This window comes from Gossypium raimondii, chromosome 1 (genome assembly GCF_025698545.1).
Source record: "Gossypium raimondii isolate GPD5lz chromosome 1, ASM2569854v1, whole genome shotgun sequence".
In the NCBI taxonomy this organism is placed as follows: Eukaryota; Viridiplantae; Streptophyta; class Magnoliopsida; order Malvales; family Malvaceae; genus Gossypium; species Gossypium raimondii.
Genome location: NC_068565.1, coordinates 25,229,668 through 25,301,756, shown reverse-complemented (window position 1 = coordinate 25,301,756; position 72,089 = coordinate 25,229,668). Strand labels below are relative to the sequence as shown.

Genomic DNA, 72,089 nt, shown 5'->3' with positions numbered 1-72,089 from the left:
ATATATGCGCATATTTTTTAATATAATGTAATTATTATTTTTATATATGTAATTATTTTATAATCTATATATGTATATATATTTATTCTTGTATATATATATGTGTATGTATACATATTAATATTTTAACCATTTTTTATATTTATATATAGGGACATATTTATTTTATCTTTTTTGAAAAACGCTAATGCATGATTTTTTTACATACTTTATAATGTGCATTTTTTCCTCCTTTATCTTCACAAATGCATTATATTTTGTTTCTATAGATTTTAACCCAAAATTTCAATGTATATATTATGTGATGTTTATCCTTTATTGTTTCTTTCATTTGTTTATTGACTTATGTTTTTCATTTATATTTTGTTTATTTATTTGATATTCTTGCATGTCAATGGTTACTTCTTTTATGTATGTTAGTTTCATTATTTATATGTTTACATGATTTCTATGCTATTGTAATATTTATTATTGCATTGTATATTTTATGTAGCATCACATCATTTTTACTCGATTTCAAACTTTTCAAAATTGATATAATGCTTGTATTTAGGATTTTCAAGGAAATTGAGCCCTAACGTATTGGGTTCCAATTTTCTTTGTTAAATCTAACAATCGAGCATTTCTCTTTAATCAAAAAATAAGAACTCATTATTGGGAATTCAACACGTTGTATCCTAACGTATTGGATGTGACACATTGATTTCTCGAAATGAAGATTTTTTTCTAAAAAATAATAAAGGAAATATTCCGAGTTTGGGATTTTGGAGGAATTGTGCCTAATGTATTGGGCCGCGATTTCTTAAATCTTAAATAAATGGATATTCTTTTAAATTTTTATTATACAAGTATTTCGACCTAATTCATTTTTGAGGAAATTAGAATGTCGTGCCCGAACGCATTGGGTGTGGCATTTTCTTTCTCTGAAATGACAAGGGTATTAATACGTAACGTTTTTTTAAGTTTTTGCTAAGGATTATATTTTTCAAATTTTCGACATTAAGACATTAATTAATTAACTAGGTACCAATTTTTGGGCGTAATGAGGGTGCTAATCTTTCCTCATACGTAACCGACTCTCGGACCCGTTTTTCTAAAATTCGTAGACCAAAGTCGTTTTTAGGTGACTCAATCACACCTTAAATAAAAGATTGGTGGCGACTCCCAAATTTTCCAATTTTAATCGACAACTAATTTTTGTTTTTTTAAATAAAAATAAAAATGGTTTCGACAGCTTGGCGACTCCACTAGGGAACAAAACATTTTTTTTAAAAAAATAAGAGAGTCGAGCCGCAAAGTTGATTAATTTTTATCTTATAGTCAAAAAATGAAATTCATTTTAAAAAATCCTCTTGCATTCATGCTTAATTGATTTAAGTTCTTTAAATTATTTTGCATTATACATTACATGTATTGGATAATTTTTACGTTCTAAGTGGGAGTGAGAAGCTATTCCTTCTTGAGGTTTTCACCATCGTATAGGATAGTGGATCGCTTTCGGGATACATCGGTACCTATGCCTTCGTGAGATCTTCATCTCCGTATAGTCATAGGGAAAATGTGTCCCCCTGAACTGAACTTGATCTATATGAGCCTATAATGGGTGAAGATCAAGGAATCTACTGGTTCGGGTACCTTTACTTTAGAGCCAAACCGCATATAATGAGCCTTAGGAGCTTGCCTTAGGTAGAACTACACTAAACCCCAGTAGATGTCCTAATAGAAGTTTTACTCTTCCTTGATTATATACTTATATTTGATACTGACTTTTGTGTTTTATTTTGTTTGCATGACATGGCATTTCATTTCATCATAAAAGGCGTCAGTTCAGATTCAGTTGCTAGATAGAAAGCTTGACATGGAAAAAGGGTTTCTTGATAAAGTGAAGGACAATGCGGCTGTCCGAACTTGGTCTGAAACAACGCAGTAAGAAAAGGGCGATAGCCTGGCCGATGGGTTTATATCAAAATTATAGGATTTTACTCGCATCAGTGTAACTCAAAACAATTTGCAGGAGTTGAAGGAAATCTGAGATCAGTGGAATAATGAGGTTAGACAGTTATTTTATGACAATTATGGGGATTTTCCTTATTTTCTTGATGTGAAGGTAGACAAGCATTTGTTTCGAGCCCTCGTCCAGTTTTGGAATCCTGTTTATAGTTGTTTCACGTTTGGGAATGTCGATTTGGTGCCTACGATAGAAGAATATGTGGCTTTACTCTGATGTTCAAAGTTTCAAGCGGACCGGGTCTACTCGAGAGCAGTAAATGTGCCAACCTTTTCAAAGAAGCTGATAGGTATAACAGGGATGAGTGAGCAGTGGGTTGCTGCACGGATTAAGCAAAAGGGGGATAGTAAGTACGTTCCTTGGAGAAGTTTGAAAGATGCAATTTTAACACATCCAGATGTAAGAAAGAGGTTAGATGTCTTTGCTTTAAGTATTTATGGCTTGGTTGTCTTCCCCTAGGCCTTGGGGCATGTCGATGAAGCAGTCACCGATTTATTTGACCGACTTGATAAGAAGGTTACACCGATTCTGGCAATTTTGGCAAAAACCTTCAGGTCATTGAATGCATGCCGAAAAACAGGTGAGGGCAGATTTATTGGATGTGCACAGCTTCTACTTGTATGGTTTCACAATCACTTTTGGAGGGTGGATAAGGTTTCGTATCGGGTTTTCTCTGAAAATTAATCACCACTAAAGGAGATACTAGCTACGCCGAAGAGGGACGATATTTCAGAGGAGAAGAGGATGGCGATTCTTCAAAGTCTTTAGGAGGAAGATGTTGAGTGGAGAGCTCCTTGGTTACTTCCAGATGAGATCCTATATAGGTGTGGTAATTTCGATTGGGTTCCACTACTTGGGATTTGGAGAGCTAGTGGATATGCCCCGTTGTTGGTACTAAGACAGTATAGGTCAAGACAATTTATACCTGCAACCCAAGGGATAGCTGATTGTGAATTTTCGTACAAAGATGATGGTTATAGAAAGAAGATTCAAGAGATGTCTAGCGCGTGGAAACAGACTCGCCGAATGAAGGGGTTGGCTATGGGTCCGATGACAACTCCTGAGTATAATGAATGGTGGGGTAGGAGAATCAACGACAATATACCCAAGGTAAATCAAGAGGGTCGCCAGCCAATAGAGGAGCATTTGCGAGTTATTCCTTCTGAGTTGGAAATCATAAGACGAGATTTTGAGAGAAGAAATGCGGATTTAGAAAAGAAGATAGAGCAAATAGAGGAAAAAAAGACGAACTTGAGATTAGACATAGACGTTCAGAAGCTTGAAACTGAGAAATTAAGGAAAGAGAAAAACAAGGCTGATGAGGAGCTGGGTAGTCTGAAGACAGATTATAAAAAGTTGCGTCTGTTAATGAGAACTGCCGGGCTGGGAAAAACGTCAGAATAGTGGCGACCAGAAATTCGAGAAGAAAAGGACAAAGTCGATAGATGGGAACAGAAATTCCAAGAAATGCAGAGGTGAAACGAGGCTTTAGAAAATAGTTTGTCAAAAAGCCAAAAGGAAAAGGACGAGTTAAAGGATAGGGTGATCGTGTTGGAAGGATCTCTTCGTCAGTATCGAAATCGAAATTCCACAATAGAGTTGAAAGCAAGTTTGAGCAAGATTGAGGAAATGAAGCAAAGAATCGAAGAGCTAGAAACAGCGTTGCAAAATTGTGAAAACCGGATCAAGCACTTGGAAGTAAATGAAAATCGTAATAAGGAACAGCTATACTACTTTCAGAACCAAGTTAGGAGCAGATATCATATTATGGAGGAAGCTGTGGTCCAGATCCGAGAAGTAGCTAATCACGTACAGGCTTTGGCAGTACAAGCAGACATGTTGAGTGTGAAGTATGAATTAGAATCAGATCGGGGGCAGGAGTTAGCTGTGTTACTTAGGAAGATTAGAATACTGAGCCATAGGGCAAAGCTTTATTTGTAATTCACTTTATGTAAAGAAATTTTCTTTCTAGTAAAGTTTTCTTATATGGAATTGAATCAAAATTGACGTCTTTTTTGCATTCATGCATTGCATTACTTCATATGCATTTAAAAATATTTAAAGATTCTAATTAATTTAAATCACTTCTCAATTAATCTGGAAACCAACCAGCCTACTAAATACCGCTACGGTACTCGATCAAAAACTAAGGATATGAATCAAAGGATGGAAAGGCTAGAACAATCCCAAAAGGAAAAGCAGGAGCAGCTTCAAAAGCAAATGAATGAGCAGCAAAAAATGATAGACAAAATGATGGAATCTCAAGGGAGTATGATGGCCCAGTTAACTCAATGGTTCAACAAGGGAACTGATAAAGGAAAGGCTCTGTGCTCAATGTTGAAGAAGGAGACAATGAGGGACTTGTCTATCCTCCAGACTTTACTTCCCGGCAAGTTGAGATATACTCGCGTAGGTCCTCTGTTACCATTAATCCTCAGCAATTTTAGGGTGACGCTGTAACGCTAATGAATCTCCAGGCAGGATCGGGCTCTAACCCCGAAGCCAACCTTGTTAATCCTATTATCCCTGATTTCGATGAGACGGCTGGAAAGGAGAAAATGAATGACGAGTTGCCAAAATAGTTAGAGGAGAAGTACAAATGGCTGGAAGAGAAATTTAGAGCGATGGAATGTACGGAGAGCTACTATGGGATGGATGCTAAAGAATTGAGTCTGGTCCAGGATTTAGTACACCCTTACAAGTTCAAAATGTCAGAGTTTGAGAAGTACAATGGAACTAGTAGCCCCGAAGCTCATATTACCATGTTCTGCAGACGAATGACCGGTTATGTCAATAATGACCAACTCTTGATACATTGCTTCCAGGATAGCCTCACAGGGGCAGCATCCAAGTGGTACAATCGATTGAACCGCACCCAAATTAATTCATGGAGAGATCTGGCGCAGACGTTCATAAAGCAGTACAACCATGTGACTGACATGGTACCTGATAGGATCACTCAGCAGAATATGGAAAAGAAATCAGGCGAAAGTTTTAGGCAATACGCACAGAAATGGAGGGAGGTTGCCGTACAAGTTCAACCATCTCTTCTAGAAAGAGAGATGACGATGCTTTTCGTTAACACCTTGAAGGCCCCATTTATTACACACATGTTAGGAAGTGCTACTAAAAGCTTTTCTGACATAATTATGAATGGCGAAATGATAGAAAATGCTATCAGAAGCGGTAAGATAGATGCGGGAGAAAGTAGTAGAAGGTCGTCCTCGAAGAAGAAGGAAAATGAGGTCAATAATACAAGTTCATATGCAAAGATAATTATGGTGAATCAGCTGAGAAAAGTGGCTGTTAACCAATAAGGATCATCAAAACGAGGATCCGATACAAGGTAAAATACGGAGAAGCTTCAATTTACGCTGATCGCGATGTCGTATAGGGAATTATATCAGAATCTATTTAATGCACACGTGGTTTCCCCTTACCACTTGAAACCTCTGCAGCCTCCGTACCCCAAGTGGTATGACGGAAACGCACAATGCGATTATCACGCAAGAATCGCGGGGCATTCTATAGAACATTGTACAGCGTTTAAGAAGCTGGTAGAAAGACTCATAAGCATGGGTATTGTTAAAGTGGATGATTCGCCCAGTACAAAGAATCCGTTACCTAATCATAATGAAAATGGAGTGAACATGATAGGAGGTAACATGGGTAGGAAAATCAAAGAGGATATCGCAGAAGTGAAGATTCCTTTGAGATGGATCTGGAAGAAGATGGTAGAAAGGGGGTTGCTGGTAGTGGATTCAAAAAGAAGCTTTGATGAGAAGGAAAACTACTGTGAGTTCCATCATGAGGAGGGACATGAGATTCAAGAATGCACAGAATTCAGAGCCTTGGTTCAAGGCCTAATGGATAACAAGGAAATAGAGTTCTATGAAGAAGCTAAGGAGGAGGGGAGTATTTGTACATCCGAATCCACAAAGGTTCCAAGAGTAACTCAGCCTGTGGTCATCATCTCGCGGCCAAGGAATGATGAAGTGAGAGCGCCAGTAATGCCAAGAATCATAATAAAGAAACCTGCAACCTTTTCTTACAAAGATAGTAGGAAGGTTCCGTGGAATTATGAGTACAATACAACTATCCATGGAATGGAGACTACAAAGAACCAGGATGTGAGTGCCAATCCAGAACATGTGAAAGGAAGGGCCATAATAGTGGAATAAGAGAGGGAAATAGCTAAGCCTGTGTTGTCTATCAATGAGCCAGTGAAAGAGGAAGAAGCCTTGGAATTCCTTAAATTCTTGAAGCACAGCGAGTACAATGTTGTCGAATAGTTGCATAAACAACCGGCTCGCATATCCGTACTAACATTGCTCTTGAATTCAGAAGTACACCGAAGTGCGTTGATGAGGATGTTAAATGAGACCTATGTGGCCGATGATATTTTCGTCAGCAAGTTAGATCGGTTGGTCAATAATATCAGTGCTGATAATTTCATATTCTTCAATGATGATGAAATACCTCCTGGGGGCGTGGGACCTACTAAGGCTTTGCATATCACTGCACGATGCAAGGGGCATATTTTGCCAGGAGTGTTGATTGACAATGGATCAGCTTTGAACATGTTGCCATTATTCACACTCAACAGGCTTTCCATAGACAATTCGCACATGAAAACATGCCAAAATATGGTGAGGGCATTTGACGGTACAGACAGAAAGGTCATGGGAAGAATTGAGATACCCCTACTGATTGGCCCAATTGTTTGTGAGGTAGATTTTATTGTGATGGATATCAAACCTTCCTACAATTGTTTATTAGGAAGACCATTGATACATTTGGCGGGGGCAGTACCGTCATCATTACATCAGAAGCTGAAGTTAGTGTCAGAAGGTCGGCTAGTGACAATCAACACCAAAGAGGATATAATAGCAGCTGTATCCAATGAGATGCCGTACGTGGAGACTAATGATGAGTCAGTAGAATGCTCATTTCGATCTTTGGAGTTTGTAAACGTGGCATTTGTGCCTGAAGGAAGCAAAATTTTGGTGCCTAAATTATCTAAAACTACAGAGATGGGTTTGCAATTGTTGGTAGGAAAAGGAGTTTTACCGTGAAAAGGGCTGGGGAGATATCTTCAAGGGAGGATTGAGGTGCCAGTATTGAAAGGAAAGCAAGATCACTTTGGCTTAGGATACAAGCCAGATAGGGGACAGAGAAAGAAGGAGCTAAAAAAAAGACAGGAAAGAAGAAGGCGCGTCTAAGTGGGGAGGAAACCAAATGAGAGCTAATGATAATTCCACACGTATCCAAAACCTTTGTATCTGGAGGAGTTATTCATGTTGAGAGAAAGATACCGGTTGAGGAAAGCATTGAAGAGACGTTGGGAAATATGCACATCAATGTCAGTCATGAGCATGTGAATGAAGAGAGGAGCTGGTTAGATATTCGTCCTTATGAGCTTGGGAGTGTTCTAGACAATTGGACTGTGGAAGAAATACCCAAAGTCTTTAGAACTGTCTCAGAGTAATATTCAGAACAAACTTGTTGTTTTAGCCTAGAAATAACAAGAACTAGAAATAGCAAGAACTCTTTTGTGAAATAGGCTTATGTTTGAATATCATTATTTTAATAAAACATCTTTTCGATCGTTTCTAGCAAATGTTCTTTCATTCTTTCCATACAAGTAAATATATTCTTTCATTTATAATCATTGCACAAGTAATTGTACATAAATTCATACATTATTTTGTAACTATATTAGGTCCCAGTATATCAACGACGTGAATGACGCTGCTACGAACTCAGAGTGTCCTTTTGAACGAAACATGTGTTTAGAGGGATCGCACGACTTTCAAAGTGATGAAGATTATGGTTTATCTCTGGACTTGTTCAGGATGGTAGAACAAGAGGAAAAACAAATCCTACCTCACAAAGAATCAGTAGAAGTTGTGAGCCTGGAAGAAGGAAAAGAGGTGAAAATTGGAACTGAGAATTCTGCAAAGACAAGACGAGACCTCATTAAATTACTTCGAGAGTTCCAAGACGTCTTCGCATGGTCATACCAGGATATGCCTGGATTGAGCACTGACATCGTGGTACATCGTCTACCTATAAGGGAGGATTGTAAGCCAGTTCAGCAGAAACTGAGAAGAATGAGGCCTGATATTGTGCTTAAAATAAAGGAGGAAGTCAAGAAACAGTTTGATGCGGGTTTTTTACAAGAGGTCAAATATTCTGAATGGGTAGCCAACATTGTTTCAGTTCCTAAAAAAGATGGAACAGTACGAATTTGCGTGGATTACAGAGATCTGAACAAAGCAAGCTCAAAAGACAATTTCCCACTGCCGCATATCGATACTTTGGTTGACAATACAGCTAGATATTCATTGTTTTCCTTCATGGATGGTTTCTCAAGATACAATCAGATAAAGATGCACCTTGAAGATATAGGAAAGACTACATTTATGACTTTGTGGGGAACATTTTGCTACAAAGTAATGCCGTTCGGATTAAAGAATGCGAGAGCAACATATCAGAGAGCCATGGTAGCCTTGTTCCATGACATGATGCATAAAGAGATTGAGGTATATGTTGATGATATGATTGCCAAATCCAGAACAGAGGATAAGCATGTGCAGGTCCTGAGAAAATTATTCTGAAGACTAAAAAAGTTTCAGCTCAAGCTCAATCCGACAAAATGCACTTTTGGGACCAGGTCAGGAAAGTTATTGGGCTTCATAGTCAGTGAAAGAGGAATCGAGATTGACCCAGACAAAGTCAAGGCAATACGAGATTTACCACCACCACATACTCAGAAAGAAGTTCGAGGTTTCTTAGAAAGACTAAATTACATTGCTCGGTTCATTTCACAGTTGACCGAGAAATGTGATCCCATATTTCGCCTTTTGAAGAAACATAATCGAAGGGTTTGGAATGAAGAATGCCAGGGAGCTTTTGAAAAGATAAAGCAGTACTTATCCAATACTTCAGTGCTGTCACCACCAAGCCCAGATAGACCCTTGATTTTGTATTTAAGGGTGTTCGACAACTCCATGAGATGCGTGCTGGGTCAACATGATGCGACTGGAAAGAAGGAAAAGGTGATTTATTATCTCAGCAATACTTACTCTATCATATGACTTGGCTAATTTCAAAATTAGACCCTTTGAAGTATATGATGGAGTCAACAGCATTGAATGGAAGAATGGCTAGATGGCAAATCTTGCTCTCTGAGTTTGATATCGTATATGTAAGTCAGAAGGCCATCAAGGGGAGTGCGATAACAGATTTCTTGGCTAGCAGAGCTTTAGAAGATTATGAGCCTCTGGACTTTGATTTCCCGAATGAAGATTTGATGTATGTGGCAAATGCTGAAGAGGATCCCCAAGAAAATCATTCTTGGAGATTAAACTTTGACGGAGCATCGAATGCACTAGGCAATGGGATTGGGGCAGTCCTGGTGTCTCCGAATGGAGATTATCATCCTTTCACCAGTAAATTGGACTTTGATTGCACTAATAACATGGCTGAGTATGAAGCTTGAATCATGGGTATACGGGCAGCCATAGAGCGGAAAATCAAGACATTAGAAGTGTACGGAGACTCAGCATTGGTAATATACCAACTAAGAGGGGAATGGGAGACAAGAGACCCTAAGTTGATCCGAGATTGAAGATTGGTTCTGGAATTGATTGAAGAGTTTGACAACATTACCTTCTGTTATCTCCCACGGGAAGAAAATCAGATGGCTGACGCTCTTGCTACTTTAGCTTCCATGACTAAAGTGAATTAGTTTGAGGACATGAAGCCCATTCAAATTAGTATTTATGAGATCTCGGCCCACTGTTATAACATTGAAGAGATAGAGAATGATAATCGTCCCTGGTACCAAGATATATTACTACTATATGTGAAAAATCGCGAATATCCTGATCAGGCAACGGAGAATGATAAGAGGACATTGAGGAGATTAGCTATTGACTATGTCCTAGATGGAGAGATCCTATACAAAAGGGGAAAGGATCGAGTACTGTTGAGATGCGTGGACGCTGTAGAGGCTAAGGAAATTCTAGAAGAAGTCCATGAGGGTGTTTGTGGAACGCACGCTAATGGATTCACAATGGCTAGACAGATCATGAGATTTGGATATTACTGGGCCACCATGGAAAGAGATTGCATCAATCATGCCAAGAAATGCCATAAATGCCAAATTTACGGGGATAAAATGCACGCGCCTCCTTCACCTCTTCATGTTATGACTTCTCCATGGCCTTTCTCCATGTAGGGTATGGACGTCATTGGACCAATATCACCGAAGGCTTCTAATGGACATCGTTTCATTTTTGTGGTTATTGACTATTTCACTAAGTGGGTAGAAGCAGCCTCATATGCTAATGTCACGAAGTCGTGATCGAAGAAGTTTTTGAAGAAAGAGATCATATGTCGAGATGGAATGCCCGAAAGAATCATATATCGACAATGCTATGAATCAATAATAAAGACAATAGCGGAAGTCTGCAGTCAGTTCAACATTAGACACCATAATTCGTCATCGTATCGTCCAAAATTGAATGGTGCAGTAGAGGCGGCAAACAAAAATATTAAAAATATTGTGGCGAAGATGGCTGAAACTTACAAGGATTGGCATGAGAAGTTAAGATTCGCTCTTCTGGCTTACCGAACATCTGTCAGGACTTCTACTGGGGCAACACCTTTTTTTTTGGTTTATGGAATGGAAGCAGTTTTACCTATTGAGGTTGAAATTGCTTCTCTCTGGGTATTGGCTGAGCTAAAGTTGGATGAGGCTGAATGGATCCAATCTCGGTATGATCAGTTGAACCTGATTGAAAAGAAAAGACTAAAAGCTATTCGTCATGGTCAAATGTATCAGAAGTGAATGATGCGAGCTTATAATAAGAAGGTTCGTCCCAGAGAATTTCATGAGGGGGATTTGGTTTTGAAAAACATCCTCCCTTTACAAAAAGATTTCAGAGGGAAATGGATGCTGAACTGGGAAGGACCTTATGTTGTGAAAAAGGCTTTTTTTGGAGGCGCTTTGATTTTGAGTGAAATGGATGGCAAAAATCTTCCGAATCCTGTAAATTTAGATTCGGTCAAGAAATATTTCACTTGAAGGAAGGAAGGAGTCAAAGTAAAAACCCATGAGGGCGCTCTGATTTCCTAAAAAGAAGAAGAAGAAGATGGAGAGGCCAAGGTGAAAAACTGAAAAGGGCGCCTTGAAACTAAAGGGGGTTTGAGTTGAAAACCCGAAAAGGGCGACTCAAACACTGTCAGATTGGGGTATATGGTGATCCTACTACACTTAAGTCAACAAGAAAAGGACATACGACGTATTGGGGCATTGACAAATTACTGTAGATCTCCTAAACACATGTTAAATTCAGAATGGTTCTTGGTTTGCACAGAGAAGTTCAGGCGGCGATATCCAAAAGCACCTAGTCTTCATATTATTTGTACCAAGTTCTTCGATTTTCTTGAATACTTTTTCTTTTCAAGACACTTGCTATCAATAAATTTCTTTTTATATTATTCGAGTTATCCCTTGAATTAATTTCTTAGTCAGTATATTGATCTTTAAGCAAGCATGTTGCATTAGAATAATGATGGATGGACTAATAAACTTTCACAAAAGAAGTTTTGCATATTACTATGAGAATTTCTAAACCTGAAACAAGACTATTGTCTAAAACACACCAAGTTTAAATGAGAAAGTCTAAGTTAAGATTGTTTTTGGAGATGGTTGAATATCGGATAAGATGGCAAGAAGTCTTGGAAGTTCCCTCTGGAAAGAAAATCCTTCATTTATGCATGAGCGTTTGGTAGGACACCCGGAGAATGGTGTAAAAAGTTTCATGATCTGCATCTTTGAATTACGATAGGAGAAGATGGAGAAGAGTCAAACTTTCCTACCCTTGGGTTACAGTGGAAGCAGGATGGTACAAGTTTTGCGTCCTAATGGATTGAGCTTTGAAGTTCACAATGGAGGGCAATTTGATTGAGTGTTTCTTTGGTGATGTCAGTCAAGCAAAAGGCGTTAGCAATAAAACCTTAATAAACTTGAAATAATAACTTGAGTGATAATTCTCAGAAAATGACATTCTACATTAATTCAAATGTCATTCATACATGTCTAGTTAGGAGTATTGGATTCATTTTGGTCATAACATCCTAATCACTAGGCATAATTAAGTTCATAGAATAGATTTTTACAGGTCATGTTCCCTAGAGAACAAATCGAAAGCCAATGATCCTATCTCCCTGAAGTTGCAGTGGAGTGGATTAAATCACAAATCTTATCTCTCTGAAGTTGCAAAGGCAGATCACATCTAGTCTTATCTCCCTGCAGTTGCAGAGGAGTAGATTGAAGCACTAATTCCTATACCTCTGAAGATGCAGTAGGAAGGGACGAGGCTTTTTGAAGAAGAAAAGTACCAAGGTCCAACATGTCTGGGCAAAATCGGGCATCTTTAAAATCTTTGCTTCATTCCCGTTACACTACAACGAGCAAAGAGGGGCAGCTGTAATACCCGATTTTTGCCCCGGGTACAAATAATAAACGGGCCCAAATGAAGCTGCCCAATTACAACAAAACCCAGACCCGATTGAACTACAGAGGCCCAATTACATACGGCCCAAAATAAAATTAAATGAAGGCCCAAATACAGTGGCCTAAAAAAGGATGATAGAACCCTAGGGCTTCTAACCATTTGCGCCGCAACCACCTAGCCCGCCGCAATCGAATCTTCACCTGTAAACACAAAAATGGAAAGGGAATCAAAGATTGGCAAATCAAATCGGAATGAGATTTGTTCCTTTATTTCTTTTATTATTATGGCTATAAGAAGCCATTGAACACACTGTAATTGGGACTCAGATTTTTCAAGAAATCAATAAGAAAAACTAGCTATTATTTTTGCAGCAAACAAAAAGGTTCAATACAGAGAGCAAAAAAAATCGATTAAAAGGTTGATATTTATATTTTTTTCATTTTTTTAATGTTATGTTTTTTTTACAAACGAATAACATAAAAGTAAAAAAAAGAAGAAAACAACCTATTTGCTTTTAAGACGACGCCGTAGGAGGATCGACTCCGAGGATCGGTGGTCGGAAACCGAAAGGTTTCGTGCTTCATTCGTGTTTTCTGAGGGTTTTCCAGAAACTTCAAACTTAGATCGGGGTTTAAAAAGGTCAGAGAGACCGACTACGAAATTTTTCTCTTTTTTGGCCACATGCAGACGGCAGCGGTGCTTGGCCAGAGATCGGCGGCGGTCGGTGGTGGTGGTGATCCATTGCTGCCTGACTCTTTGCTTGGATTTGGAGGGTTGAGGGAAAAGGGGTTGAGAGGTTTTGTTTTTTTAAAAGAACTGAAAAATATGATTTTTTGAACTATTTTTTGGCTTAAATAGCCTCTTCAAAACGACTTCGTTTTGAACCTGGGTTAACCCGAATCCGACCCGACCCGGCCTAGGATCCGCGTGTTTTTGAGCGGAGGGGTAAATTGCGCTTTTAGCCCCTCCGCCTTTTAATGTTTTTGTAATTAAGTTTTTTTATTTTATTAATTTACCCTTTAATTTATTATCGTTTTCAATTTCGTCCTAATGTGAACGACATCATTTAGAGGAGAAGGGAAATTTTCCCTTCCATCCCCTCTATGTAATTCGCGCGTTCAATTTTGTCCTCCGGACTTCGATTATTTACAGATTTGTCCCAAACTTTTTTATTTATAGTTCAAATTAGTTTTTTGTTTTTCCTTTTTTTATTAATTAAATTTTTTATTTTCATATTTAATTATTTTTTAAATCTATGTATGTATATACATATAGTTTTTTTTACATATTTATATATATGTGCATATTTTTTAATATAATGTAATTATATATTTTTATATATGTAATTATTTTTATAATCTATATATGTATATATATTTATTCTTGTATATATATATATGTATGTATACATATTAATATTTTTAACCATTTTTTTATATTTATATATAGGGACATATTTATTTTTATCCTTTTTGAAAAACGTGAATGCATGATTTTTTTTTACATACTTTATAATGTGCAGTTTTTTTCCTCCTTTATCTTCACAAATACATTGGGTATGGCATTTTCTTTCTCTGAAATGATAAGGGTCTTAATACGTAACGTTTTTTTAAGTTTTTGCTAAGGATTATATTTTTTAAATTTTCGACATTAAGACATTAATTAATTAACTAGGTACCAATTTTTGGGCATAATGAGGGTTCTAATCCTTCCTCATACGTAACCGACTCCCGGACCCGTTTTTCTAAAATTCGTAGACCAAAGTCGTTTTTAGGTGACCCAATCACACATTAAATAAAAGATTGGTGGCGACTCCCAATTTTTCCAATTTTAATCGACAACTAATTTTTGTTTTTTTTTTAAATAAATAAATAAAAATGGTTTCGACAGCCTCTTCGTTGGATAAGTTTTAAGCCATTCAGAATGCCCCAAAATTCTGCATCAAAAATCGAGCAATTCCTTAAGAATTTGTTATATCCAAGAATCCAATCTCCATTTTCATCGCGCAACACTCCCCCAGCAGTAGTTGCACTCCCTGAGATCACTTGAATGGCACCATCGGTTTTTGTAAATTCTTTATTTATGAAAGAGATTGACATTTTACCATCGTCTTTCTCTCATTAATAATTTATCATCAACTGAGAAAAAAAAAGACCAACGTCATTAGCAAAAATATTTTTGCAGCACCTTTGTCTTATTTCGATCTAACTTGGGTCTTCTCTAATTGTTTTGTAAGTCTGGGTATAAGTGAAGATTGTTTAAAAATTTAGGAACTCCTTAATTGTCATTACTTAATTTAATTTTTAGGTATACGTTTAGTATTTAATAGTAAAAATTTTAGAAATAAGGCTTGTTGTCAACTTCTTAGTAAAAAAGGTTCATTCCTAAAATCTTGATTAAATAGCATTATCTAATTTTCATCATGAAAATATGTAAATTTGTAACAAAATCATGGAAATTTGTTTTCTTTTTAATTAGGACGTGTGATAAGAAATTAATTTATAATTAGGAAATTATAATTTTAGTGCCATGGAAATTAATTTATCGGATAATTTTTTTATTTAGAAAACATTTAAGTTGTAAATTCCGTGGAAATCATGCCTTTTGTGGAACGTACAATTTATGCAAACTTTGAAGCCTTAAGTTGGTTGTAAACTTTTTTGTAAAAGAATTCCATTCTCTAAAATCTTGATTAAATAACATTATTTTATTTCTTATTGAAATTTGTAAATTGGTGCCAAAATTGCCTAAATCACGTTTAATGCTAATTACTATATAACTAAAATTGTACATGTGCCTGAATTAAAATTGTTGAATTTGAAGATTATTAATTAAATGTTGATGTGTTAGTAAAATAAGTGTGGCATTAATAAAAAAAATAACTTATATGGAACTTAAATTTACCTAAGCTATCATCCTCTTATTTATAGGTTGGGGAGGTCTTTCTAATTGTGGCATCCCTCTTGACTTGCGGACTTTCTAATTGTGACCCCCCATTTTTACGTTCCGACAGACTATCTCGTGTTTATTGTCCCAGCCGACTACCTCGGTTTTACTGTCCCGGTGGACTATACTGGTTGCCATAGCTGAGCTATGATATTACACATTAGACCTCTTTTGAGGTGTCGCCCCATAGAACTTGTTGACCGTTGTCACAATATTGCTTTATAGAATCTAATAACCATCATCACAGTGTCATCCCAAAGAATATGTTTTGCATTTCACCTTGATGCTCGTACACCAAAGTGTGCCCCACACAATGGTCGAAGCTTCACACATCACAGCTTAACTCATCAATATTGTACGACGGTATCTTAACGAAATTCCATTTTTCCCTATTCCTCCACCCATTCCTCCATTTCTCCATTCTTAACATTGATGCTCAAACACTGCAATGTCCCCTCCACAAGGCTCGAAGCTTCGCACATCATGATTTGCACATCAAGTATTGCACTCAGCAACATCGTATTGCATCTAAGAAAAATTTTCATTCTCAAGTCCTAGCTTCATCTATCCCATCAATACTTTCCACTACACTACGCATACATTACTCAAACATATCATATAATTTATCATTAAACAACATTACGCTAGATTATCTATCATTATCTACCATAAAACAATCAGCACTCAACTGGCAAAAACTCACACAGTATTATGCACACACGTACCCTTCTCTTTCTTCAAGCATTTACACACAATATCTTAGGGAACCTCAATACATCATCAATATGATACATGCAAGTAACACAACATCATGTATCGTCCAAAGTCAAGGTATAGAAACTCACTTGGATTCTTTTATCCTCATCAACTTAGCTTGTCCAAACGCCAGGGCCTTCTTTGTCCTAGAAGCTAAGCATGAACATCATTTGTTGGTTAAACTAAGGTGTTCAACCCTCAAAACCCCAAAATTCATAGCTATGTAGGAGCCTTTAAGAGTTATTACTCTACTTCTTTCTTCAATCCACGAGTATAGAGAGGTAAAGAAGCTTACTAGTTCCTCAATTTCTCTACTACCATACTTTAGTGCACCTAACTACTGCGACATGCAGAGCTTCCTTCAACTACATCCACTTTTTCCTCGGAGTGACTGAAGAAGATGATTTTATGGAAAGAAAAATTTGTAAACAGAATTGAGAAATTCCATCTCAACACACACGTATATATCCTCTTCTGGCACGATCTTCACTGATTATCACAACTATTCATCCTTAATCATTTTGTCTCCAACTATGAAATTAGTCGATTCCATCCTAACCGAACCAGGATTGAGGGTCTAACTAATCGTAACTCAGCCAATAAGATTTTTGAATTTTCCCAGTGGGGTCCGACAATTCACTAATCCTTTCAATTTAATCCTAGATTTCGAGTTAATAAGATACCCAAGTGTTACAACCCTATTTTTTTAATATTATAAGAGTGTCAAGAAGTAGTAAGTAAAATTTTAGATTTTTTGAAAACATTTACCAACAGAAAAATATTTTTTGCAAAAAATTTTCAAAGTAAAAAGTTATTTTGAGGTTGTGTTGCTAGAAATCAGGTTATAAAATATAAATAACACCTAAAACTCCCAATAAACTACCATATGATATGGGCACATGTGGAACAGGATTATAAGTTTGTCCAAGTCGCAGATTTGACCTAAGGCTCTAGACAAATGAAGGAAAAGTTAGAGTTTGACACAACCTGAAACACAAAAAAAATCCAAGTCAAATGTAGGAATTAAAAACGATAGTAATTAAAACAAGTAAAAGAAAAGAACAAGGAATCCAGATTAAAGATTAGAAACAATTAAACAAGAACAAAACAAAATAATAAAGAAACATAACAAGATAGATGAAAAAGATGGAAACTGACATGTAGAAATCCTAAGGTGCCTTAGAAACTAGATGAATCCACAACCCCCTTCAAACAACTCTCAAATATACTGAAACTCTAATTAACCTAAACAAAAATTAGTTTTAAGCAAAACTGTCTTGTTGACATAAAAGTAATAAACAACTTAAAATACTTAAAAATATCCAAAATTCTGAATAAATAAATAATAAAATAAAAATACCTAATAAAATTTATATTGGGCTCTTAAATAATAAAAATTAAGGATAAAAGTCAAACCCAATATGATTTAAACTCAAATTAAAATCCTGAAACTCGTAATTTCTGTAATAATCTTGTCCAAAAATTTTGCTCGTACAATTTTCATTAAAATGACCATAACTTGAGCTCCTAAACTCTAAATCGAGTGATTAAGGTGTGTTTCGAAGCTAAGAGATAGGTATTCGAACACTATGAAGACATCTCAACCCAAAAATCCCTAGATCCCATCCAAATAGTTGTCGCAAGGTGATTGGTTTTCCACACTTAAAAATTGGCAGCTTCAGTGAATGAAATTTAATAAATTTGACCCCATCTGTCCATGCATCATATCTTCATTTACAAAAGTATTTAATAGAAAGAAGAAATAATACAAAAAAAAACAAAATCTATTCTAGAAAGAAAGAGAAAAGCTAATCTAAAAATGAAAAGAAAAGAAAGAAAATAAACCTAACCTAAAACTATGAAAAGTAACGAAAGATGATTAGCCACCAAAATGTACTCCTACAATATCATAAAGTATAGTCTACTAACATTTAACCTAACATTGACAATTATGCCCTTAAATGAGAAGTGACTTAAGCTTATTTGGACAAAAAATTGCCTCTACGACTTTTTGCCCTGTCAGGTTTCAGTGTCACGACACCCAAGCTTTGGTGTTGTGACATCCTCGATAGTACGGAAAATCTTGGCTTGGGGTTCTCAATGTCGCGACATTGATTGGATGGTGTAGTGACATCCTCGAAAATTGTCATAGCTTTTTCACTTCAACGACCTTTAGTGATATCACGACCTTGGAGGCTTGATGTTGCGACTTTGGGCTCAATGTTGCAACATAATAACTTTAGTGTCGTGACATCCTCGGCAGGCTGCTTCAAGTTGGTTTCTCATTGTCAAATGCTAATTTGTCGAAGTCATTTTCGGCTGAAGTAGCCTCTATTGCATGTTTTTTTATCAACCGATCTCCATCCATCCCCATTGAGAAACAGACACCATAAGAGGTATGGTCTGGTAATCCTGCTAATTATTCTCAGTTAAGGATTTTTGGGTGTCTTATGTATGCTCATGTTGATAATAGAAAATTGGAATCGAGATTTATTAAATGTGTTTTTCTTGGTTATAAGGTTGGTGTAAAAGGATATAAGTTATGATGTCATAAAAATAAAAAAATTTTAATTAATTGAGATGTTATTTTTGATAAAATTGCTATGCTGTCTAAATTATATCTTAAAGACTCTTCAAATAAAGAACATCAAAAGCAAGTGGAGCTTTAGGTTGATCTAATATCCACAACAGAGTCGACTCCTTAAGATAGTACAGAAATGCAGAACAGAGTCGCTTCTTCACCACAATATTCTATTACCAAAAATAGAACTAGAAGAGAAACTAAACCTTCAAAGAGGTATGCTGAGGTTGATCTAGTTGTTATGCTTTAAATGTAGCTCAAAATATAGATGCAAATCAAGAGCCATCTACTTATTCCGAGGCAGTTAGTTGTGAAGACTTAGAAAAGTGGATGTTTGCCATGCAAGAAGAGATGGAAACACTCCACAAGAATAGAACATGGGATCTTGTAAAGCTTCCTAAAGGTAAGAAGGTTGTTCGTTGTAAATTGGTGTTCAAAAGAAAAGAAGGGTCTCTAGGAGTTGAAGAACCCAGATATAAAGCAAGGCTTATTGCAAAATGTTACAGTTAAATTCTAGGTATAGACTTCAGAGACATGTTTTCTCCTATTGTGAATCATAGTTTGATTTAAGTCTTGCTTGGTATTATGGCCATGTATGATTTGGAGTTCAAATAGTTAGATGTAAAAACAACGTTCTTACATGGAGAACTTAAGGAGGATATTTACATGCAACAACCAGAAGGCTTGTAGACATCTTAATGGGTCATTTTTTCAAGAACTTGATCTTGTGATCCGTTTGCTCTCAAAATTGTCTCGTTCAAGCTCGTACATGAAATCCAATGTGCCATGGCTGCAAGATTTCATTTCTTGGACCATGATTTCCAAGATTTGAAATCTTTATTTTCTTGATTATTGAAATTGTCTTAAACAACAAAATTGGACCAAGATTCGATTTCTTGATTTTCTTGAAAATAAGAAAGTGAATCTTGATTTTCTTTTTCCGTCGTGTGCACATCTAGGGCCTTGGTAACGAAGTCTTGGATGGTCCCATTCAATCTAAAATCAGATTGGCTTAGCTTTCGACCTCATTATTGGGCCTTGTGGAAATTTGAGCCCATTACGTTCATGAGCCTAATTTTGGGTCTTGCAACTTGTATCATTCCCCTCTTCCTCAAAAAGAGTCATCCTCAAATCTAAAACATTAAAGGGAGATAAGTTAGCAATATTAAAAATAGAACTTATATTTTACTCATCGGGCAGATCTATTTGATAGGCGTTGTCATTGATCCGCTTGAGTACTTGAAAAGGTCAAACTCTATTATGGCCTTTGAATTTTACCGAGCTACTCGTATCACACTGTGTCATAGAGATCCGTTACTTCATCATGCTGGATCAACATCTTTTGTTTAGAGGAGTCTAGCTCAATGAATTGATTGTTGTTCTGAAGAATGACCCTTCATGATTTTTTTTATTATTATGGTTTTAGAAATTAGAATATGTTGAAGAATTGCCAATATACATAGTCAATGTGGAACATTCAGAATTTAATATTATTTAAAAATTTCCTGTCATGAACCGTGCAGAAATGGTAAGCATGGTGAAAGTAAGATATGGAAAATTTTATATAATAATTAATGGGGAAAATATTTAACATAAATAAGACGGCTAAAAATCTTGGATTTTAAATAAATATAAGCTTTTGATTTTCTTAAAATTTAATATATTGGGATAATTTGATGAGGACAATTTTAAAAAAATATTTTACATTTAAAACGATATATTCAGCATTAAACACGTATAAAAATTTCAGTATATTCAACATTAAATTGAAATCTATATATGGAAGATACAAAGTGCAAATTTTGAGCCTCAAATTCGGTATAATGTATGGAAGTTTAGATTGTAGTCACATGTGGTAGTATAATATTTTGTCTGATGTCAAATAAAGCCACGTAAGTGAAATTTACTTATTTGTTAAAAACTTAGTTATAGAACATATTAATTTTTATCCTATAGTATCAATTAAAATATATTATATTTAATTTTATAAATGTATTATAAAATTTGTAACGTTTTAGAAATACTAATGTAAATAATATGATTAAGTAAATTTTGAATTAAAATAACTATAAAGATTAAATTAGTAAATATAAAAAGCAAATGGCATTATAAAAATATAAAGGAAGAGCAGCTTATGTTGCAAATAAAAATTATACACTATACGAGGATCGTTAGAAAGAAGTATTTGAAGTATTTCAAAATTTATTTTTAATTTTAAAAGTCTTTTTATTTTAAATTTTTTAGAAACAACATTTAAATTAATCTAAATAATTAAGTATTAAAATCTTTAATCTAATACAAATTAAAATTGTATTTTGTGAATAGAGATAAATACCAAAATGCAAACGCACTAAATTAAGTATTTATCCATTGTTAATACTATAGAAAACATTGTTTGTACAAATTTAAGTTTCTTAACCTTCATTTGTGATAGTAAGGTAAATTGTATTTTTAATATATTTATTTTTGGCTAATTTTTAATAAAATACTATTAAATTTGAGTTTTTCTTATCAGGAATGAAGTTGGTGTCCTGAATTCAAACTCTTACAAAGAGACTAAATTGGAACAAAAAGCAAAGATGAGGGCTCGATTGAAAGATTGAAGATACAAAGATGATTGGATAAAGATTGAAGGATTAAAGATTTTTTAAAAGGTCGCTGGATAAAGATTGACGAATTTTTATATTGTTAAAACTATGTAATTAGTTTAAATTTAAATTTGATTTTTAAATTTTGATTTATTTAGTGATAATATTTAGGAAAAATCTAGCTAAATTTTAGCACTAGAAGTGTATATAAATACCTAGTGGCTACAGCCAATTAAGGACACACTTAGCTTTTGAAATTAACAAAATTCCTTTATTTTTCCCCTCTCTCGCGTCTCTGCGATTTCCATTATGTTGTTTCATTCTTTTTTTTCTTTTACTTTCAACCTTTTTGGTTTAATTACCTTCCAAGGCACTTCCCCTTTTCATCTTCCATAATTCCATTTAGCATTTGAATCAACACTTGGCATTTGTTTGTTTTGGTTATGACCAGGTCAGAATTGAGAACTTTAGCATTTCAACCGGAAATAGAAAACTTGGCCCGAACACTTCAAAGAGAAGCTATTCGGTGCGGTAAATAACCACAACCCTACTTTGAAAAAGGATCCTATACCGAAGATATTTACTATTTTGAAGATTCAGACGAAATGTGTAACGCCCCAAAAATCCCTTATGTATTTATTTTTGTAGGCTTGTGACACAAATATATGTCTGCTTCAGTAGTTATGTGTTCTGGGAGTGTCTAAGAAGTCTTGGGTTCAAGCCTTGACTTGGCCAAAAATTTTAGTTTTAATTGAATAAAACCTCTATCACTAACCAGTAGGCTTATAAATAAATGTTAGTGAAATATGTCAGAATGGGTCGGCTGGTTTCGTGGATAAGTAGAGTGGCAAAGTGCTGGTGGTCTTGAGTTCGAGTACTGGTGTGCGCCAGGGAGTGTTTTATTTTGCTGCTAGTATCGTGTGGGTGTTTTAGTCTAACCGAACTACTGAAGAGTTGGAGTGGAATTTGAATCCGGTGGTTGAAGGAGGGGTGGACAGTTTTTGGGAGTGGATTGAGGGATTTGGGGAGAAAAGTAAGGAGTGGAGGCATTTGAGATAGCTGGGGTGCTGAGTGGTTGGAATGGATGTGGTTTTGTGGAGTAAATCAAGGAGCTTGGGGAGTTCCCCTTTGATTCCGACAATTTCTGCAGAACTCTCTTCTACCATCTTTAAGTTTTTTTCTCTGCCTCTACCTGTCAATTTTTTCTCCCTCTCCGCTTTTTCTTTTTCTTTTTCTTTTGTTTTCAGTCAAAATCCCCCATTGCTACCGTTTTCCCCATCCAATTCTCTTTTTTATTTTGTTGCCAAAATTTCAAGTGTTTCCCCTTATCTTTCGTTTCCGTCTATCTGGCTCCTCGGCTTTTGCTTCTGTGCGATAATGGTAAGTAGTGTTGTGGTTTTTTTAGTTTTGGATTTCAGAAGATTTTGATTCTGTTGTTTGTATATAGGGGACGATCATGAAGCAATTTTTCTTCCCAACGAATTGATTAGTGCGATTAGTCAGGGGTGATTGTGGTAAGTGAGTGCATTTGGCTCGTTTTGGTTTTGATTAAATTGTGTTTTAGTTGTTAAATTCAAGATTGGGTACGTTGTTTATAGATTGTAGAAGGTTAAGAAGTGCTTAAGCATCGAGAACGACCCAGGTGTGCAAACAGAACTCTAAAAATAGAGATCGACGAAAAGTCGAAAAATGTGATTGTCGACGTCACACGGGCGTGTGGCCGCCCGTGTGGTAGGCCATGTGATCGAACATGGGCGTGTGATCGACAAGGCTAGCCATGTGCGAATCATGGGCCCTGCCGAATTGGCCGTGTGGGCCACACAAGCGCGTGGGCCCCACATAGGTTAATCACACGAGTATGTAAGAATATTGGGCCAGGCCATGTGAACCACACGGCCAAGGCCATTTTAGGCCGTGTGGGCAACACGAGCGTGTGACCCTACCTGGGCTTGCAACATGGGCCTGTGGGCCCATTTTCACTGTTGGACTGCTAAGGTTGCACGGGTCGCCCAAGTTGACTGTGAACCTACTGTAAGGTCGATAAGTTCACATAGACCCCTAATTGACTGAAATGATTGAAAGACTGTTATATGCCTATATGAGATAGATATGTTATGTCTATATGTTGAGCATGCTAAATACCCTATATTGATTATTACATGATGCCATGACAAGTCTTTCTAATGCATTGCATTGGATGGGGGTTATTTTCATCGAAGGAAGTGTACTGAAAGGCCTCGAGCCTGATTTACTAGCAGCTCAGCTGTAAAATTACTGTCTAGTGCCGCGTACGGTACTTTTTGGAGTGTAGGGATGGGTGGGTTGATTATATCCCCACATGGAGTGTAGGGTTGGACAGAGATGGAGTGTAGAGGTTGGTTGGGTAGGACTTGTTTACTGTATAATCTGTTACTGTACTAATTATTGTTACTGTAATGGGCCAAGGCCCAAACACATGATTACTTGTGTGCTGAGATAGGCTAAAGCCCAAACCGGTATTGTCTTTGACACTGAAAATAGCTTAGGCCTAGACTGTGATTGCTTTTTGTCTATTTGCTTTATATGGGATTACACACTGAGTTTTCGTAAATTCATCCTTCTATTTTGACTGTACCGGTAATCCCCAGACATAGACAGATCGGTACGACGGAGGACTCAATGGTGGCCACACGATCTATTTAATTTGACTTAGTACTTAATTATAATTTTGATTTTATTTTAGGGGTACTTTACTGTAATAATGGCCCCTTTGGATTTTTTATTTTTAATTTGAGATTTATATCGTTTTGGTTATAACTATTACTGATAGGAATAATCGAGTTTTTAAAATGAATCAAACGTTTTAACAAAATATACAGAAATACGCAAACTGTCTTAAAAGCTTCCGCATAGATTAAACATTTTGGAAATTTTCGACTGATTAATTAACACGACTTTAGAATTAATAAGAAATTCTTAAAAGTGTCTAAGTGGAAATTGTTTTAATTAACACTGCCAGATTCGGCCATAACGTCCAGGTTGGGTTTGGAGTGTTACATTTAGTGGTATCAGAGCCGAGTTGTAAAACTCACCTGTAGATTTGGGTTTTTGAGATTCGATTTTCTAAGAATTGATTTTTAAATGACGTGAAATGTTTTTACTAAATGTGTGGCATATCGATTTTCCAGCGCCGGTCCTGTAAGTCCTCTAAACTAATATCTATTTAAAAAATTGAAAGTGCTATAGATAGTATATACTGAGACTACTACAGTTAGACTGTACTAAAAACACTCAGGTTAGTGTATACTAATACTGTAGTAAAATCGATAAACACTGGTAGACACTGCGTTGTACGAAAACAAACTCTAAACTACTGCAACTGTTTCCATAAAACATTTGTTAATAATTATTGAACTGTAAATTGATTCATAAAAATTTTAATACAGATAAGCGCAACTAGACGATGAGCGTAAGAGGTACTCACGGACGAGGTACTAGAGGCCGAGGTAGAGGCTGTAGAGGGGCTCGAGCTGAGTCTTCTTCACCGGCAATATGTCAAATCTAGACACTAGCGAGACGTTGGTGTTGCCTATCACTGAGACTGGGTCACAGGACCGAGCGGCTAGAGACGATGCACTGTCTCAAGCCATGTTAAGTATTTTAGATAGGATCGCTGGGCCCAATACTGCATCTAGAGGCTGCGAGTCGATTACGGAATGACTCTAGTCTGATGGAGTTGAGCTTTTCAGGGGTATTACTTGAGTTGTCCCTAATATGGCAAAATACTGGATATAGGCCACAAAGAGAATTATGGACGACCTGGACTGCACCCCTGAGCAATAATTGAAGGTGTTGTATCGATGCTACGATATGAGGCTTATTAGTGGTGGTTCACTGTTAAGGAGGGCACTCAGCCCGATCGACTAACTTAGGAGTTTTTTAAGACTGCTTTTCAGGGGAAATATGTGGGGGCCAGCTATGTGGATGCCCGTAGGAGAGAGTTCTTGAATCTAACTCAGGGGGACAGATCAGTGGCTGAATATGAGGCTGAGTTTTTACGACTGAGTCGCTATGCGCGTGGTATGATGGCTACTGAGTACGATCAATGTGTTCACTTCGAGGATGGCCTCAAGGATAATATGAGGGTTCTGATAGCTCCACAAAAGGAGCGAGATTTTTCTGCACCGGTTGATAATATGAAGATCGTCAAGGAAGTGAAACGCACTGAGCTCCAAAATTGTGACAGAGAGAGAGGCAAGAATAAGAGGGATTTGGAGCCCTCGAGTTCTGTTCAGAGGCCTAAGAATAGACCAAAGTTTATGGGTGGATCAGATTTGGGGCTCCTATTGCTGCTACTGGACAGCCGCTATGTACTGACTGTGGTAGGCGCCATTAGGGCGAGTGTTGAAAAAGAACTGATGCATGTTTGAGGTGCGGTTCTCTAGAGCACCGTATTAGAGAGTGTCCACAAAGGTCCGATCAGATGCAAGCTCTGGGTAATGATATGCACAGCCACCAAGAGGCTGGGGACAAGCCAGAGGTGATAATGGTTATGGTCAGAGAGCACTAGGCAGAGGTGCTGGACATACTGAGGCGAGGTAGCCGACTCTAGTTTATGCTACTCGTCGCCGAGAGGATTGAGATGCTCCGGACGTCATTACAAGTACGTTCTTTATTTATTATGTACCATATACTGCACTGATATATATAGGATCCACTCACTCCTACATAGCTTATACCGTATTTGAAAACTTGGTTATACTAGTTGAGAGCACTACGAGTGAGGTCACTGTACAGAGTCCATTGGGATAGTCAATAAGGGTTAACAAACTGTTTAGACATGTTCCTCTAAAGGTTTAATGAGTTATCTTTTTGTTTATCTGATGAAATTGCCTTTTAGGGAATTTGATCTAATACTGGGAATGGACTAGTTGGTTAAACACCGAGTGAGCTTAGATTGTGCCACGAAAAGGGTTGTACTAAGAACTGCGGAACACAGCGAGGTAGTCGTAATTGGAGAGTGTCGGAACTACTTATCGAATGTGAATTTTGTATTAAGGGATGAAAAGCTGGTTCGTAAGGGATGTGAGGCGTATCTAGCTTACATCAGTGTTTTAGATTTTAGAGATTCTTCGGTTAAGGATATCAGGACAGTAAACGAGTTTCTGGACGTTTTTCCTGAAGAGCTACCTGGGTTACCTCCAATTGTGAAGTAGAATTTGGGAATGAGCTTATTCTTGGTGTAGCTCCGGTGTCCATTGCTCCTTCTAGAATGGCACCGAAAGAACTTGTGGAGCTTAAAGCCTAAATTCAAGAGTTACTAGATCGTGGGTTCATCCGTCCTAGTGTGTCTCTATGGGGAGTACTAGTACTGTTTGTGAAAAAGAAGGATGGATCCATGTGTATGTGTATTGACTACCGTCAACTGAACAAGCTAACCATCAAGAATAAGTACCCCCTACCGATGATAGATGATCTTTTTGACCAATTCTGAAGGGCTTCAGTTTTTTCTAAGATTGATCTACAATCAGGATATCATCAATTGAGGGTTAAGGAAACTAATGTATACAAGACAACTTTTAGGACTCAATATGGTCACTACGAGTTCCTAGTGATGCCATTTAGACTGACAAATGCACCGACGGCTCTTATAGATCTGATAAAACGAATGTTACAGCCCTATCTAGACTGATTCGTAGTGGTATTTATTGATGATATACTGGTGTATTTGAAAACTGATGATGAACACGATGAACACCTCAGAGTGGTTCTACAGATTTTACGAAAGAAACAAATGTACGCCAAGTTTAGTAAATATGAGTTCTGGTTATACAAAGTAACATTTTTAGGCCATATGGTTTCTGCTGAGGGGATTAGGGTCGATCCTCAAAAGATTAAGGCGGTGTTGGATTGGAAACAACCTAAGACTGTATCTAAGATCCGCAGTTTTCTGGGACTGGCAGGGTATTATCGACGATTTGTGGTAGGGTTTTCTCTGATTGCCGCACCTTTCACAAAGCTGCTACGTAAGGGTGTGCCGTTTAACTGGACTGATGCACAGTAAGAGAGCTTTGAGAAGCTCAAGACTTTACTGACGGAGGCCCTTGTTCTAATACAACTAGAGTCTAGAAAGGAGTTTACTGTGTATAGCGATGCATCACATGTTGGTTTGGGATGTGTATTGATACAAGAGGGTAAGGTGGTAGCGTACGCGTCTCATCAGCTTAAGACTTGTGAGGCAAATTATCTGACGCATGACTTAGAGTTGGCTGCGGTGGTATTCGCACTAAAAATTTGGAGACATTACTTGTATAGTGAGAAGTGTATCATTTACACTGATCACAAGAGCCTCAAGTACCTCCTCATTCAGGAAGAATTAAATCTTAGGCAGCGTAGGTGGATTAAGCTCCTTAAGGACTACGACTGTACCATAGAATACCACCCTGGTAAGGCTAATGTGGTGGTCAACGCACTGAGCCATAGAGCCATGACTGATCTGAGGGCGATGTTTGCTGGCCTCAGTTTAACCGACATGGATAGAGCAAATTAAGAGTAAACAGATAGAAGATAAGTTGTTGGGTTTTCGACTGGTTGAGAGTGGGGATACCGAAGATTTGGACTGAATAGCGAAGAGGTGCTCTATTTTCGTGGGAGAATCTATGTACCAAAAGATACTAAATTAAGGCAATCTACACAGCGAGAGGCGCATAGTAGCTCTTATGCTATGCATCCTGGCATAAATAAGATGTACCGAGACCTTCGTGAGTTATATTGGTGGCCAGTTCTTAAGCGAGAGGTTACCAAATTTATGGCTAAGTGTCTGACATGCCAACAGGTTAAGGTTGAGCATCAGTTACCTTCGGGTTTGTTGCAGCTAGTCAAAATTCCACTTTGAAAGTGTGGGAAAGTGAATATGGACTTCGTTAGTGGGTTACCCCTCACACTTACTAAGAAGGATTCTGTATGGGTCATCGTGGATCGATTGACCATGTCTGCCTACTTCATACCGGTTCGTACTAACTACCCTTTGCAAAAGCAGGCTAAATTGTATGTGTCTGAGATAGTGAGACTGTATGGGGTACAAATTTCAATCATATCTGATAGGGATCCTTGCTTCACGTCTCGGTTCTGGAAGAAGCTACATGAAGCTCTTGGTACAAGGTTGAACTTCAGTACTGCGTTCCATCCTCAAACGGATGGTCAGTTAGAGAGGGTGATTCAGATACTAGAGGACATGTGAAGGAGTTGCGTGATTGATTTCTGAGGCGGTTGGGAGGATTACTTGCCACTAGCAGAATTTGATTATAACAATAGCTATCAGTCTAGCATTCAGATGGCACCTTACGAGGCATGGTCATGGGTGTCACACACTTTCATGTTAGACTGAGTTGGGCGAGATGCATGTTCTAGGCCATGAGCTAGTTTCTGATGCTGATGATAAAGTTAGGTTGATTCGAGACCGACTGAAAGCGACATCTGACAGACAGAAGTCCTACGCTGACCTGAAGCGTCGAGAGATTGAGTTTTCAGTGGGTGACTTCATTTTTCTCAAGGTCTCGTCATGGAAGAAGGTACTGAGATTTGGTCGCAAGGGCAAGTTGAGCCCTAAATTTATTGGACCTTACCATGTGATTAAGCGAGTAGGACCAGTTGCTTACCAGTTTTGAAATTGGATCGGATTCACGATGTGTACCACGTCTCTATATTGAGGCGCTACCGCTCTAATCCCACGCATATTGTTCCTGTTGAGGAGATCGAGGTTAGGCTAGATCTTACCTTTGAAGAGGAGCCAGTTCAGATATTAGAGCGATATGTAAAGGTTCTAAGAAGCAAATCCATCCCACTAGTTAAGGTTCTTTGGCGTATTCATAGTTTTGAAGAGGCCACGTGGGAGCCTGAGGATGCGATGCGTCAGCAGTATCCTTATCTGTTCTGACCTGGTAAAATTTTGAGGCCGAAATTTTCTTTTAAGGGGTAAAGTTGTAACGCCCTAAAAATCCCTTATATATTTATTTTTGTAGGTTTGTGACACAAATATATGTCTACTTCAGTGGTTATGTGTTCTGGAAGTGTTTAAAAAGTCTTGGGTTCAAGCTTTGACTTGGCCAAAAATTTTAGTTTTAATTGAATAAAACCTCTATCTCTAACCAGTAGGCTTATAAATAAATGTTAGTGAAATATGTCAAAATGGGCCTGCTGGTCTGGTGGATAAGTAGAGTGGCAAAGTGCTGCTGGTCTTGAGTTCGAGTACTGTTATGCGCCAAGGAGTGTTTTATTTTACTGCTAGTGTCTTGTGGGTTTTTTAGTCCAACCAAACCACTGAAGAGTTGGAGTGGAATTTGAATGAGGTGGTTGAGGGAGGGCTGGACGATTTTTAGGAAGTCGAGTGAGGGATTTCGGGAGAAAAGTAAGGAGTGGAGGCGTTTGAGTTGGACTGGGATACCGACTGGTTGGAATTGATATGGTTTAGTGGAGTAAATCAAGGAGCTCGGGGAGTTACCCTTTGATTCTGAAAATCTCTACAGAACTGTCTTCTACCATATTTCATTTTTATTTTTTTCTCTGTCTCTACCTGCCGAATTTTTTTCCCTCTCCACCTTTTCTTTTTCTTTTTCGTTTTTTTTCAGTCGAAATCCCCCATTGCTACCGTTTTCCCCCTCCAATTCTCATTTTTATTTTGTTTTGTTTTGTTGCCAAAATTTCAAGTGTTTTCCCTTATCTTCCGTTTTGGTCTATTTGGCTCCTCAACTTTTGTTTCTGTGAAATAAAGGTAAGTAGTGCTGTCGTGTTTGTTTTAGTTTTGGTTTTGGAAGATTTTGATTCTATTGTTTTAATATAGGGGACGATCGTGAAGCGATTTTTCTTCCCAACGAATTGATTAATGCGAGTAGTCGAGGGTAATTGCGGTAAGTGAGTGCATTTTCCTCGTTTTGGTATTGATTAAATTGTGTTTTAGTTGTTAAATTCAAGATTGGGTACACTGTTTGTAGGTTGCAGAAGGTTAGGAAGTGCTTAAGCATCGAGAACGACCCAGGCGTGTAAACACAACTCTAAAAACGGGGATCGGCGAAAAGCTAAAAAATGTGATTGTCGACGTCACACAGGCGTGAGGTTGCCCGTGTGGTAGGTCGTGTGATCGAACAGGGGCGTGTGATCGACGAGGCTGACCATGTGCGAATCATGGGCACGGGCGCGTGGGCCCCACACAGGTTAGCCGCACGAGCATGTAAGAATATTGGGCCAGATCGTGTGAACCACACGGCCAAGGCCATTTTGGGTCATGTGGGCCACACGAGCGTGTGGGCTTACCTGGGCTTGCAACATGGGCATGTGGGCCCATTTTCACTGTTTGACTGCTAAGGTTGCACGGGTCGCCCAAGTCGACTGTGAACCTATTGTAGGGTCGGTAAGTTTGCCTAGACCCCTAATTAACTGAAATGATTGAAAGACTATTATAGGCCTATATGATATAGATATGTATGTTTGTATGTTGAGCATGCTAAATACCCTATACTGATTATTATATGATGCCATGACATGTCTTTCTGATGCAATGCATTGCCTAGACCCCCAAGTGTGCTGAAAGGCCTCGAGCCTAATTTACTGGCAGCTCAACTACAAAATTACTGTCTAGTACCACGTTCTGTACTTTTTGGAGTGCAAGGATGGGTGAGTTGATTATATCCCCACAGAGAGTGTAGGGTTGGATGGAGATAGAGTGTAGAGGCTGACTGGGTAGGAGCTGTATATTGTATAATTTGTTATTGTAGTGCTTATTGTTACTATAATGGGCCAAGGCCCAAACGCATGATTGCTTGTGTGCTGAGATGGGCTAAAGCCCAAACTTGTATTGTCTCTGACACTGAAAAGGGCTTAGGCTCAGACTATGATTACTTTCTGTCTGTTTGCTTTATATGGGATTACACATTAAGTTTTCGTAAATTCACCCTTCTGATTTGACTGTATAGGTAATCCCTAGACATAGGCTGATCGGTGCGACGGAGGACTCAGGGTGGCCACACGACCTATTTAATTCGACTTAGTACTTAATTATAATTTTCATTTTATTTTAAGGGTATTTTACTATAATAATGGACTTTTTGGATTTTTATTTTTAATTTGGGATTTATATTGTTTTTGTTTATAACTGTTAGTGATAGGAATAATCAAGTTTTCAAAATGAATCAAATGTTTTAACAAAATATACACAAATACGCAAACTATCTTAAAAGCTTCCGCATAGATTAAACGTTTTGAAAATTTCGACTAATTAATTAACACGACTTTAGAATTAATAAGAAATTATTAAATGTTTCTAAGTGGAAATTGTTTTAAGCAAAGTTACGGTTTTCCAACACAACCTATGGTTTTCAAACACACTACCATGTGACATCGCCAGATTCGGCCATAACGTCCAGGCCGGGTTTGGGGTGTTGCAAAATGACAGATGAAACTATGCACCAACTTGTAGCTACACTAAGTGAACAACAACCGCTCTGCATAACTTATATAGTGGGCAAAACACCGTTCGAGTTAAAGTTGAGATTAATACATTTACTGCATACTTTCCGTGGTTTGAAAAATGAGAACCCCCATACTCATCTGAAAGAGTTCCACGTGGTTTGTCTAAGCATGAAACCAGAAGGAGTAATTGAGGATCAAATAAAACTATGAACTTTTCTTTTTTCATTAGCTAACTCTGCTAGAGAATGATTGTTCAATTTACCTCTGAGATATGTTAATACTTGGACTGATATGTCTCAATTGTTTCTTGACAGGTTTTTCCCAGCAGCTCGAGAAACCGAATGGTTGATTTGTCTGTAATTGGAGTAAATGTCCACATCACACAACACACTAAATCAACAGACCTTGGATACATGCTACAGATACAGATCAACCTAAATTCATATGTTTCTCAAAAATTGTATAGCAATATCGGTCTTGCGATATTTTTCATAATTAGACACTCGGTAAACTAAAGATAATGAAAATCATAAATAACACAGTGAAATAGGAGGTCAGGAAGTTGTATACTTTCTATAGATGTAAATTGTGTATGTCCATTAATGCAATGATCAGATTCCAGACATACAAAAGTACCTTAAAAAACATTTGAAAAACTCAAGAGATAAAAACAAAAGGACACGATGTTTCAGACTTCAATATGAAACAAATACAGAGAGTCAATAAACTTCCAGCAAAAAATCAAGAAAGACAAATAGTATAGTGAACAAAGGGTAAAACTTTTTGAGCAAAAGAAGACTGCATGCAAACTAGCCAACACACTACTAGTTATCAGTTTAATCTGATAACTGAAAATTCCGCAATTGTACATAAAAATTTAGTAATTAAGCCAATCAAATGATAATGTTACAGTCAATCATTAAATAACATGTGCACTAACTTTAAGAAATAACTTGAGTGTGTATTCCTAACCTTAATCAGTCTTTCATAAAATAATATCTCTATCACTTCCTTTAGAGTTGGAAGTAAACTAGAATGATGCACACATATTCCACGTTTCAAAAGTGGTAACACGTTTGACACCTGTAAAATCATCTCATAAAAGGCATAAGAAATATCTGAGCAAAACAAAATAATAGGTCATAACAAAATAGAACCTAAATCTAAAATACAACTTTCCATGGCAAAACACATCCATGCATATGCAAATGAGTTTCCATTTCATTTCTCTGTTCTTTTCTAAATATTCTTCTTCTTTTTTCTTTCAAAAAACCATAAAACATGTTTAACATCAACACTTAAAAAATTAATCAATCAAAACCAAAAAAAAATTTCATATTGTTTCCATCACATGGGAATGTAAATGCTCCACACAGGAGCACAGTATTCAAGAGTAATTGTAAAAAACCCACAGATAATTCAAACAAAATTCTAAATATCAAAGCTTATTTATATCTAATTACAAATTCAAAACCAAAAGAAAAATTAAATAAATAGACAAAACTTATCCTTCAATTTTAAATCTATTCTCTTTCATATGTAATGGCTTCTTCTTCTTCATACAGTTATGTTAATCCCCTACGATACATACCCTTTATAATGGCAAAACCACTAGCATAGAAACAACAATCGAACCCACCAAACAAAATCCGATTGAAAGCTTTTTCTTTTATATGGTACTTTTAGGTTAAAGTTAGTTTGGTTTAAGGCTTTTAAGTTATAACAAGCAGAGCAACCAACGAATTCATTTTTGCTAGTTTGCAACAATGGTTGCTTCTCTCTTTGTTTATTAGCTTTTTTCTTCGAACAAAAACATCAGCCATGGAGATTAGAGAAATATCATACTAGAAAAAAACCAAATATCATGCTTGCTAAAAAAACGAAAGGAAATTAAAAATTGGATGAACTCGACCAAGATTTCTATGAATGGTGATGTAAAGTGATGTAAAAAAGTGATGTAAAGAATAGAGAACCGGACGATGAGACATGTGAATGGTGATTTGAAATCGATGAAGAAATTGGTGAAACGGGGTTACAAAGAATGAACTAGTAAATTAACTAGGATTTTAGGGATTTAAAAAATTACAACATAATTGGGATTTTACGAATTTATAGTTAAAAAAATTAATTAAATGAGGTGTGAATGACATGTAAAAATTAGCTGATATATCAAAAAATGATTAGAAAGGGATACAGATGACGTAGCACCATTGTTATAACTCCATGTCATCCTTATCCCTTTCTAATGGGAGAATGACAAATCAAAATTTTCCTTTTAATTTTTAGCTTTTTCATCGTGAAAAAATTCAAATCCAACTAAAAAAAGCTGAAAATTAGGAGGAAAAATCTTATTTGTCATTCTCCTATTGGACAGTGATAAGGATGACGTGGAATCACAATTTCATACAATCCTTTCTCGAAAGTAAATAGAGTAGAGATAGACCTTTACTTTTTCTGTTTTTTATATATTATATATACACTTTTTAACTTTAAATTATTACATTTATTATCTAAAAATAATGTAAATTTCATTCACTCCCAACACGTTTTATGCTCCCTCCTTTCGATTTTCCTTTTAAAAGCAATAATTTCAATAATAAAGTATATTTCTCACATAAAGATTTCAATTTTCATTCTATTAAAATTGCAAGTTAAAGTCTATTACTTTCAAATACTTTCTTCTTTTTCTTTTCAAAAATCATCATTTAATAATAGTTTTTCCCTAATAAATATATCAATTTGAGTTATCTTTAAATCTATAAATACTTCTTACAATTAGGTTGTATGCAAATAATTTTTATATGCAAATTGCTTTTTATTTGAACGCGAGAATCTCTCTAAAATAGACTTAGTTTTTAATGGATTTTGATTCACTCTCATATGTTTTAGAATTATATATTTCATTGTTTTTTTTAATTTTTATTATGTTTTCTTTGTTTATTAACTTCTATCAAATAATTTTATATGAATTCATTATTTACTCTCTTTGATTTAAAATATTTATGATTTTTATGTTTTTATATTTCAAAATTGTTATAATAGACGTTGATAATGGCAATAGAACGATCGCACAACAATACGAAAGGAAAAAATAAAACACACAGATTTTACATAGAAACCATTTCGGGGAAAAACCATGGGTAGAGGAGGAGAAACTAAAGTTGAAAACTGAATGATACAATAAGAGTTTCGACTACATCTATTTAAAGATTGAAAAATTTTATTCTAATCAATGTCAAATAGAAGAAGTGTAGTTTTATACGAATTCTAACTTGTGCGGCATGGTTCGTACTGCGGTAGCAACCCCAGCCCAGTTTTATACATAATGGGGATTAGTATACTAATCCCCTTATTTTGCCACTATATTTGTTTCTTCAACAAGTGGCGAGATTCAGGTCACACAAACTTTAACAATCTCCACATTGATATGAATTCTCAACGAACAAATTCTCCACCTCTTCCACAAAACCCTTAAAGAGGTATTTTTCAACAATGAACACAAACCAATTCTCAATGCTCAAACAATGAACAATTGATCTGAAGGTCTTTATTCAGTTCACAAAAGAGCCCTTTTAACCAAATAGCTTCTTTACAAGCCTCAATAATTGCCATGTATTCAGCTTTAGTAGTAGACAAAACAACTATAGTCTGTAAATTATCTTTCCAACCAATTGCACAACCCTAATACTAAAGACATACTTGTGAGAGATTTTTTTTATCAAGGAGTCCAATAAAATCAAAATCAACATACCCAATGAAGCCATCTCTAGCTCTTCCAAACTGTAAGCAAACATTAGTAGTACCTCATAAGTATTTGAAAATCTACTAAACTGTTTTCCAATGTTCTTTATTGGGATTCGCTACTAATTGCATTAACTGCCTATGATAAATCTAGACGTGAGCAAACCATAACATACACGAGAGATTCCACTGCACTAGAGTATGAAACACGTGACATGTAATCAATCTCATCATCTGATTGTAGAGGTAAAGCCGATGAAAGTCTAAAGTGGGTTGCTAATAGAGTACTAATAGGCTTAGCACTCTGCATATTAAACCTGTAAAGAACTTTCTCAATCTACCCTTTCTGACTTAGTACAATTTACATGATTTTTTATCTCTGAGAATCTCCATCCCAAGTATCTTCTTTGTTGCTCCCAAGTCTTTCATCTCAAATTCTTTACTAAGTTGGACTTGACCTTTCTTATTTCTCTTTTCTCTTCGGCTACTATCAACATGTAATCGACATAGAGGAGTATATATACAGATGCACCATCACAATTTTTCTTAAAATAAACACAACTATCAAAACTGCTTCTTTTCAAATCACGAGTAGTCAAAAATGAATCAAACCTCTTGTACCACTACCTACGTGACTATTTCAGGCCATAAAGAGACTTTTTCAGCAAGCAAACACAATATTCCTTTTCTAAGACTATAAAGCCCTCTCTGGTTGTTGCATGTGAATATCTTCCTTAAATTCTCCATGTAAGAATGTTGTTTTCACATCTAACTACTCAAGCTCCAAATCATAAATAGCCACAATACCAAGCAAAGCTCCAATCGAACTATGCTTATCAACTGGAGAAAACACATTTATGGAGTCTACACCTGGAACCTAACTGTAACCTTTTGCAACAAGCCTTGCTTTATACATGAGTTATTCAACTCCTAAAGTCTCTTCTTTCTTCTTAAACACCTGTTTATAATGAACTATGTTTTTACCTTTAGGAAGTTTCACTAGACCCCACATTCTATTCTTATGGAGTGATTCCATCTCTTCTTGCATGGCAATCATCCATTTTCCTGAATCTTCATAGCTAACTGTCTCGGAATAAATAGATGGCTCTTACTTTGCATCTATATCTTCAACAATATTTAAAGTATAAGTAACTAAATCATCCTCAGTGAACCTCTTTGGAGGCTTAATTCCCCTTCTAGATCTATTCTTAGCAATAGAATATTATGATGCTGACTGTGGTGAAAAAGCAACTTTACTCTGAGTTTCTGTACTAACCTGAGTAGTAGACTGTTGTAGATCATGGATCAATCTGAAGCTTCACTTGCTTCACATGTGTGTTTGATTTCTGATGGTCTTTATTGAAAGAGTCTTTACGAGGTAAGTTAGGTAGCATAGCAGTTTCATCAAAGATAACATCTCTACTAATCAAAACTTTTCTATTTTCAAGACACTGTAACTTATACCCTTTAACACCAGCCTTATACCCAAGAAAAACACACTTAATAGATCTAGGTTCTTATTTACCATTATCAACATGAGCATACACAGGACAATCAAAAATCTTCAAATTAGAATAATCACCAGGAGTACCAGATACCTTCTGTGGAATCTTTTTTCTTAATCACAACGGACGAAGATCGGTTACTAAGAAAACATGCTGTAGAGGCCGCTTCAGCCCAAAATGACTTTGGTAAAAAAGAATTTGACAACATACATCGAACCTTTTCCGTGATTATCATATTCATTCACTTTGACCGTCTTGCTTTGGAGTATGGCAAACTGTCGAGTGTATCATGATGCTTTCTAATTTACAGAATTCAGTAAACTCATCAGAATAGAATTCCAAACCATTATCTGTGTGGAGATATTTTATCTGCCTTCCTGTTTGCTTCTCGATCATAGTCTTCCAATTCTTAAACGTGGACAACACATCACTTTTCTATTTTAGGAAGAATACTCAAACTTTTCTGGAAAAATCATCAATGATCGTCAGCATATAATTAGTATTACCCCTCGAAGGCACTTTAGATGGTCCCAAAGATCAGAATGAATATAATCTAGTGTTCCATTCTTGTTATTGATTCCTCCGGTGAATCAAACTCTCTTTTTATTCTGAAAATGTAGTTCTCACAGAACTTTAGGTTGTTAATGTCTTGCCCATCAAGAAGTCCTCTTTTACTTAATTCTGCCATATCGTTCTCACTCATGTGCCCTAGACGCATATGTCAAAGTCTAACATCATCATCTAACAGGAAGAGGAAGCGATGGTTGCATCACCTGTGACAGTTGAACCTTGCAAAACATAGAACTTGACAGTCTTTCTTTGCCCTTTCATTACCACGAGAGAGCCCTTGCTAATCTTTAGGAACCTACTTTTAGTTGTCTACTTGTAATATTTTGAATCAAGATTACTCAACAAAATCATATGTCTCTTCAATTTTGGCACATGTCGAATGTCATTAAGTGTTCTGATGACTCCATCAAACATCTTAATTTTGATCTTGTCAATACCTACAATTCTACATGAAGCATTATTTCTCATCAAACAATATTTTCAGACACTATTTCATACATTGTAAACCAATCCCGATTGAGACTTATTTGGAAGGTGCAACTAGAATCGAGGATTCACTCATTGCTCACTTTAGAGTTGTTTGTAGAAGTAACTAGGAGTTCACCATTGCTATAGTCTTTACTACATCAGCTTCACTGGATTGTTCTGGTTATTTTCCCTTTTGATTCGCAGCCTCCCTTTTGATCTTATTCTACAAATTATAGTACTTAGACTTGATACGAGTCACAAAGGCCCAATTCAAGCTCAAGGACGTGATTGGCTCAAATTACCACAAGGCCCAATAACGAGGTCAAAGGCTAGACAAATGCGTTCAAAACTAAATGGAACCATTCAAGAATTTATTAGCAAGACCTTAGATGTATACACGAAGGAAAAATAAAATCAAAATTCACTTTCTTGTTTTCAAGAAAATCAAGAAACCGAATCTTGGTCCAATTTTGCTGTTTTGAGCGATTTCAAGAATCAAGAAAATCAAGATTTCAAATCTTGGAAATCTTGGTCCAAGAAACCGAATCTTGCAACTAAGGCGCATTGGATCTCAGTTACGAGCATCAACGAACCAATTTCGGGAGAGAACGGATTACATGCCCAAATCCTTGAAGAAACGACCCAATAAGATGTTCCAAGCCCAACCAAGAAGTTCAAATCATACTTAGTTGAAAATCAGGCCAAATTATTAAAGTGCCCCAAGTTGTAAAGTTTTATTTTTAAATACTTAGTTTAAATTTTTATTTTTATTCCTATGTAAAAATTCGGCCCAAGAAGCCCATTAAAAGCCTTGGCCGAATTTCCCTTGAAGTTAATTAGGTTTTATTTTTTTAGTTTTCCTAATAGGGTTAGGAAATAGTTTGAAGGCCTATATTAAGGCTTGGTCGGACACCTTAGAAAATATCTTGAATTACATTAAATTTTCAGATTTGTTTGTGAGTGAAAATTCTCTTTGATTTCTCCAAGAATTTTCTCTTGAGTTTTCTTTAGAAGTAGTTTTAACAATCTTTTAGATTGTGGGAGCCATCTTCAGCCTTCTTCTTGTCATTGTTCTTCATTAGAGGGGAGATTAGAGCCGTTTGAAGGGAGTTGTGAAATCTTTCGGGATTTCAAGGCTTCTTAGGACTTTATCTTTATTTTCTTGCTGTCCAATCTTTTTTTAATTTCTGCTTGTGTCGATTTCATTATCTAACTTGTTTAAGATTTCTTGTTGCGTTTCCAGCCTTCTTCAACATTAAAGAAACTGATCGGCACCCTTTTTGGCAGCAAGAATCGATCATTAATTCATCTTTTCCATTGATCTTACTGTCTATTCATCACAATTATGATTAAATTCGATTTGCTGGAATTTGGAGTTTGATTTACTATTTTGGATGTTAATCTTTTCAGATTTGCTTTGGGAAGCTCATAACCGTTCTTGATTATCGAAGATCATTCTTAATCCATAATTTCCCTCTTTCTTGCTAAACGATTCCTCATTCTAAATCAATTTTCGTTCTTTTTGTGATCTGTTGAATTAACTTTCTGTTTTAGTGCAATTGACAGATTCAGTTGAATTAGACAATTCTTTGAAGTTTATTCACGTGTTCTTGACTTCCGACTTCCCTAATAATAAGTGTTTCAATTCTTGGTTTATTCTTTGCTGATTTAGAGTTTTTATTTCAGATATGGAAATTCTAAGATTTGATCTTTCTGCTTCGTTTTAGATCCAAGTGTTTAGAGTGTTCGTAGGAGTTTCCCGTGAGTTGATGACTCGATCTTGGTCCGCCCGCAACCCTCTACCATTTGTTATCAGATTTTGGACGTTTTGGGTGTTCTTGGTTGATTTCTAAACTGATCTTCTTTTAAAAACATTAAACAGCAGTTTTTACCCAGAAAAATTTTTGGAAAAAAATTCCTTTTAGTGGGTAAACGTTGTCCGAATCATTTGAAATTTTATATGCATATTTTTGGCACTGTGATAGATTATTAAAAAATATTTCCCACAAAAGAATCAGTAGAAAAAGTCAAAAAAATTGAAAAATATGAAATCAAGAAAAAAATTAAAAAATATTCAGTGAGTTGAGTTTAGTGCCGAAACTTTCCAGATCAAATATACAATATTTAAGGACATTCCAGTTTAAATTTCATGATTTGTGGAGATCAGGAACACCTCGAACGAAGTTGTCAAGTTACTCCACGGTTTTTTTAGTTTCAGCAATTTTTATTGATTCTTAGCTGTAGGTTTTCATTTGTTTTGTCTTTATTCTTCCTTTACACTATCTAAAACCTTCTTGTTTCTTGTGTTAGTAGGATTTAAAAGTGTGCACAATTCTTCCTCGATGCAACACAAATCAATTGGTTTCTCGTCACTTTTTTGGACTCATAGTGCAATTAGGATTCTTTGGTAGTTACGGTTCTTACACTTTCTAATTGATTGATATAGACTCTACTAAAGAACTCACAAGACTAAATTCTACCTCTTTGAGAATTTAATTTTCCTTTTTGAGTGATTAACGGTGAGGTTTGCTAATTTTCCTTTTTGAGTGTTGAGTGTTTGTTTTGCAGGTTTTTGAAAAAAAGAAAAAAAATGTCTAGAGTTGGTCAAGTTGATGATGACCATAATGATGTCCATGATAAATTTAAAATGATCCAACAACAGTTAGACAAACGGGCTGCCATACTTCGAACATTGAGTGCTACTATCAATGAGATGCGAGTGGAGAAAAGAGCCCAACGAGGACAACTTAATTCAAGTGAAAGGGCAGAAATGAGAGTGCCAAGAAGACGAACATCCAACGAATATTCGAGAAGAGATTCATATCATGACTCCTATTCAACGAGGAATTCAAGACGATGCAAAGCAAGTTTCGAGAGTGAAGTTTTCCAAGGGGATCATTGTTCGTATGCAAGTCATTTTGTACATACCCAACGAAAGTCTTTCCGTTCTGATTCATTTGTAACATCTCTATCTTGTAATGAAAGGAAAACACAAAAAAAAATAAAAAGAAAAGAGAGGCAAGAGATGTTGATGCGAGAAAATGAGCGAATAAGGAATAAGATTGAGAGACAGAAAAAAGAAACAAAAGAAAAAGACGAGGAAAGGATAGTGAGGAATGTTTCCACTAACCAAGATATGAATTTTTCTTGTGTTGCTACTTTTCAGGTTCCCGAAATACCGAAAGATAACTTTCAACTTCATACCTCTCAAATGAAAGACGCTTTCATACGATCAACATAGGAAAAGATGAAATCACAATACATGAGCCCGAAGGTAAGTGAGGTAAGGAAATTTTAGCAACCGAGTCCCGTGCAGATTTGAAAATTATTGATAAAACTTTTGGTGACTTAGTTCTTAAAAGATCCCCTAATTTTGATCCGATTAATTGTTCTTCTTTGATTGTGGTTGATAAAGTCATTATGGAAGGAAGCGTGAGTTGTTATTCTCTTGATTTGCCAAGTGTAAAATCCACAAATTTGTGCAAATTTGTTTTGGTGAATAAAAAAATTTTTGAATATATGTTGGTATGTATGCGAAAATCCTCATGGTTTAAATTGATTGGTTTAATGAAATCTTTATTACACTTCGGCATGACTAATCAAAATCAAGTTTTTAAACCCGGAATCTATTTTGGTATATTTTGTTGAAAAATCAAGCATCATTTATGTGTGCAAATACTTTCTATTGTTTTGATACTTGGTTTTTGAATAAGGTAACGAAATTTGCCAAATTTGTTTTCAATTTATATCCGTGCCTTAAACAGTTTCTGTGGTTATACATAAAGTTTGAGTTCCATTTGACAAAGGCTAACTCAACAACGGAGCTTAGAGTACACTATGCCCCCGATAAGCGAAGGTTTGTATTAACTGGAAAAGGTAAAATCGATCCTTATTCTTCTGCTTATAAAGGTAAGATGCTTGAAAATTTTGAAAACCTTTGTACTCCTCGGATAGTGACAAAGATCTTATTGATGATTTAATTTTTGTAAAACACTTAGATCGAAACATGCTTGACTGTCCTATTTTATTTATTGATGATCTATCTGTTTTGATGGTTGATAAAAAGATTATTGTGTTTGATAATTTTTATGATGATTGTGTGAGTGAATCCATAGTCTGTCGATTAATGCATGGTATGATTGTGCAACTCTGTGAACCGTGTGAACCTTTTCAAATACCTACTTGTGATGATTATGTTTACCATTTGATTTATTACTCGCGATTTATTCATGGTTTGTGGAAACAATTTGAGATGATTGAATGCCTTAAAACATGTCCATCTTTGTTTCGAATATTTGACGAGGCATTGGAGAGTAAATTAGCTTATTTTCATGGTTATCTGAATCTGTCCATTCGCATGCGTTATACTTGTTTTGTTATGCTTATGATTGGACTACAAGTTTGTTTGCGTTGCTATTTACTAACTCATGGCTATTCTTTTCAGTGGACTCAATTGTCATTAGTCCTGTTCGATCGAGGAAAGCCGAGTCCATTTGATTTTTCAGATTCGAGGACAAATCTTTTTGAGGAAGGGGGGAATGATACGAGTCACAAAGGCCCAATTCAAGCTCAAGGACGTGATGGCCCAAATTACCACAAGGCCCAATAACGAGGTCAAAGGCTAGACAAATGCGTTCAAAACTAAATGGAACCATTTAAGAATTTATTAGCAAGACCTTAGATGCGTACACGAAGGAAAAATAAAATCAAGATTCACTTTCTTGTTTTCAAGAAAATCAAGAAACCGAATCTTGGTCCAATTTTGCTGTTTTGAGCGTTTTCAAGAATCAAGAAAATCAAGATTTCAAATCTTGGAAATCTTGGTCCAAGAAACCGAATCTTGCAGCTAAGGCGCATTGGATCTCAGTTACGAGCATCAACAAACCAATTTCGGGAGAGAACGGATTACAAGCCCAAATGCTTGAAGAAACGACCCAATAAGATGTTCCAAGCCCAACCAAGAAGTTCAAATCATACTTAGTTGAAAATCAGGCCAAATTATTAAAGTGGCCCAAGTTGTAAAGTTTTATTTTTAAATACTTAGTTTAAATTTTTATTTTTATTCCTATGTAAAAATTCGGCCCAAGAAACCCATTAAAAGCCTTGGCCGAATTTCCCTTGAAGTTAATTAGGTTTTATTTTTTTAGTTTTCCTAATAGGGTTAGGAAATAGTTTGAATGCCTAAATTAAGGCTTGGTCGGCAATCCTTAAAAAATACCTTGAATTACATTAAATTTTCAGATTTGTTTGTGAGTGAAAATTCTCTTTGAGTTCTCCAAGAATTTTCTCTTGAGTTTTCTTTAGAAGTAGTTTTAACAATCTTTTAGATTGTGGGAGCCATCTTCAGCCTTCTTCTTGCCATTGTTCTTCATTGGAGGGGAGATTAGAGCCGTTTGAAGGGAGTTGTGAAATCTTTTGGGATTTCAAGGCTTCTTAGGACTTTATCTTTATTTTCTTGCTGTCCAATCTCTTTTTAATTTCTGCTTGTGTCGATTTCATTATCTAACTTGTTTAAGATTTCTTATTGCGTTTCCAGCCTTCTTCAATATTAAAGAAACTGATCGGCACCCTTCTTGGCAGCAAGAATCATCATTATTCATCTTTTCCATTGATCTTGCCTTCTATTCATCACAATTATGATTAAATTTGGTTTGCTGAAATTTGGAGTTTGATTTACTGTTTTGGATGTTAATCTTTTCAGATTCGGTTTGTGAAGCTCATAATCGTTCTTTATTATCGAAGATCATTCTTAATCCATAATTTCCCTCTTTCTTGCTGCATGATTCCTGATTCTAAATCAGTTTTTGTTCTTTTTGTGATCTGTTGAATTAACTTTCTGTTTTGGTGCAATTGATAGATTCAGTTGAATTAGAGACTTCTTTGAATTTTATTCATGTGTTCTTGACTTCCGAATTCCCTAATAATAAGTGTTTCGATTCTTGGTTTATTCTTTGCTGATTTAAAGTTTTTATTTCAGATCTGGAAATTCTAAGATTTAATCTTTCTGCTTCATTTCAGATCTAAGTGTTTAGAGTTTTCGTAGGAGTTTCCTGTGACTTGACGACTTGATCTTGGTCCGCCCGCAACCCTCTACCATTTGGTATCCAATGTGCCCTTTGGTCTTGCCAAAGTTACAGGTTTCACCTCTATTTGAAGATCTCGATCTACCTTTAGATTTACTACAATAATTTCACCCATGTGTCCTCCCATGATTATCATCAGTATTTCGTTATTGTCTCCCACAAACAATGAGACCCGCTCCTTAAGAGTCGAATCAAGCCACTGTGAGAGATTCACGATTGTCAAAACCAATTTTTTTGAAAAAGGGGTTGACTTTTATTTTAAAAATGAAAACAAAAAAAAAACGGGAGTTAACACCAATCCTTTTTATTTAGGTGTGATCGGATCACCTCATTATTTAATCATTTTAATAAAAGTTTAAATTTACTAAAACGATAATTTTTGGTCTACAAAATCCAGAATATGGGTTCGAGAGTCATTTACGCACGAGGAAGGATTAGCACCCTCGATACGCCCAAAATTGGTACCTAGTTGATTAATTAGTGTCTCAGTGTCGAAAATTAGAAATTTTGAAGAGATTTAAAATACGATCCTTTGTTAAAATATTGAAAATTTTCGAGAAAGAGGCATATTTCACGTTAATCGAGAACGAGAATTACGTCCCGTAAGTTAGGACACAATGTCTTGAATTCCCAATACGAGAATAAATGTCAAAAAATTTACTTATTTGAAAGATATTTGATTATCTCGGTTTTAGAAAAGACCATATTCCATAAGTTAGAACACGATCTTTTATTAATTCTCGAGATTATTAAAATTTTATGCTTAAAAAAAGGTTCGTGTATTTGGATTTGTAAAGAAAATTGAAGCCCCGTAAATTAGGGTACGACCTTTTCGAATCTCAAAATACGATGTGTTACTTATTTTCTAATTTTATATTTTTACAAATTTGAGTAAAAAGTGTAGTATTTAAATAATACGTGAATGAGATGTCGCGTTAATAAATAACAATTATAAAAATAATAAAGACAATTTACACGAGTCACATAATATATTACTTTTAACATTAATAATAATAATCAAAAGATAAATAAAAATAAATAATGCACATAAAAGGACAATACCAACTAAAACAAAACAAATAAATAACATCAATATATATATAAATAATGTAAGAGAAAATGGTTTATGAAAATATTGAAAATAAAGAACCAAATTAAAATACAAATGAAAATTAAAGACATAATTTGAAATAAAATATGTAAATAAATAAAATAATGAAAACCATATAATAATAATAGTAATAATAATGAAAGTCAAGAATAAAATAAACAAAATAAAATAAAAGCATCATTAAATATAAAATACAAAAAGAAATAGTAAACTAATAAATTAAATAAATAAAACACAATAAAAATAAAAAAATAAATCCTAAACTTAGATAAAGGGGATTAAATTGACATTGAAATAAAACTAGGAGCCTAAATCCTAATAAAATAAGCTTTTAAATTAAAAAAAGGGACTGGAATTATAAATAAATAAGTGCAAAAGGACTAAATTGAAGTTTAATAAAAAATCGGGGTAAAAATTGAAAGTAAAAATAAAAGAGAGGGCCCAATTGAAAGGCGCAAATAACTCAGAGGGACCAAATGGGAAAATATCTCTGCCCTCTGAAACGCGTCGCTTGCTAGGACCAAATTGAAAGTGAAATATAATTAGAAGTATAAATTAGAAAATAAAAAAGGATTGGATTAAAACAACTGAAAATGCGGAAGCGCTAAATGCGCAAATTGCCCATTAATAAAAAAACACGTGGATCCTCCCCTTGGGTCGGGTCAACGCGCGGGTTGGTTGGTTGTAGAGACCAAAACGACTTCGTTTTGTCCTCTGAACCTAAAACTCAAAACGGTGTTGTTTTGGTAAGGGTATTTAAGCCCAATTTTTTTTAAAAAAAAAACCTCATTTCATCCCCTTTTCACAATAACAAACTCAAAAACACTCTTCCCTTTTCTCAAAATTTCCAGAAATTGGCCAAGCCTCTGGCGCCAGACCATCGTGGCGGCTGGCGGTCGCCGGCAATGGCGTCACCGTCCGTAGTGGCCAAAAAAATCAAAAAGGTCCATTTTTTTGGGTTTTTCAACTTTAAGACCAAAAAATACCGATTTTCATCGGAATCGGCAGACCTCAGCCTCACAACGACACAAAAAAGGTACCTTTTATTCCCTTTCCCTTTTTATTTTCTGCTTTTCCTTCTAAAAACAAATGAGAATGAAAGAAAAAAAGAAATAAACAATAAATTCGAATGGAAAAAATAAAGCTACCTTCGAAAATGTATTTGTGTTTGAATTTCTCTAATTTTTTTTTGTATTCAATCTCCTTTTTGTATTCAGAATTAGTGTGCATGTCAAAAAATACAAAGATGAAATTCGGGCTTTTATAGCTGGATTACAAAACTCCTAATTTTTATTTTTTTATCATCTTTCTATTGTCTCTACTGTCGTTTGCGTGTTTATCTTTCTTTGTAGGAGATGGCAGAGGAGCGTCAGACATATGAGGAAGTGACGGCCGTAGCAAAGTCAGAAGACCTAGGTGCGGCGCACCTAGGGTTAGGGGGATTAGGGTTTTCTGATAATTTTAGGGTTTTGGGCTATTGGGCTTAGGTTTAATTTTGGGCTATATTGGTTTAGGTCTGCTTAATTTTATTTAGGCTGAGGTCTATAAATGTTTGGGTTTTAATTTCTATTTGGACTATCTGATTTGGGCTGGTCATTTGGGTTTGATTTCTTTGTAATGGACTTTGACTATTTATTTATTTTTTTGGGTTTGGTTTTTTCTTTTTTTGGACTATGGACTATTTATTTTTTATTTTGGGTTTTATTTATTTGGTTTTGGGCCCGGGCTAAAATTAGGCTTTGCAACGACTATACAAAATCGTATCTCTAAAGGTTGAATAAGACAGAGGCAACGAACAAAGTAGAATTAACATTAAATCTTCTTCATCATACTAAACCTCTATGGCCTCAAAGTTTGAGACAATTTCTTTAAGCACAGTTAAGTGTTCAAGCACAGACGTTCTTCCAAATGATGAGAATAAAGACGTTGATTCAAATGCAACTTGCTAGTTAGGGTTTTCAACGTGCATAGTGATAACTCTTGAAAATAGTTCTATTTTCTGTCTTTTAACCTAGCTAATTGTTTGTACATAGGTATATTTTGTTGCATTTTAGGGAATTTTTATTAGTATTTGTTATATTGCATTCGGACTTGGGCTATGTTGTGTTATTTTATGCTTTTAATTGGTTTTTATTGAAGCTTTCTGTGGTGGTAAGAAAGGAATAGGTTTTTGAAGAAAGGAAATAAAGGAGTGAAGTTTGCTAGGGAAAGTGCAAATGATACGCCAGTACGAGTGCCGCAACAATGTCGGGAAGATTGAGTCAAACATTTCATGCGCATCTATTTCAATTTGAAATTTAAACTCGTACCAGGTAAATCACCCTAGAAAATAGGAGAAGACTAACACAAACTGATTGGCTAAACTCTATCTATAAAAGGACGATAAAAGGAACCTCAAAAGGAATCCCAGAGAGAAGTAGAAGAGCAAGAGATCTCGAGTGGAAGAGGAAGTCATCCTCTCGGCAAACACATGACTGTGCTGCTGTAGTGTGGACCACCGAAAGTTGTTTTCTTGATTTTCTTCCTTTATTTCCTTAGTGCTCTCTTGTGAACTTATTTGGTTGTAAATGATGATGATGGTTTAGAATTATATGTTCCAATCGATGGGTCAAATCTCATTGAGTTAGGATTATTTTGATGATACTTAATTGTTTTAAGTTTTCATGTTATAAATCTAATTGTTTTACTATCCATTTAATTGTTTAAGTGCAATCCCTAAGAATAGTCGATGGCATATTATTCTTGTTAATTTTATTTAATACGAGAAAGGTTAGCTTACTTAACTAATATTGGATGGTATGAGAAACATTCGAATGATGCTCGCGTCATAAAGAAGGAATTACACATTTTACTGTAATAAGACCCTGTATGAGCAGGGACAGTGACTTCAGGTTTTACCCCTAAAAGAGGCAAGCCACTCTAGGACTCTTCTGCACAGTAAGTTAATCAAGATTTTACCACGGCATTATTGCCAGTAAGGTTGATTCTGAGTAATCCCAACGTTCCACATAAATATCGTAGACACTATACTTGATTCTCTGTCGAAATATCTTCACTCTAGCTTTCTTAGTTGATTATTTGTTCATTTATATATTATTAACATAATAGTTCCCATATTTACATTCCTGTTATCACCTTTGCCATAGAAATTCTAGTTATTTACCCATCATCGCATATTTACCTTAGTTTTTGCCATAACATTTCCTTCAGTCATTTTACTATAGCATTAACTTGACCATATTAAGATAATTTGACCAATTTTGTGCCTTAATTCGATCCTTGTAGGAACGATACTCACTTACCTCTTTATTACTTGAACCAACGTGTATACTTACACAAAAATTGCACACCATTTTACGCGTGACACATAGCTCCACCATCTTTGCCCATAAAGCAACGACAGTCTTCTCCTTCAACACGTCCTGTAGAATTTCATTTGACAAATGCAGATGTAATTGTGTTAAAGCCTTTTGATCTTTACGCTTCTTCTCTCCAAGCGTCAATGTTGAAGGCCTCTTATCTAACATTAGCAGGGCATCGTCCAAATCCATCTGTGCAAGAACTATCTGCATCTTTACCTGGTACAACATGAATCTGGTGTTGCGATCCAACAACAGAATATCATACTTCATTGTCGCCATTACCGTGATCGAGACAAGCAACCCAAAAAGCTCTGATACTAGTTTGTTATAATAGACGTCGATAATGACAATAGAACGATCGCAAAGCAATAAGAAAATGAAAAATAGAACATACATATTTTATGTGAAAATCCTTTCGAGGAAAAACCAATGGTAGAGGAGGAGAAATTCACTAATGTTGAAAACTGAATGATACAAGAGAAGTTTCGAATACATTTATTTAAATATTAAAAATCCTATTCTAATCAATGTCAAATAGAATAAGTGTAGTTCTATACGAGTTCTACTTGTGCGGCATGGTTCGTACTGCAAGGGCTGGACCCCTTGCACCCCCAGTCGCAACCCCAATCAAGTTTTATGCTTAATGAGGATCATACTGATCCCCTTGTTTTGCTACTGCATTTATTTCTTTAACAAATGACGAGATTTGGGTCACACAAACTCTAACAGAAACATTATATAACTTCAACTTTGTTGATTGTATTATTTTATTTGCAAGATCCATTGTTGAAAGAGCAAAACATTGGAAAGTTGTTTCCAAGTGAAAGCCTAATGACTATTATTTGGAGGTTTTCTTTTATTTCTAGTTATCTTTTATTTAAAATTATATATGATAACATTATTGGTTTTGTTTTTGTATTTGGTTTAAGAAAAGTATTGATATTATCATCTCAAGTAACTAGAATGTATTCTTTATTTTTTTTACCTATATTTTTATATTTCTTTATGAAAAATAAATTATTTGATTTGCTTTTTCCAACCAAAATGTTGACTTTTTGGGTTATTAGCTATTTAACTAATATAACTAAAATTAGAATGCTTTTACTAAATGTTTTTTAGTAAAACAATATTCTTTTCCTTAATGATTATATCAATTTAAGTTATCATTCTATTTCTTTGAATCTATAAATACTTTCATATATTTTTATTGCATGTGAATCAAAAATTTCTTCTTAATTGAATTTGAATTTTTTCTCTAAAAGTAGTCATATTTTTAATTGGATTTGATTTTGGTACCGCTGTTTTTAAAAATTTATCTCATTGTTTTTTTTAATATTTATTATCTTAGTTTAGTTACTTCTATATCAATTTATTTATATGTTTAAATATTTGTGAGTGTTTTGGACCATTATATAACTATGATTCATTTTATTTTAAAGTTGCTTCAAATGAAATCCTTCTAATAATGGCTCTTGCAGTTTCTCTATTTTATTTTATTTTATTTTATTTTATTATGAATTGTGTATGATATTTTTATTTGTTTTAATTTTTATTTAGATCAATAAAAGTATTGATCTTATTGTTTTAAGAATCCTGCCTGCTATAAATTTTCAAAGATTGTATTTTATAATTATATATATACTTGCATAGTCCTACACCCAAAATCGATCTTCATTTGTTGTTAACCCAAGTTTTGCCAAGTTGGTGAAGCTCTTAGCATTTGATATCTTAAATCTAATTAAAATTTTATTTTATAAAAAAAGAACATAAATATATGAAATATAAGTATAAATTTTAAATGTTCAGAAATTCAAATAAATTTTGAATCTTAATTGTCTTTTTAATGTTTGAATGTATTTGATACAATTCTATTGTCAATCAACTCTTGAGAATCTTATAATTTTTTTATGGAAGAAATCTTAAACCTGATATTGATAAGTTGATTTAATCAACTTGAATAGAAACCATCGGTGTTGTAACTTAATTATCTGCTATTGTCTGTCAATTTCTTTTAAAACTTATATTTTCAAAATTAATTATTTAAAGTTAATTTTAAATAACATCATTATAACTCAATCACATATTATTGTGTCTTATTTTTTATAACATATATAAATAAGTTAATAAAAAAATAATCTTGATAAAGGTTATGGAACTCTTGTAACACCCCAAATCCGGCCTAGACGTTATGGCCAAATCTGGCGATGTCATGTGAAAAGGGATTTGAAGACAAGATTGTCAAGTTTAAAAAATCATTACAGTAAATTAGCTTTTATTTAATTCGAAAAAAAAAACTAGTTGATTTGCTTTAAAACTTGTCTCTTAGCGAAAGCTTTTGTAACCAATTATTTTAGGGAAAATCGTTTCTATTTACGAAAAACCTTAATTTTAGAAAAAAAAATCGTGTTTTGTGGAGTTGCAGTTTTTTTAAAAAATCCATAAAAACAGTATAAAGTCCCAAATTTAAAGTCAACCAGTCCATAGTCCAGAAGATATATCAAAAACCCGAAATAGGTAATAAATTCTAGGCATTAACGGAAAACAGTCTAAAATTTACATGTCGCCACCATCGAGTCCTCCATTGCACCAACCCATCAAGTCTGGGGATTACCTGTACAGATTAAACAAAGAAATAGTGAGTTTTAGCAAACTCAGTGTGTAATCCCCACAGAAAACATGCATATAGATAATCAACAGAATTCAGTTATATACAGTCTAGGGCCCGTGCCCATCACATAATCAATTTGGGCCTTAGCCCGTTCAGATACAGTCTCAGAAATACATTAGGGCTTTGGCCCATATCAGATATAGAATGTAGATACAGTAAATTAGAATCCTACCCACCAGCCTCTACACACCATCTCCGTCTAACCCTACACACCATGTGGGGATTAAATTAACCCACTCATCCCTACACACCATGTTGTACCGAAATGCGGCACATAATCAAAAGGTTGCAGTTGAGCTGCCAGATAACAGGGTTTTAGACACTTCCTCCAAATATCATAAACCCACCCCGATACTATGCAACATACAAAATATGTCATGCCATTATGCAATTAATAGTACATACATTCAGATATCATAAGTCATGCTTGGTATAGAAACCAGTTAGACAAATCACATATATAGGGATCTAAGTAAAGCTTACCGACCCTACAGTAGGTCCACAGTCGACTTGGGCGACCCGTGCAAGCATACAGAACTTTTCAGAAAAATGGGCTCACAGGCCCATGTGTTCTACTTGGCCCAAATTGGCCTTGGCCGCGTGATCCATTTTTAATGTAACTCGTGCTAGCTAAATATTCATATATATTTTTACTATTTACTTATGTGTTCCTTCAAAATTGTCTATCTGAGTCACTATTACTAAATTATTTATATCTTCAGATACAGAATTTCGAATTAAAATCTGCTTGATGTCTTTGAAACTAGACTCAAATAACTTTCTACCATAAAATTTTCACAATTTTTGGTTTAGCCAATAAGTACAGTAAAATCTTCAAACTTACTCTTATTCTGCTGTCTGACAGCTTCAACCCTTCTTCGCTAAAAATTAATTATCTCTTAGTACAAAATTTGGATGAAATTTCCATTTGTTTTTATTGAAATCAGACTCATTAATAACTTAAACATGTAAATTTTAACCCCTAATTATTTTTCTCCAATTTTTTATAATTTTCCAAAGTCATAACAGGGGAGCCCGACTTCATTTTGACCTTGTCTCACAAAACTTATTATATCTCACGATTTACAATTCCATTACTTAAATTGTTTCTTCTAAGAGAAACTAGACTCAATAATATTTAATTCCATATTTTTTTCATCCTCTAATTTTATTTCCACAATTTATGGTGATTTTTCAAATTTAGTCTACTGCTGCTGTCCAGATAACAAGCAATTTCAACTTTTCATCGAATCCTATTTTTTACGTTTTGGGTACACACCTGGTTTTTTTTTATGCTAAAACAGTCCCCGGGCACTCCAAATCCACCAACGATAACCCTATATTTAACTATTGTTAAGATGAGAACACTGAATTCACCAATCTGAGCCTCCCCCGAAACTAAGCGAGCACTAACCGCGTACGAAAACGAAGGAAAAGAAATGGATTAGGGAAAAATCAAGAAGAAGAAAAAGAAGTGAAAGATGGAAAAACTTAGAGAATTTCATCAAGAGGAGAGGGAGAAGAATAGATGATAGAATTTTTTTGGAAAAGAGAGTCAAATTTTGGTTATGGGAAAAAAATAAAATAAAATCCCGATAACCCCTAAAATCCCTTAATTTTCTCCCCTAATCTCTACTACACATCCACTACTCAGAATCCCCCTATTACACAACTCTATCCCGAAATCTAAGCAAAAAAAATAATATCCGTGCCTGCATAGGGATTCGAACACAAGACCTCCATCATAATAACATACCATTTAACCACCAGACCAGTAGGCCTATTCTAATGTAATTTACCCAACAATCAAATAAAAGCCTACTAAACAAGAGTAAGGCCTAATTCATTCAAAATACCAAAATTTTCCCAAGCGAAGGCTTGAACTTGGGACCTCCCAAACACTCCCAGAACAAATAACCACTAAAGCTGACAGATATTTGTGTCATATTTTCACAATAACAAAATTAGAAATTTTGGGGTGTTACGACTCTGCCAATCATTTTTCATCTTCATTTTTTATAGGTTCATTGTTTATGTGGAGTGTGCCTCGTATTTTTGGATAAATCAAAGTCAAAACAGGATCGACATTAGAACGAGGCAAAGCATAATGTCTTGATGACGTTACGACGAGCTGATAAACGATGTCACGACGTGGCAATGTATTCCCATATAAATCGGGTCTTTTCTCCCAGTTAAACTCTGCTACATTTTCCCAATTGACCTCAGATTAATATAGGATATTTTAGTCACATTTTCTCCCTGAATTTAGCCTATAAATGGGGCCTTAATAATCTTACAATTTATGAGAAAAAAAGAAGAAGAAAATATTAATTCTTTGAGATAGTTTTTAGAGAGCTTTGTTTATCGGGTTAGGGGTATTATTTTGATTTTCTCCATCTTTCACTCTTTGTTTGTCTGCCGATTAGTAAAGTTTTCTTTGACTGTGATTTTTATCATCCTCATTGGAGGAGTTTTTCCACATAAATATTCATGTGACCAATTTTCTTTTCCCTTTCCATTCTTGTTTGTTGCTTATACGGGTCTATCCTCAACAAACCAGTATCAAAGCTTGGTTACAATTATGCAATCAACCTATTTAGAGATGGCGACAATGAGATTCAATATTGAAAAGTTTGATGGGATCTCAAATTTCAGTTTATGACAAGTTCGGATGACGACAATTCTAGTTCAGAACATCTTAAAAATGGTCGTTACTAGGTAAAAACCCAAATATCTAGACCAGTCAGAATGGGAAGAGCTTGATGAGAAGGCCCTATCTGCAATTCAGGTATGTCTTACAAACAATGTGTTCCGGGAGGTGCTCATGGAGAAAACAACATCTACCTTGTGGAAGAAATTAGAAGCACTTTACATGACAAAGTCCCTGGCTAATTGATTGGTGTTGAAACAACGCTTATACATGTTCTGTATGACCGAAGGTGAGTTTATTAGGGCTCACATCAGTGAATTTATTACTCTCCTGAATGACCTAAAGAATGCTGGGGACAGTATAGACGATGAAGATTAGGCATGCTATTAATGTGTTCTTTGCCGCTTTCATAAAAAACTTTCAGGGAAACCCTGATTTATGGTAGAAAGAAACTCTTGTCTAAGGATGTGAAGGGAAACTTATTGACCAAAGACAAACTCGACAACGAGTTAGGTTTGAAGAATAAGTCATATGGGAAAGCCTTGGTATTGATTGCAAGAGGAAGGCAACAATTTAAGGATTAAGGTCAAAGAAGATCTAGGTCAAAATCGAGGTCAAAGAACTAAGATAAGACCTTTGGCTACTGCAAAAAGTTAGGTTACATTAAGATAGAATGTTATAAACTGCAAAATAAAAACAAAAAGGCTATCGAAAATGACGAGAAAGGGAAACATAAAGCTAAGGTAGCTAATGCTAGTATAGCTGAAGACAAATGTAATGATTTATTACTAATGTCCACATCCAAAAGGTCTAAGCTTACATCTGAGTAGATCTTGGATTCAGTGTGTTTTTATCGTATATATATCCCAACAAGGACTGGTTCTCCACATATAGTTCAGTTAAATGTAGAATTGTGCTTATGGGGAACAATTCACCTTGTAAGATAATTGGTATTGGTACGGTTTAGATCAAGATGCATGACAAAATTATGAGGACATTGTTAGATGTCAGACATGTGCCTGATTTGAAGAAAAATCTCATCTCCTTAGGTATCTTAGACTTGAATGGTTGTAGAATCATCATCGAGTCAAACGACATCAAGATATCTCATGGAGCTTCTGTTCTATGAGAGGACAAAAAAATGAGAGCCTATATATTCTACAAGGTTCTACAGTGATCGGTGCAATAGCAATTATAGAAGTAAAGCTAAAATAGCCGCCACGTTCTGATGAGGGATCACATGGTGAAAAATATATAACCATTTTGAGTAAAAGAGGTCTTCTTACAAGAACCAAAGTTGGAAAGTTAGATTTCTTCAAGCACTTCATTTATGGGAAGTAGACACGAGTCAGCTTTGATTTGACAATGCACAAGACAAAAGGGACTTAACTACATACATCCTGATCTATGGGGACCAGCTCAAGTCACCTCCATAATAGGTAGGAGATATCTCCTAAATTTTATTAACGACCACTTTAGAAAAGATTGGTTTATTTTGTGAAGCACAAGAATGAATTCTTGGGGATCTTTAAGCAGTGGAAGACATTACTAGAAAAATAGACTGGAAAGTCTATAAAGCGGTTAAAAATGGATAATGGTCTCAAGTTTTATTCAATTGAGTTTAATGATTACTGCAAACAAGAATAAATTAAAAGGCATCTCACAGTTGTTGGTACCCCACAGCAAAATGTTGTTGTTGAAAGGATGAACAAAACTTGAAAGGAGTTTTGGTTTATTTCATGAAACAGTATATGCTTTCCAACGTAAGCTTAGAAGAGGAGTTTTAGGCAGAAGCTGTCAACTTCGAAAGCTATTTGGTGAGCTGGTCCCCACATCGAGCAATGGATGAAAAAGCTCCTGAAAAGGTATGGTCGGGTAATCCTCTAAATTACTCTAACCTTAGAGTATTCGGTTGTCTTGCTTATGCATGAGTTAGTTAGGGAAAGCTTGAACCAAAGGCTGTAATATGTATATTTTTGGGTTTTACTTCTGGATTTAAAGCTTTTTAAGCTATGGTTCCCAGAAACAGATAAAACGAGTGTGGGTAAAGATGTTACGTTTAATGAAACTGCAATGCTTCATACGAGAAAAGAGCCATTTGTTCTTAATGACAAAATAAAACATGGTGTCCTAGGCAAGGTGGAGCTGAAGACAAAATCAGACGGTGACATTTCAATGTCACAACCAGTGATGTCACGATAACACGACAATATAGTTGACATCATGATAAGGAAATTTGCGACATAGTGATGAAATCAAAATATACAAGAGGCTGTAGTTGTTTCAGAATAGCAGAAGATTACTGATGTTACTTCAGATCAGTTAGAAGCTACATCAGACTTTCAAGCTCTTTCTACATCTTAACTACTAAATTATAAACTAGCCCGAGACAGGAAAAGATGAGAAATCAAGCCACCCCAGAAATATTATCACAAAAATTTAGTGGTATATGCTTTAAGTGTTGCTGAGAGCATTGATTCAGGCAATCCTTCAAATTACTCAAAGGTAGTTCAGGCTTCTGAATCCTGCTTGTGGCTTGTGGATATAGAAAAGGTGATGGAATCCCTGCAAAAGAATAGGACTTGGTAGCTCATGAGATCACCCCCTAAAAAGAAAATTATTGGCTACAAGTGGGTGTTCAAAAAGAAGGAAGGATCGGGTTTAGTTGACACTAGATATAAGATAAGGTTGGTTGCAAGGGGTTTTAGTCAAGTGGAGGTAGTTGATTTTCATGATGTGTTCTCTTCTATTGTGAAACACACCTCCATTCGGGGCATTACTACTCCATGTTTCATTAAACAACCTTAAATTGGAACAGTTAGATGTAAAGATTGCATTCCTTCACGGTGATCTAAAGGATGACATTTACATGCAGCAACTTGAAGGCTTCATGACTGAAGGCAAGAAAGATCATGTTTGTCTTATATAGAAATTGTTGTATGGCCTGAAGCAGTCTCCTTGCCAATGGTATAAGAAGTTTGATTTTTTCATGTTAAGCATTGCTTTTGTTCAAACTAAGTATGATAGTTGTTTGTACTTGCATCGTCTTGATGATGGATCGTTTATATACTTGCTGCTCTATGTTGATGATATGTTAATTATGGCTAAGGATTCATCTGAATATGATCGATTAAGAACCATACTTAACTCTAAGTTCGACATGAAGGATCTTGGTGTAGCTATGAAAATTTTGAAAGACAAACACTCTAGGAAGATATTCTTGTCAAAACAAAGGTACATCAAAAGGATTCTCGAGTGGTTTGAAATGCAAGATTCAAAATCAATTAGTACCCCTTCTAGCTGCACACTTTAGACTTCAGCTTTAGATTTATTACAAACCAAAAATAAAGAACATTACATGTCCAATGCAGTCAAAAGTTTGATGTTCGTAATGGTTTGCACTCGTCTCGGTATTTCACATGTTGTTAGTGTTGTAAGTAGATACATGGCTAGACTCGACAAGTTACACTCATAAGTGGTTAAGTGTATTCTCAGGTATTTGAAGGGCACATCCGGTATTTGTTTGAAGTTCGGGAGAAGTTCAGAGGGTCTAGTCGATAATGTAGACTCAGACTATGCAGGAGACTTGAACCAAAAGAGATCTCTCACAGGTTATTTGTTTGCTTCCGGGGATTGTACAATTAGTTGGAAAGACATGCTACAAGCCACTGTGACTATCAACTATAGAAGAATAATATATGGCAATCACAAAAGTTGTGAAGGAAGTCATTTGGTTGAGAGGTCTATTCGGGGAGCTGGTTAAGGAAAAAGCAATTGTTTTATATTGAGATAGTCAAAGTACTATACATCTCACAGAGAATCAAATGCACCACAAAAGAAAGAAGAACATAGACATTCGATATCACTTTGTTCGAGAGGTGGTTGCTCAAGGAGATGTTCAGATCCATAAGATTAGCACAAAGAATAATTCAGCAAATATGTTGACTAAGAGTCTCCTAGTTTCCAAGTTCGAACATTGTTTAGACTTGGTAAGTATCTTGCCAAGGACGAGTTAAGCCCATGACGAGGCTCGGCAAAGAAGGCATAGCAAAATACGAGTCAAAGTGGAGATTTGTGGAGTGTGCCTCACATTTTCGGATGAATCAAAGTCAAAACAAGATCGACGTCATGATGAGTCAAAGCACGACGGATGATGTCATGACGTGGCAACGTGTTCCCACATATATCGGGTCTTTTCTCTCAGTTAAACTCTGCTATCTTTTTGCAGTTGACCTCAGATTAATCTAGGATGTTTTAGTCATATTAGCACTCTGAATTTAACCTATAAAATGGGCCATAGTAATCCTAGAAATTATGATAAAAAAGAAGAAAAAAAGATTAATTCTTTGAGAGGGTTTTTAGAGAGCTTTGTTTTTCAGGTTAAGGGTATTGTTTTGATTTTCTCCATCTTGTGCTCTTCATTTGTTTGCCGATTAGTGAAGTTTTCTTTGCACCTATGGTTTTTATCCTCCTCATTGGAGGAGTTTTTCCACATAAATATTTGTGTGTCCAATTTTTTTTCTCTTTTTGTTCTTATTTGTTGCTTATACAGGTCTATCCCCAAGAATTAGTTTTCTTAAATTCATTCAAATTATTGAATTTTATAATTAAATGATCTATGGTCAGTAGTTTAAAGTTTTCATATTTAACGGATAGCTCTATATAAAAATTTCTAGTTTAGATAATATTATTTTTGGTTTAGTTTAATTGTGTATTTATATTTATAGATAAATTTTAAAAATAAAGAACATACAGATAAATTAAATTATTTTAAAATTAATATATTGTATACAATTTAGTATTTAAATATTTTTAACGATTATATTAACTGGCCATAAATAAAAATAAGCAAAATTTCCATCTAAAGTTTAATTTAGATATTTCATGTAATAATAGTAGTCTTTTAACTGTAACATATTATATTGTCACAATATTTAAAAAACTAATCTAATATTTTTAAAAAATTCAAATTGAAAAGTAATTATTTTATGAATATTTAAAAGTAATAAAAATAGTTTTATTTTAAAATATTAAAATTTCAATCCCACTTCCTAGTATACAATGAATGTTGAAATAATTTAGGAAAGAGTTGAAACTTTTAATAATTGATTAAAATTAAAATAATTGGTTAAAATTAAATCAAGAGTCAAATCAAAGGTAATTTTAATTTCACAATTAAAGAGAAGTTAAGTAAAATGGAGTAACAATAAGAATTCCCTTCATTTAATATATAAAATTAATATAAGATTTGAAAAGTAATTATTATGGTTAGATCTGCAACTTTTAAAAGTTTAATTATGGTAAGATGACTTTGAAGAAAAATTATGACAAAACCCAATATGAATTTTAAAAATAATTGAGATAATATCTGCAACTTTTAAACGATTAATTAATTAAAATAAATTTAACAACTGTTATAAAATAAAGAGAGATAGAAAGAGTAAAGAATAAAGAAAATATGAGAAGTAATAGAGAATGTATTTTATTGATCAATGGGATGATTACAATGCTTCATCAGAGTCCCTATTTATAGGCATAAGAAGTATAAAAAAAGTAGAGATCTAATTCTAATAACTATTCAAAACTTTATCTTGATCATGATGGACATCCACTTAATAAGAATCTTGATCATGATGGACATCCACTTAATAAGATATTCATAACACTCCCCCTTGGATGTTCATTGGTACATAACGTGTCTCGTTAAAACCTTATTAGGAAAAACTCTGTGGGAAAAAAACCTAATGAAGGAAAAAGAGTACACAATCTATAATACGCATAATATGTTGCCTCATTAAAAACCTTACCAGGAAAATCCAATGGGACAAAACCTCGATTAAGGGAAAAAGAGTGCAACGCGTATTTACTCTCCCTCATGAAAACATCACATATTTTCTCATATTCTACGTATTCAGCCTTGAATACTAGTTTTTCAAATGACTATTTAAATGTATTTGCTAAGCATTTATATTACAATTCTTTTAAAAGTCATGAATGAGGAAATTTTGGGAAATATATTTTGATCTCTTCGAGAAAATTCAACAATAATCATAACAAACTTTAATCATGATTCTTTTATAAAAACACAAATAGGTATTTTGGATCATTTTATAATCCTCCTTCAACTATTATTCACTAAGTCAAATTTACTATATATGTTCAAATTATTTCAACTCATATAAATGAACAATTTCTCGAGAATTTCAATATGCTTCTAGCATCCTAAATCCTTCAAGGGTTTTAATATAAACTTTACTATTTAGTGATTCATAAAAGGTTGTAACAATAACCAGATGAGCATAAGTTAAATCTTTTATGAAATGTCAATTTAATAATACATTTAAAGGTTATCGCATCCACCACAAAAGAATATTATATCTTTTCATAATCAATGCCAGGACTTAGCAAAAAACTTCATATTTTTTTCCGCTTTTGCAAAAACTCCACGAATTTAATTGTACTTGAGTTGTGTCTATCTATTTTAATCAATTTATTCCATATCTATATTTCTCAATAGATTAATTCAAGATTTTCCTTTTATTTCATTATTTCAATAATAATATTACATGTAAAATCATTGTCGACCACTTTTATTATTCGGTTCCACATTTTCTCGAATTGACATAACTTATCGAGATCTCTTATTTCATTATTTTAAAATTCAATTTCAAGTACTGAATCTCTTCTAGAGTTTTTACTTATTAGTTATGTCTTGGGTCTCTTCTGGAGCACCCACCTCCACCATATGACCATCTAAAAGAATTTTCATCTTTGGAACCGATCAATCTATTTTTTATTCTAACTGATTGCCTGGCTAGGACTTTGATTCAAATTAAAATATTAAGTTGGTTATCCTCATTAAATTTTTAAATACATCTAACAGTTAACTTGTAATGAATTATCCTTATTGAACTTCTGGTTCAAATTACTCTCCTCCTAACTAATTACAAGTTATTATTTCTCTCCCCCTAATGTCGGGAAAACAATTGAATCAAAATTGCAATCACAAATCATATCATAGTTGAACCCTGAATATATTCAAAACATCTAATAATATAAAGAAACTTGTAATTAATATATATTCTCAACTTTCTTTGAGGATTCACTCATCTTTGTGCGTTGTGGTGGAGCAATTGGAACATATATGCACATAAAAAAATTCAAAGATGAAAAATATTTAGCTCTTGATCAAAAACCAATTGTAATGGGGAGTATTTATAACTTATTGGCTTGATGTGTACAACACGTAAATCAACATAACCTTATGTTGAAATAGGTTGAAATAAGAAGTTTAGTTCTCATAAGTAATGGTTTAGACATTAATCAGAGACGTTCAATCAATAATTTCTCTAAACCATTATGCACATAAATAACAAACTTTTACAATTTTTTCAAACTCAATCAATAAAAGACTGAGATATAAACTCATAAGTATTAGCAAGATGAATTGTTATAATTGCATGATCTGAAATTAATTATTTAAACAAGCAATCTTGCAAACGACAGGATGCAAATTGATAACACATATGTGATTATTTTGTAGATGCATCTACCAAAATCATATAATATCAAAATCATCCATATGGTGGATGAATGATCCCATATTCGTTTCAGAAATGCAAGAAATTAAATCTCAACTTTAGCTAGTGAGTTTCTAATAATCAATTTGAGAACAAGCAACATATGAGAATTCTTTTAAATTAAAGAATATTGTGGTTCTTTAATGAATGTCTATATGAATTCTTAATTAATTTTCGCATCATGTATGATCTAGAATGGTCTAACTGGTCACGCCAAGTAGTAAATGCATTTGTATCAGTAAACTTCTAGTTTACCTTAACATGTGTTTCAATTGTACTTAATTGTAACAAATTAATAATTTTACTATCATTCCTTTTACTTTGTATCCACATATAAGTGCTATTGTGACATTTAGTCTGAAATGTCTAAATTAATGTGAATATTATAATGTCACTAAGTCAACAAAATAAATATAATTTCCAAATAATTATATGCAATATTCGCTTCAGGGAATATGCCAAAATCTTCAAATATCTAAAAAAAAATTTGCAACTTCAGGTGCATCCGACTATAACGAGCTTTAGATAGAATTATCATATTTTATTGCTCATAAATAGATCTTTCACAGTCAAATGTTTTTCTTCCAACCCCTTAATGGGGACGATGACAAAAGAAGATCACAAAGATTATAAAATAAATATAAATTAATAAGTCAATCCTCTCTTTTCATCCTTTCAAAATAGATATTTATAGCAATAGTGATTCATATAAAATATAATATTTTCCTCATTCAAAATCTCAATATAAGATCCATTATAAATATATTTTAAAACCAATGGATTAACCATCACAAGATATTAATATATTAGCTCTTCTAGAGGTTTCGACTATTTTTTACTATCAAATATTGGAATAATATTTGTTTATTTTAGTACCAAATAAGATAAATACTTTCTATCTATAATGATAGTATTTATTACTACATTCTCACATCCTTCCTCAAAGAATATTAATAGAAATAAAATATTTAGGCATATGCCACATATGTGGCCAATAAATTTTATATCACATTGATAATATAAGTTATCTTTACCCTTTGAAGAGTTATCTTGAGAACTCTCATTTTCTCTTATCTATTACCATGTTCCCATTTTAGTGGTCCATGATTATATCTTTTATTTTCTTTATATTTACATTCACTTGAAATGCAATAAATCTAGTAGGATAGATTTCTAAACGCCTCCATTGATTCTTTATTTCATGATCACCATCACAAAATATGCGTGGATTTCAAAGTAAAATCTATCTATTCATGTTGTCATAATTAGTCTCCTATCCAATCCTTAATTACAACAACAATCATGATCTCTATATTTTCATTTTTCATAATTGTTATGTACTACTACATTCACTTCAGGGAATGAAGCAAAACTAGTGGGAGGAATTTCATATTTTTTTCATTAGTAACCTATTATTTTGCTTAGCCACTAGAAGGAATGAGATCGTTCGAAAATACTGTTAAATTCATTTTCACAATATTGCTACTACAGGAGCACATTAGATATTTCAATCATATAGTGTAATGTATTCCTTGGGAATATATATAATACAAATACATGAGTATCTCATGTTATTTATATATATGGTTTTAATGTAAAACACATGAAGGATTTATTCAACATATATCTTCTTAATTTTAAAAACAATATTATATTTTATAAAATTTTGCATCACAAGGAGCTAAAATATAAGCTCTTAAAGAGCTTTTTACGCTTTGATGCAATTTTAGCTCTTAAGGAGCATATAATCATTTTATTGTATAACCTTAATGAATGCTTGATTTATTTTAAATAAAATTTTATTTATTCATATAAAAATAAAATGTATAGGTATAGATACAACATATATTAAACGTAACAAATAATAAATTCATGTCACTAATAAATCATTGTGGTTAAATAATATATATTTTATATATCATACCACAACAAAATACAAAATATTATAATGTCAAATTAAAATAACTTTACACTATAAAAGTTTAAACATAAATATTTTCTAACCTCCACTTCTTATCTCAAATTTTACAATGATATGAAATTATCACAAATAGAGTGAATATCTCAAAGTTCATGACAAGTAAGTATTTTTACTCACATTCCACAATAATCATATATCAAAATCAAAATCAAAATTAAACCAATCATTTCTATTAAAAATAAAAAATATTTATCTCCATATAAAATCTCAATAACTAAATGCATGAAGGGTTTTATAAATTCATAGAGATATGGATAGTGAACTATATAAATTAATTTTTTAAATTTAAAAGAAGTTGATTAGATTGACTTACGTTACCATGGATGAGAAGTAGTGATTATAAACATCCTTTGTAATGAAGAAAAAGATATTATCCCCAAACAAATATTAAAAAGTAAACTTTGAGAGTGAATCTTGACAATTTCATATAGATAACGGTATCAAATCATTCACCATCCTTAAGAACAAAAAGTAAAATAAGTTAATCAAAACAATGATAATGTATAATGAAAGAAGAATGAAAATAATAACTAGATATGAAATATTAAATAAAAGAAACTTCCTATAAAAACTTTGCATCTTGCCGTCAAAGATATTGAAAATCATGGACAAATTTGATCGCCGATAAAAGGAACTATCACTTTGAGCAAGATCGTGCTGATAACGTGTTATAAAATAAAGAGAGATAGAGAGACTAAAGAACAAAGAAATATGGGAAGCAATAGGGAATATATTTTATTGATCAATGAGATTATTACAATGTTTCATCAGAGCCTATATTTATAGGCATAAGAAGTATAAAAGAAGTAGAGATCTAATTCTAATAACTATTAGAATTTAAAGTACATCAAAACTTTATCTTTGTAACAACCTAATTTTCAGTGGTGTCGAAAATAGTGGTTTGAACCACTAAATCGATGAGTGAGTTCAAAATTTTATTATTTAGTAGTTATGATTTAAATGTGATTTTAGAAAGATTTGTGAAATAGTGATTTGAGTTTAGAAGGAATTATTAGATTAATTGGTTTTGAAAACGGGTATCAAGACCTCAAATTTATAAATTGAGCCGTAAATATTTTCATAAATATTTACAGAGTGTCATTAAGTTAGTATTAAAGTTTCGTCTGAAAATTTTAACGTTTTGATAGTTAATTAAATAATAAGGACTAAATTGAAAAAGGTGCAAAACTTGTTAATTAAAAAATAGTGATTAAACAGCTTAAGTGGTGAATAAAGAAGGACCAAAAAGGTGATTAGACACTTATTAAAAGGCTGAAATGGCATGTGCAGAGAAAAATCTTGAAATTGGATGAATTAGGGGAAAAATGGTTATTTGGGAATTAAGGTAAAAATTAAAACAATGACTAAATTGAAAATCTAGACATTTCTTCATCAATCTTCAGCCAAAAACACCATATAAGAGTCTCTCAAAAGCTGGTTTTTCATATTTTTACACCATGTGAGTTCAATTCATGCTCTTTTCTTAAAATTTTTGTATTTTTAAGACTTTTACAACTAGGTCCAACTATCTATTGCATTAGTTTTTGATTTTATGGCTAATTTTGAAAGTTACCATGGATGATTGCTGGATGTTTATGATGAATTAACATGGAATTGAAACTTTAATTTTGTTATATGATGATTTTATCAAGTGATTTCAATAGAAATTGATATTAGGACTAAATTATGAAGAACTAAAGAATTAGGGTTTGATATTAAATTTCTATGTATCAAAGGCTGTAAGGTAGCCTAGAATAATTAGATAAATTGTCAATTGAGAAAAAGTAGCTTAATCGACGGGATAATTGGTGAAGGACTAAATTGTAAAAAAAATTGTAAAAGTTAGGGTAATTGTGTAATTACAAAATTTGAAGGGTATAAATTGTGAAGTGGACTGAAATTGAAGTATATGCTAATCAATAGAAAATTTTACATTCTAGATCAATAGCTCGTAGATCAACGAGAGAAAGGAAAATTAGCCGAGTAGTCTCTAAACTATTACCAATTTTACAATCCAACCCAGGTAAGTTCATATGGTTAGACTTTCATGATTATTTGTTAATTTAGGAATGATATAATATATTTATTCATATTTTGTTGTTGAAATTAAGATTATTTTAAAAGTATGAAAATTGAATTGAATGTTTAAAATGATTAGAACGCAGGATTGAGTACGATCATTCTGTGACAAATAATGAATTGACGGATAAGACCATGGTTCGACCATGGCAGTGTTTAAATGTAAGACCATAGCTGGGCTATGGCATTTTAATGAAAAGACCATAACTGGGTTATGGCACCTTGAACGTAAGACCATGGTTGGACCATGATAGTATATATATACATGTGTAAGACCATAACAGGGTTATGGCATTCTGATGATAAGATCATAACTAGGTTATGTCACTACAAATGTAAGACCATGGCAGGGCCATGGCAATGCATGTGTAAGACCATAGTTGGACAATGGCACAAAAAGAACGATGTACTCATATCCGTAAGCTGTTCTTCGATTCAGTAAGAAATGATAAAAGACTTATGTTATTGAATTGAAAGATTTATAGATTATTATTGATATTGATCTGAAGGAAGTGTGTTTACTGATTATATTGTATTTGACAGGAAAATGTATGATTTATTTATAATTTCATTTATTATATTAAATTCGGTAAGATCAATGTTTAACCTAATGAACTTACTAAGTTTCATTAAGCTTACTCGCGTTGTTTATGTTTTTGTAGATTATCGCGTAATCAGGAGATCGGATCAACACACCAAGCAACACTATCCAATTTAATATGATAGTTTTTGCAATGTAAATTTTGGTTTATATGGCATGTATAGGGTTGGTTTGGCAATGAAATAGTTTGAATTGTGGTTGTGAATCTTAAATGTTTGTATGTGTGTAATTAGTAGTAGAATTTGATAAATAAATGAAATGAGTTATATGGGTAAGTATAAGTAATTGATGTATATGTAATGTTATAGTAAGTTTAGAACATGTATTGGTTGGTTTTGATTGCTTGGTTGGGATATATTAGTGTATTTAAATGTTGTGTGTAGGTTGATGTCAAAAAGGGTGAGAAAAGTGGCCTTAAAATGGCCTATTTTCGTCCAGCCGTGTGTGACACGGGCATGTGTCTCAGCCGTGTGTGACACATGGCCATGCACATAGGCGTTTAGTCTGGCCGTGTGTTCCCTGCACCTTGAAATTTCAAAACAAAATATCCAGGTTTTTACACACGGCCTAGCACACAGACGTATGGCTTGGCCGTGTGACCCCTACACTCTTCACACGGCCTATCACACGGGCGTGTGGATGGCCGTGTGACCCAAGTCAGAGAGTTACACGGGTATGGACACGGGCTGGAACACGGTCGTGTGCCTCACAAAAAATGCCCACACGGCCTAAGACACGAGCGTGTTATTTGGCCGTGTAAGCCACACGGTCGGCTACATGGGTGTGTGTCCCCTGCTCCCTAGAAAAAAATTTATAATTTTGGGAAAAATTCCCTGAGTACCCGGTTTAGTCCCGTTTCATTTCTAAGGTGAATATTGGGCCTCGAGGGTCCATCTAAGGGGCAATATGAGTATTATATGATTGATTCTTAATATGTGCAACAAAAGTTATGAAATGCCCGTATTTAATTTGTAAAATTCGGTTATGCTTCGTAACCCTATTCCGGTGACGGATAAGGGTTAGGGGTGTTACAATCTTGATCATGATGGACATCCGGTTAATAAGATATTCATAACAACAACCAAATTATTGGTAGCAATTGTTTTTAATTTAGAGTAATTTATGCAATCTTATTTAATTGTTATAATGCATATTTATTGGGTTATTCTCTCTTTAATATTTAACATATATTCATTATTATCAGTTATTGGCCTTTGATTGAGTCCATCATTATCATCATTAGGATTACCAAGATCTCCTTCTTTCATGTACTTTACGAAGTATAGATCATCTCAATTCCACCTATGATTGAAGTTATGAAATATGCAACATGCTAGTACGATCCAGCATTATTTTATTATGCTATACTAAGGGGATGTGGTTAATATAAGAAATATTTTTTAGAACAATAAATATATTCTCAATCACATTTCGAAGCCTTAAATGTCTCAAATTAAAGAGTCCGCGAGCTATCTATGGTACTTGTGTCTAGCACCATTCTCTCAAATAATATCATAACCCACGATATTGTGCAAGAAAACATTTTCTATTCGCATATTAGCATCGACCTTATACTATTTGGTTTTACAATCCAAAACCAAATAGTCTATAGCTTTAATTATAAAAATTTAATTTAGAGAATAACTTATGTTAGGTTAATTCTTTTTATAATACGTAAAATTAAATAAAAATAATATAAAAGTTATAATCTATTTATAAAAAAATTATAAATTGTCCAATGCTTTCATAATACTTCTTATAAATATTTTTTTCTCATAACTTTAGAATGTTTTTTTATAAAGAAGTTATGATGAAGAAAACCTATAACAATTTTTATGAATAAGTATATTATTTTATAATATATAACATGGACACATAAATAGGTTATGTCTATATTTGACCATAATGTTTTATAAATAAATATATTATAATACCTTTATAACATGTAAAAAATTATAATAATTTTTCCCATAACTTTATAAAATACATAAACTATTTTGTATAATATAACTTTCTAGGGTTTATAATATAAGATTTTTGTGGCTATAACTATCCAAAACACTGAAACGGGTTTATGTTTATAATATAATTTTATAATTTCTATAAAATTTTATTTTAAAATTAGATTTGAGTGTAATTACTTCAAATCTCACTCTTTCCCTAAGAATTTAAAATTGTATATTAATGCTCCAATTACATCCAATTCGATGGAACCCATCAATTACAATGGTTATCCAAATATATCATTTTTGTGTAATTACAAACAATTATACCTAAATTTAATTATTAAGTAGCTTTCCAAACACTATCTAAATGAATTTCATGTAGTTGTAGTTATGATTTTGGTATAGGAGTGGTGGTAGATGTACAAAGGTGGTTGATAATGAAGTATGTTAGCATCTGATATGATTTATGAACGGTGGCGAGTAAATTATGTAGTGATTTCTTTTTGGGTGAGAAGTGGTTGTTAAATAGAAAACTAAGATGGAGAATATCCCACCAATTTCCCATGATTTTCAGATTTTTACAAAATCAAAATAATCTGTATTAAATTCATTTCCATTGCACACTATGCATTCATCCATTTCTATCATTTAACAAAATCAAGGTTAATTTTAATTGCTATTCTTAAAATCAATAATTAATATAAATTTATAGTTAGAAAAATTCAACATGTTACTCTAATTAAGTTGATACGTATTTTTAATATTATAGTTTATTCTTTTATAATTTCCAATTATATATAAAGGTATGGAAACATTGAATTTTGGATAGTTACTTTCAAAATATTTCCTTAATTCTTAGTAGGGCTGTGAGTCGCTTCAATTTTCTATACCAAAAACGAATTATTCGTGTAAATTGAATAAATCGATTTGGTTCAATTTTCGGTTTTAACCTTCTTTTGGGTTGAAAAAAATTGTAACTGAGGTACTTTTAATTTTATTTCCTTTAATTTTGTTTTCACATAATTGTCTTCTTTCTTCAATTTAGTATATTGTATTACTTTTAATTTTAATTTTATTTCAAATTCATTATAAGAAAATATTAAAATTAAATCAAACCATTTTAATGAACTCAAAGAATATTTATTTTCTTACATGGCAACATACAATTTCCATATCCTCTACTATTCTTAATAAGTATATACAAATTTGGGTTTCTTATATATATATATATATATATATATATATATATATTAAATAATTAAAATTAAAATGATTATCATAAAAAATTAAATTAGCTATTCGAGTTTTAAAATTAATGGGTATTGGGTTTTAATTTTAATGGGTTTAGGCTTTTAAGAGTATTAAGTTCTAATAGGTATTTGAATTTAAGATTTAAATTTGGGTGAGAGTATGTAAGCGGGTTATGGGCTTATAGGTTATGACTTATTCCGTTTAAAATATCAAAATTGAAAATCGATTGAATAAACAAATTAAACCGAACATGAAAATCGAGAAAACCGAATAAACCAAAAAAATCAATTTTTTAGTTAGGCTACTTTGGTTTTTTCGGTTTAAATTTTTTTTAAACACCCTTTATTATTAGCCTATAATAATGGGACCCCCTATTAACTTAATTAATTACATTATGTAACATTTTAATTTAAGTTAATCACATTATATAATGATTAATTTAATTTAATTACCATATTATATACTAAACTCTCCTATTCTTTGGGCCTATATTTTTACCCAAACCCTCTCATTTTTGAGCGAGCCTTTGGGCCAGGCCCGATGGTCCAACTACAACAACCCTAGGCTAATTAGATTTTAAGTGGGAAACTAAAAATAAAGCTTAACTGGGAGAAGAAAATCGAAAAACTTGTGGTGAAACCTAAATATTTCTCTCAATCAGAATTGTCTCAATCTAAATATTTCTGTTGTATGAAACCTAGAGTAACTAAGGCCAATTTATAGGCTAAATTTCGTAGCATATACGACTACAACAACCCTAGGTTAATCAGAGTTTAAGTGTGCAACTAAAAATAAAGTTTAACCGGGAGAAGAAAATCGAAAAACTTAAGGTGTACTCGCCACATCGTAACGTGATATTGTGTCGTCAGGACGAAGGCTCTCTTCTCATCATGACATTGGATGTTCGTTAGGACGAAGAGCACTTCCTTGTTGCAACGTCACACACTTTTTAGTCTGAAAATGCGAGGCATAACTCCACAAATTTCCACCTTGACTCGTATTTGACTTAAATCCCTTTACAAGCCCTATTATGGGCCTAATTTGATCTTCATTGGATACTCACCAAGTCCGAGTAATGCTCAAACTTTGAAACTGGAAGACTCTTTGTTAACATGTTGGTCAAATTATGTTTTGTGCCAATTTTAAAAATCTGAACATCCCCTTGAATGATCACCTCTCGAACAAAGTGGTAAAGAATGTCTATGTGCTTCATTCTCTCATGATGCATTTGATCTTTGTTGAGATGTATGACACTTTGATTATCACAATATACGACAGTTAACTTTTTTTCACTTACCAGTTCACTAAATAGGCCTTTTAACCAAATCACTTCTTTTACTGCTTCAGTAATTGACATGTATTATGTTTCAATATTAGATAAAGCTATTGTAGCTTGAAGTGTAGCTTTCCAACTGATGGCACAATCTTCAAAAGCGCATAGATAACTTGTGAGAGACCTCATTCGATTTAAGTCTCATGCATAATTTGAATCAACATATTTGATTAAGCCGTTTAGGCTTTTTTGAACTCTAAGCACATGTTAGAAGTACCTCATAAATATCTGAAAATTCACGTAACGGCATGCCAGTGTAACTTACCATGATTGGCTATGTATTGACTAACAAATGTATACAATTGCATACATCAAACTTCCAACTATGCTTGAGTAATGGAATACTTACCGAATTTGAATCTTGCATCTAAATTCACTCAAGTATCTTAATGATGTACCTTTGTTGCGATAAAAATAATTTTTCGAAATGTTTATCTCTCAAAATTCCCATCTCCAAAATTTTTTTTGCTGCACCTAAATATTTCCTCTCGAACTTAGAGTTAAGCGTGGTTTTAAGATGATCAATTTCAGATGGATTCTTAGTCGTAATCAATTTATCATCAACATAAAGCAAGAAATATATATAAAACAATCATCATCAAGACATTGTAGGTAAAAACAACTATCATACTTACTTCGAGAAAAACCAATACTTAACATGAAGGAGTTGAACTTTTTACACCACTACCGAGGAGACTGCTTCAAACCGTACAAAGACTTTCGTAAGAGGCAATCATTGTCTTCTTTACCTTAAAATTTAAAAACTTTCGGTTGTTGCATATAGATGTCCTCCTCAAGGTCACCGTGACGGAAAACAGTCTTTACATCTAACTGCTCTAACAAAAGATTGTTTGATGCAAAAAGAGCCAAAAGGGCCCAAATGGACATATGTTTCACAATAGGAGAGAAAACATCAAGAAAATCAACTCCCTTCACTTGACTATAGCTTTTTGCAACCGAAGGTGTTGATGTTCAAAAAAGTCAACAGTTGTGTCCTGTAAAACGCGTTTTCAGCTAAAAATGCATCCAACAAGACACATTTTCGTCTTTACCTCTCAAAAATCAGTCTATTTCCCTAAATATCACATTAATAGTCCCATTTCCCTAATTTTTTTCTTTAAAATTCATCTTTTTCATCAAATTTTGTCTTTAATTATTGGTGTGACAAAAAAAATATGCAAAACCATTACTCATATATTTACCGTATATTTTTATTAAAATAAGTCAATAATAAATAATAGTTTAGTGATTCTCATTTATATAATTTGTGGGTTACAAAAAAAGAATAGTATTGTATTGTATTGTATTG

General features: G+C 34.1%; 1 protein-coding gene across 1 annotated transcript; it reads left to right on the top strand.

The window, feature by feature from the left end:
* The first annotated feature begins 28,784 nt into the window (after window positions 1-28,784).
* Window positions 28,785-29,323, top strand: LOC105786921 (uncharacterized). Its single transcript, XM_012613390.1, has 2 exons — window positions 28,785-28,980; window positions 29,049-29,323. The coding sequence occupies exons 1-2, from the start codon at window positions 28,785-28,787 to the stop codon at window positions 29,321-29,323; spliced, it is 471 nt and encodes a 156-aa protein (XP_012468844.1).
* The last annotated feature ends 42,766 nt before the right edge of the window (window positions 29,324-72,089 follow it).

Coding starts and splice junctions, on each gene's coding strand:
- LOC105786921 (XM_012613390.1), top strand. CDS start 28,785: ATGCATGTTCTAGGCCATGAGCTAGTTTCTGATGCTGATGATAAAGTT. Junction 28,981..29,048: donor ACTGAGATTTGGTCGCAAGG/GCAAGTTGAGCC, acceptor GTTGCTTACCAG/TTTTGAAATTGGATCGGATT.